Source organism: Rana temporaria, chromosome 1 (genome assembly GCF_905171775.1).
Source record: "Rana temporaria chromosome 1, aRanTem1.1, whole genome shotgun sequence".
Classification (NCBI taxonomy): domain Eukaryota; kingdom Metazoa; phylum Chordata; class Amphibia; order Anura; family Ranidae; genus Rana; species Rana temporaria.
The window spans coordinates 253,287,796-253,359,884 of NC_053489.1; the positions used below are offsets into that span (position 1 = coordinate 253,287,796).

The 72,089-nt window shown below is 45.0% G+C and overlaps 1 protein-coding gene across 2 annotated transcripts; it reads right to left on the bottom strand.

Moving 5' to 3' along the window:
* Positions 1-3,811: 3,811 nt before the first annotated feature.
* Positions 3,812-59,782, bottom strand: SLC7A7 (solute carrier family 7 member 7). Of its 2 annotated transcripts, XM_040354062.1 has the most exons (11): positions 59,650-59,782; positions 49,911-49,983; positions 39,562-40,105; positions 25,604-25,729; positions 19,923-20,067; positions 16,857-16,980; positions 13,299-13,402; positions 8,456-8,552; positions 6,212-6,361; positions 4,465-4,648; positions 3,812-4,366 (listed from the first exon to the last, which is right to left on the bottom strand). In XM_040354062.1, exons 3-11 carry the CDS (start codon positions 40,064-40,066, stop codon positions 4,272-4,274), a joined length of 1,530 nt encoding a protein of 509 aa, XP_040209996.1. In that variant the 5' UTR covers positions 40,067-40,105; positions 49,911-49,983; positions 59,650-59,782; the 3' UTR covers positions 3,812-4,271. The 2 variants fall into 2 exon arrangements, with proteins under 2 accessions (XP_040209996.1, XP_040209987.1); XM_040354053.1 differs by lacking the exon at positions 49,911-49,983.
* Positions 59,783-72,089: the final 12,307 nt, after the last annotated feature.

Genomic DNA, 72,089 nt, shown 5'->3' on the forward strand with positions numbered 1-72,089 from the left:
GAGTGATACCAAATGCTCTCTGCCTGGGACAGCAACAGCCGACGATACCTGAATAGAATACTGTTATTAAAGGTAGGTTTATTATTAAAATCACAGGGCCAGATTTTCAAAGGACTTACGACAGCATATCTCCACGTACGCCGTTGTAAGTCCGAATGCGAGCCGTCGTATCTATGCGCCTGATTCTTAGAATCAGTTACGCATAGATTTGGCCAAGATACGAGCGGCGTAAGTCCTATGCCAGCGTATCTTGGGTGCATATTTACGCTGGCCGCAAGGGGCGCTTCCGTAGATTTACGCGTTGAATATGTAAATTAGGTAGATACGCTGATTCACGAATGTACTTGCGCCCACTACGCCATTAATGTTAGGCTTACATCCGGCGTAAAGTTCCCCCTGCTATATGAGGCGCAGCCAATGCAAAGTATGGACGTCGGCAAGCGTATCTTTTTACGTCGTTTACGTAAGTCGTACGTGAATGGGGCTGTGCGTAGGTTACGTTCACGTCACAGGCATTGGGCCTGGCGTATCTTAGGGCGTAAATTCGACATGATACAGAGCATGCGGTGCGCCATTTACGTGGGGTCACGGCTCATTTTAATAAAACATGCCCACCTCTTCCACATTTGAATTACGCAGGCTTACGCCGGCCGATTTACGCTACGCCACCGCAACTTACGGAGCAAGTGCTTTGTGAATACTGCACTTGCCTGTCTATGTTGCGGCGGCGTAGCGTAAATAGGATACGCTACGCCCAACTAAAGATACGTGAATCTGTGGTCTGGATGGATTGATGCCAGGGGTTAAGGTTTGGTTTTGGTCCGAATAATATGCTGTACCTGAATACTTGGTGATGTTTTATGTGATCAGTGACATGTGATTTTCACCCGCTCTGCTTTGCGCTCTCCCCCCCTGCCCCTTTCCCCCCCCCCCCTCCGAGGGGTGCCCGTTTTTATCCTATTCCCACTTCTTTTCCCTCAGGTGACCCTTGGGGGGGCGGGGGCTGAGTATGAATCCTGGTATGAATATATGTCTTCTCCCTTGGGGTTCGGGGGAGGGTTGGCTGGGTGCGGGATATGATGTTTTTCCCCCTGCTATGGTATTACACTTAGTAATTTTATCCTGCTCTAAGTTCCTGAGGCGGTCCTGTAACTTTTCTTTTGTATTTGACTGTACCTATATTTATCTGTGACAATGTAAACCTGCTTTGTTTTCTCAATAAAACATCTCTGTTAAAAAAAAAAAGATACGTGAATCTGGCCCACAGTGTATATATGGGCATATCTGTTCTGAAGTGGTTACTGGGCTTCTTTTAAACAGATCCGCAGGTTACCTGCACTGAGCCATAGACTTCTATTATTACCTGGGGGTTTGGTGCGCTTCAGAATGTGCACCACCCCTGCAGGATAGAATAGAAGTCTATGGTAAAGTGCAGCTAAGCCACAGGTGCACTGCTAAACCACAGCACGTCAGTGTGAAGGCAGTCTTAGGCTAAGGTGACCAGATTTTTAAAATGAAAACCGGGGACATATTTTTTTTTTACTAGTAATGGCGGCAATAAGCGACTCAATCCCCGTCGCCACTGCTGCACCACCTCACAGCCTGTCAAGTCTTACTCTCTGGTCCCCAGCTACTACTCGGTGGGGAGCGGAGGAAGATTACAAAGGAAAGCCAAGGAGATAAGCAGGCAGGAGGTTGGCCGGAACTTGAGACAAGGCAGAAGAACATGCGAGCGGAGCTTAAAGGGCATGCACCCGAAATTGAAGAAAAATTCCCTCCGCTTCGACCAGCACACGATCATCAGAAAGGGGCACAGATAATGGAAAAAATACACCCGGGGGGGGGGGGGGGTAATTCAGATTTTTTATTTTTTTTTATTTTGCACTGACTGTCTTTGAAATTGCCCCAGCCCCTGTTCAAATCCAATCTGGGGACAAAACCGGGACAGAATTGGTCCGGGGACAGTGTCCTCAATCCGGGGACTGTCCCCTGAAACTGAACTGGGGATGTCTGGTCACCCTATCTTAGGCTGCTTTTGACATGATCCGTCCGACCCAATCAGACCCAGACCCTCCGTTCACCTCTATTGAACCACAGATATAAACAGACGTGTGGCCAATTACACCCACCTACCTCCAATCCGATCCGCTACAAAAGAGGGGGAATCCTTCCCCCTTCCATCTGGGTAGATTGGATCGGAGGGCCCATAGAGTAGAGCGGTTGTGTCTGTGTCAGCTCTGCATATGCAGGTTGGACTTGGACCTGTAATCCGCGTTCTCTGTTCATTGTGGCCCGTGACTGGTTACCAAGTTGCTTAAGTGGCCCTCGCTCTTCAAAAGGTTGGGCACCTCTGACCTACAACATTCCACTGAAACTGCCCTACTAAAACTCACCAATGACCTACTAACTGCTTCATACTCATACTCTTGGACCTTTCTGCTGCCTTCAACATCACCCACTCCTCCTCAATAAACTCCACTCCCTTGGCCTCTGTGATTCGACTCTTTCCTGGTTCTCCAACTATTTTAGCACACTTTCTGTTGGGGTACCCCAAGGCTCTGTCCTTGGGCCCCTCCTATTCTTTACCTCTTCCCTGGGCCAGTTGATAATCTCCAATGGCTTCCAATAACACCTCTATGCTGACGACACCCAGATCTATCTCTCGACTCCTCAACTGATCGCCTCAATCTCCTCATGTATCACAAACTCTAGTTTGTACCTCCTTTCATCCTCGCCTCCAGTACTTCTCCAGAGCCTATCTCATACTCTGAAACTCCATGCCCCAGTATGTCCAGACAGCCCCTATCCCTGAAAACTCAAGGAAGCCTACCGCACCTCCACCTAAGAACGCTTCCCGAGTCACCTCTATCAGATCATCCCCTGCAGATATTACCTTTTGTACCACCTCCCCATCCCTTTAGATTGTAAGCTCCATGACCAAGGCCCTCCTATTTTTTGTATTGAACTGTATTGTAATTGTACTGTCCCCCCTCTACATTGCAAAGCGCCAGGCCCGGACATTTTAAATAGGCCCGGGCATTTTAGACTAAGCAGCCCGGCCCTTTACATTACACAGCACCCTGGACCCCTTTACATTACATAGCACCGCACCTCTGGACCCCTTTACATTACACAGCACCCTGCACCTCTGGACCCCTTTACATTACACAGCACCCTGCACCTCTGGACCCCTTTACATTACACAGCACCCTGCACCTCTGGACCCCTTTACATTACATAGCCCCGCACCTCTGGACCCCTTTACATTACATAGCACCGCACCTCTAGACCCCTTTACATTACACAGCCCCCCACAGTTTGTTACACAGACACCCCCTTAACAGTTCTGGACCCCTGCATGTTACACTGGGGGGAGACGTGACATGCGGCGTGCGGGCCGCCACGATCCACCGTGGGCCGCTGATATGCCCTATAGCCAGTCCGGGCCATAGGGCATACCGGGCCTGCAAAGTGCTGCGTAAATTGTTGGCGCTATATAAATCCTGTATAATAATAATATAAGTTAAAGGTAATGATCTGACTAGGTGGATTGTGAACTAACATATTTAGTTGTAGATTTTAACATTGTTTCTCTTATGACAGGTTTAATTTAACCATTATATCAGGCCATCCCATTTTCTCAGGCACTGCTTGTGTGTGATGATTCTAAGTATAGCTGAATTACCAAATGGCGTTTGCGTTAGACGGGGTGTTGCTCACACTAGAGACTTAACAATAAAGTAATCTTGTCTGATTAATAAATGTCAGTGTGTGTTTGTTCACCAAAAGTACATTTTCTACACATCATGACTGCATTGTCATTTTGGTCTTCCAAGTTTTATTAAAATTGTATCAGTGCTGTAAAAAGGCACAGCGAATGCCAGTTATATTTTTCCAGACAGTGCCAAATCGCTCAGTCATGTAAGGCACACCATGGTCATGGGAGTCTCTGTTTGCCTGATTGGACAGCTGTACTTTCCCAGATTTAAAACTGTACATGCAAGGGCCAGCATTGCATCACGCCACCCATGACCGCTGCCCCCTCAAGCAACTATGGAATTAACATCCTAAGTTAGGGAAAGGCATTTGTAAATGTGAGACAATTATTAACACTTCCCCTGCCAGAGAGAATCATTAAGCCAGCTTCTAGCCAGAGCACTGCCCTGCAGCCACCCTCATGCTAAAGCCATAAAAAAATCTGTCCATCCACTAAGAAATAAATTATTCGTTTTCCAAAAGTCAAAGCAGATCCAAGTTGTTGGCTGTGTCTATCATTCGGATTTTGGGTCCAGTTTTTCTTCTTCCTCCAAATCCATCTCAGTGATGACAGAGAAGCACAAAATTTGGGTATAGCGAGTGACAGCAGCTACAGGAAAAAGACAAACCAAACACAAAAGAGACTATTAGTCCACTGAATTGTGTTTTCTTTCTAAGGTAATTGTACAAAATACACAATGTTCATACCTGCTACCCGCCTTAGGCAGTTTGGTTTCTTGTGTTCAGGGACCCGTACAATTAGGAAATAGACTGGAACTCCAGAGAGAGCTATGGCTATTCCGATCAGAGAGTTGATAAGGTCACTATACAGCGGCACGGCAACCAGGAACACAGTGCAAAGACAAAATATCACCGGAAATATCAGACTGAGCTAAAAGGGAAAAACAAACAAATATGATATTGTAAGCTATTGTCTAAGGCAGATAGCCAAGACTAGGATCAATGGTTTTTAGAGTTAACCCTAGGTGAGAAAGACGAAAGTGTGGGCCCGGGACCCACAGAAAAGGTGTATGACCCCCAACTAGGAAGTGGGGGTGCAGAAAATAATAAAAGGTGAAAACGGTTATCTGACAAAAGGTAACTATACTTATTTTTAGTCCCCCCCCCCCCCCCCCCCAAATTTTTTACATAAGTTCCATTGTTTTAGTTTTTATGAAGCACTCCTTTATAACAGGTTAAAAGAGAACTAGGGTCAAAGCTCTTTTGGCCCTACATCTCCTGTGGCTAACAGGAGTACACTTCATTATGCACTCCTGTGACCCCTTTTAGCTGTCAACGGAATAAAATCTGCTGTCGGCTGACGTCACTCAGCCGGTCCAAGCTCTGGATCGATCCTGAATTTAATGTCGGGATCAATTCAAATGCCTGGATCAGCAGCTGGCTCAGCCTCTGAGGCCCCGTACACACGACCGAGTTTCTCGGCAGAATTCAGCCAGAAACTCGATCGGAGCTGGATTCTGCCGAGAAACTCGGTCGTGTGTACACTTTTCACCGAGGAAGCCGACGAGGAACTCTTCGGGCCAAATAGAGAACATGTTCTCTATTTCCTCGTTGTTCAATGAGGAAAGTTGGCACGCCGAGATCCTCGGTGGCTTCAACACAAAACTTGACGAGGAACTCGATGTGTTTGGCACGTCGAGTTCCTCGGACGTGTGTACAGGGCCTCAGAGAGCTGCTCCACAAGCTGGCACTCCAGTGAGTGCTGGAGGAGCAGAAAAGAGAGCTGGTGACTGACAGTCACCGGCTCTCTGCTCACTGAAAAAGAGAATTGAGTGATCAGTGGTCTTTAATTGTTCAGTTCTCGGTCTTGGAGGTGGCCAGGGACAGATGAAGCATTCACCTAGGTGAGTAAATAGTTTTTTCAATTCCTGAACTTCTCTTTTAAAGGGATTTTAAATGTTCAGCTTTTTAAGCACATTCAGCAGCTAATTTAATGCAAATTCTTTATATTTTAATCCTTGCCTATGTTCCTGTTTAAGTTGGTATTACGATTACTTCCCTAGGTTTGTTTCAGGTTGGCTCCCTTCTCTTTCAGCGTTCTATGGAGCCAACCTTGCATGCAGGGACTAGAGTTGTATCTCCCTACATTGTGTGCATCAATAGAAACCCACAGTCCCATAGCCTAGGATGGCAAGTCACTCCCCTGCTCCTCTTGCCTTCTCCCCCCTTCCTTCTCCAAGCTAACAGATTGTCTGGATACTGCAATGTCCATTGCCAAATCTTGTCAAGTACTTGGGTAAGAATTTGAACAATTAGTTCACTGCGGAATGTTTATTTTATTGTACTCAATGTGGTAAGCTAAAAAATACTGAGGGTTTAATATTAATTTAACATCACAGGACAACCAAATCGCAAAAAGGTGTCAAACAGTGAAAATGCAAGAAGAAAGGAAACACACCAAAGAGTCAAAACAAAATTAATGTAAAAAAATAACCTTGAGTGGTCGCGGCCTGTCTGGCTCCTTCCAGCGCAAATACAGTTGTCCAGCGATAGAGAGGCCCACAAACAACCAATAGCTGAAGCTGTAATAATTGATGAGCTGGAAGATGTCCTCAACACACAGGTACACCAGAGCCATTGCTCCCTGTAGACAGACCTTGGTTAGCTTGAGCAGTCATACAAATCTCTGTAGCCTTTTTTTTGCTTAGAAGTTGCATCTTTATTAAACAGACTATCACTTTAAGAATAATAAAAACTGCTGACAGATATGAGCTGAGTGTAGGTACCCAAAGATGTCTGAACACGCTTTCAGCAGATTTCAGTGTCCTTTGCTTTTCCATAATGCTAGATTGGTCTGATCAGGCAAAGCTCTGACACTTCCTGGTAGTGTCAGTGTTTTCTGCTAAGCCCCGCCTTCACACATTCCTATTGGCCTATTAGTATAATGACAAAGCTCTGCCCAATCAGATCAGTATTTGTGCAAAGTAAAAGATAATGGAAGCTGCTATATGCATGTGAAGCCACCTCTGATTCCCTTTACTTTATGCAGTACCTATCAGCATTTTTTAGTGTTCTTAACATAACATATCTTTAAAGTTTAAGTTTAGATATTTTTTTAACTCACAATGGATTGGCACTTACATTGAATGAGAAATGTCCCTTATGCTGGAGGCTTCTCTGTTTGGTGAAATCTTCATTCCTCTGCACCCCCATACCCCTGCAACTGTGATCTTTGGTGCGGCAGGATTTAATAAAAGCCACTGGACCTGTCACAGGTGCTCTTCAAAACTGTTGACTATGCCCACTCATTCTGTTTCCTCATTTAATAAAAGCTGAACTATTGCTTCTTACAATGAAAATGAATGTAGGAGGAGCAGATAAGTGAAAGGTACACCTCCTCCATTCCTAGAGTGCTTTTCATTGCAAGTACTGCTCTTATGACCAAAGGAGAGGGCAGAAAGGGTGGGCAAAGTTGGCACATTCAATAAATTCCAGTGACAGGTCTAGTGGCTCACATTAACCCCCGCACCACTGACAGATCAAAGCTGAGGGGGTAGCTGTAGGGATGGGAGCCCCATACATATATACCCATATTATATGTACTGCTTTCAAAAGAGAGCAGCCACTAGCACAAGGAACACTTGTAAACCTTGAAATATGAAGAAAGCCTATCCTTTTATAGTGTGTACTTGTCTCAATTAAAAGCATTAAGTGTAATATCTGTCTCTGCTATCAGCATGAATCACTTCTGACAAGTTTTAAAGACACCAAGAGAAAACCGAGGAGAAAATCGAGAACCTACTCGGTAGCTTTTTTCCCCTACACACGGCCGGGTTGGGAATCCTGGCCATGTGTATGCTCCATCGCAGTGTTTCGCATAGGAAAACTGCCGGGTTAAAAAAATGTGAGAATCCCGGCGGGAAAAAAAAAACATGTTCTAATTTTTCCCACCGGGATTCCCGGCGGTTTTCCTGTCGGGAAAACTGCGATGGAGCATACACACGGCCGGGATTCCCGGCCAAAAGCTGTCATGGCAGTTTTCCCGACGGGAAAACCGGTCGTGTGTATGAGGCATAAGGCTGCATTCACACTGCATAGTCAATCAGCAGACACCTACAATACATGGCCTATTTGAGCTTTGAAGCATGAAATGTCCCCTCTTTGCCTCTGCCTGCTCATTGGGCTCTGAATTGATATTATCACCACTGTCCATGGAGAAGGAAGATGACCCAGAAACAGTCAAGTCATCTTCCTGACTGGACAATGTGACAGGTGTGTGAAATGCAAGACTTGCTGAACAGAATCATCTTCTCTAAAACTACTCTCTAAATACATGAAAAAACTAACTTTTCTAGGCAGTCATTGTGGTTGTTTTAGCACCTTTTCCATTTTTATAAAGTTTGGACTTCCTGAGTCCCAGAGCTGACTGAATCTAATAACCATCCAGCTATTGTATAGATTCTATATGGGTGCCTTTCGTGTTACATCGCCTTCCCGTTTAGCTTTGTGACAGCAAATGGCCAGTCACACTTCCTCCAGCTGACAGTTCCATATACATCACAGCTTCCTTTTTTCATTATCTCTGACGAAATCTTTCAAAATATATTATTCATTAATCAGCACTTTCCCAAACCATTGGTTTAACCTATGCTGAGGTTGCTGTTGATTTCAAAACTGGTATAGTCCTGTCTGAGTTATTACAGTGATCACAAGATGAAATTGCGTAGAGAGCGCCTACATTAAACAGCAAGGCGGGGATAGGCGTGAATCGCTCCACGTGGATCATACTGAGAGCGTCAGGAAGGTGTCCTTCTCGGGATCCCACAAAAAAGAGCCTGAAAAATAAGACACAATAACGTGTAGCTATATTTAAAAAAACTTACATATTGGCAGTCTTTAAATGAGGTGCTGCATTAGTTTTCTTTTTGAAAAATGTTTCCTGTTTTTTCACCTGGTGATTTAGCTAGTAACATACTTCCTGTCCTAGTGTGACAACGTTCATTCACTGCACTATATCTATAGAGAAGCAGCATTGTCACCCTACAAGCATGAGACAAGTGTGTTGAGACAACAGGACACCTTCCACCCCTGTCAGGGCCATACTAGGGGTGTATGCTGCAATTTTTTGATGTACAACAGCACTGGTTGCTAGGATGCTGGCAGCCCAAACCACACAGCGGCATTGGTTGCTATGATGCTGGTGGCACAGGATGCACAGTGTCATTGGTTGCTAGGATGCTGGTGGCATAGGCTGCACAGTGTCATTGGTTGCTAGGATGCTGGTGGCACAGGCTGCACATTGTCATTGGTTGCTAGGATGCTGGTGGCCTAGGCTGCACAGTGTCATTGGTTGCTAGGATGCTGGTGGCCCAGGCTGCACAGTGTCATTGGTTGCTAGGATGCTGGTGGCCTAGGCTGCACAGTGTCATTGGTTGCTAGGATGCTGGTGGCCTCGGCTGCACAGTGTCATTGGTTGCTAGGATGCTGGTGGCCTAGGCTGCATAGTGTCATTGGTTGCTAGGATGCTGGTGGCTCAGGCTGCACAGTGTCATTAGTTGCAAGGATGCTAGTGGCCCAGGTTTCACAGTGTCATTGGTTGCTAGGATGCTGGTGGCCCAGGCTGCACAGTGTCATTGGTTGCTAGTATGCAGGTGGCAGGGCCACACAGTATTGTTGGTTGTTATGGTTTAGGATGCTGTCTGCATCATAACAACCAATGACACTGTATTGTATTGTAATAACAATCAAAGTCTGTACTAAGAGGTAGAAAGGCGACTTACAGGGAATCGATATATGCAAATTCCTAACAGATATAGGGGTAAATGCAGAACCTAAAAGTAAAATAGCAGTGAAATAATAAACAGTGCAACCAGCTAAACTATATATCTGAAAGGTGCACTGTAACTTTTGTTCACATCTGCAGGAGACAGGAGTACAGCACCCACCACCCGTTGTATTGCCAGAGGCTGAACATGCACTAATGGAGTGTCCAGTATGAACACCCGGCGTTGGTGCTGCCCTTCTTTGTGCCCTCACGAGTGCTGCCTGAGGTAGCCATTTCCTTTGGCCTTATGGGCAGCAAGGCCCTTACTGTCCTTGCAGGACATCTTCGCCTGCAGGTGTTCTGTAGTCCACAAAGGTGAACTGGCCACAATGCTTGAGGTGACTTTACAGCTTGTACATGACACAAGATAGCACAGAATTTCTGACAAGGTCATCAGGTACTTTTTTCACTTATCAAACAGTAATAACAAAATGCTTTCAATTGTATATTTACTAGACTGAAATAGAGAAAATAAGAGGAGTTGTTATGTTTACAACCACTTTGCCCAGGGCATATCATCTGTCTTCTTGGAAAAGTATTTCAGCAAAATGTCAAATACACTCTACATTGATTTGAAATATTTCACTGGCAAATACAAGCACATGATTTATTTGTGTTTCTCTCACTCACATAGAAGGCAGAGACTTTCTCTGCAGCACCATTCGGGGCTGGTTCGAACCACAATTTCTGTGTTCTGGATGTATTTTTGCATGCACAGTTTTGATGCATTTCGGTGCGGTCTTGTTGTGTTAAGGTGCTTTTTCCCCCCTCTTTTGTTCTTTATCTTAATTAACCTATTCACACCGGCGCCTGCCGGGAGGCAGGGCGGGGTTTAGGATTATGTGACCACCCGTCATGATTGGCATGGCGGACATATGATCGGAGAGCTTCCATTTGCAAGCAGCTGTGCTGGGAGCGTGCACCGTGAGCGATCTCGGCACAGCTTTTTTCCAAGGTCCACCCGCAGAGAGGCCACATACAGGTATTTGCATGCAGCTGGTGCCAAGGGGTTAAGGACATGCATTTTTGATGGATACCTGTGTGGTTTTGATGCACTTTTTCCACGTTCCAGATGCTTTTATACAGAAAAAAATCATCAAATTCTACTATTAGTTACTGTACTGGAATGCACTGCACTGATGTCAACTAGGGCCATTTGAATCAATGTTAACTGCTTAAGGACCAGCCGCCGCAGTTGTACTGCGGCAAGGTGGCTGGTTTCCATGAATGGCGTGCGCCCACTGGCCAGCAGGGGAGCCAATCAGCGGGTGGGGTGGACTCGATGTCTGCCAGCCACCCGCGATCGTTCCCTGCAGTGACAGAATGGGGATCTGCCGGTATAAACAAGGCAAATCTCCATTCTGACAGGGGAGATCATACAGATCCTGTGTTTCTGCTATGCAGGAAGATGGATTTGTGTATTTCCCCAGTCACACAGTCTCCCATACAGTTTGTAAACACACTGAGGGAACACATTTAACCCCTTGAGCACCCCTAGTGTTAACCCCTTCCCTGCCAGTGTCATTAGTAAAATAACAGTGCATATTTTTAGCACTGATTACTGTAATAATGTCACTGGTTTCCAAAAAAGGGTCGAAAATGACAGTTAGATGTCCGATCTGTCCACCACAATGTCGCACTCCCGCTAAAAATCACTGATCGCCGCCATTACTAGTAAAACATGAATAATAATGCCATAAATCTATCTCCTATTTTGTAGACGCTATAACTTTTGAGCAAGCCAATCAATATACACTTTTTACCAAAAATATGTAGCAGAATACATATTGGCCTAAACTGATAAAGAAATTCGTTTTTTTACATTTTTTGGGGGATATTTATTATAGCAAAAAGTAAAAAATATATATATTTTTTTCCCAAAAATTTTCTTTTTTTGTTTATAGCGCAAAAAATAAAAGCTGCAGAAGTGATCAAATACCACCAAAAGAAAGATCCCATTTGTGGGGAAAAAAAAGAGAACATCAATTTTGTTTGGTTACGTCGTCGCACGACCGCGCAATTGTCGATTAAATTGACGCAGTGCCGTTTCGCAAAAAATGGCCTGGTCATTTGGTGGGGAAATCTTGAGGTCATTAAGTGGTTAAACACTGTCCATGTGTTTTCGATGCAGAATAAAAATGCACTGGACTGCATCTAGTGTGAACCAGCCCTCAGACCAATTATTTATTAATTGTGAAGATTCACTGGTCACATTTTCACCTACATTCGATTATTTTCTCATGGCCTATTTACACGTGTTTGCTTTGATTGAGTAAAACACTTGCACTCTGCTGAATGGAAATGCATGTCAAGAAGAAATCCTGGGCCAGATCCACAAAGAGCCGGCGTAACTTAAAAATTCCCATTTAAGTTACACTGCCTTAAAATTTCTATCTAAGTGCCCGATCCACAAAGCACTTACCTAGAAATTTTCGGCTGTGTAACTTAAATTCCGCCGGCGCAAGGCGTTCCTCTTCAAATGGGGGCGATTCCCATTTAAATTAGGCGCGCTCCCGCGCCGGCCGTACTGCGCATGCTTGTGACGTCATTTTCCCGACGTGCATAGCGCAAAATTACGTTACGCCGAGCTTTGTGGATCGCGCCGGGTCAATAAAGTTGCGTCGGGGAAAAAAAAAGATACGGCGTAAAAAGAAAAATTAAAAACAAAAAAAAAAACGCGTCGCTGGACAGAAGGGTCTGCTTTTACAAGGTGTAAACAGTTTACACTTTGTAAAAGCAGCCCTAATTTTACGATTGCAAACTAAAACTTACGGAGAAAAAACGAAGCTGAAAAGCTTTGTGGATCTCCGTAAGTGCTAATTTGCATACCCGAGGCGGCATTTCGATGCGAAATGCCCCCAGCGGCGGATGCGGTACTGCATCCTAAGATCCGGCAGTGTAAGTCCCTTACACATGCCGGATCTTCTGTCTATCTCTTGGAAACTGATTCTGTGGATCAGTTCCAAAGATAGAAACAGGGATACGACGGCGTATCAGTAGATACGCCGGCGTATCCCTTTTGAGGATCTGGCCCCCTATTCTTTCCTTTGTGCCTGGCTCATGTTTATGCAATGCAGTTTAGTATGAAAGACAAAGGGAAACTCTATGGGCACATTTACACCTACATGCATTAGTATGGGTGCTGCAGTGTAAAATCTTTGCTCAGTGTTATTTAGTCTCTTGTTATTTACACACTAGCTCACATGGCTCTGGCAAGGGCAATGAGATGTCTGCGCATCACACAGCATGTTTTCTTTTTATCCTAACTTTATTTGAAGTGTCATAAGTGACACTTCTTTAATGTCACCGCACAGCAGTGCAGGGTATTTTGCTGTGGTGTGGTGACATGCTGTGCCATCCAGTGCTCTGCAGAAGAAAATGTAGACATTACTGCAGCTTATTACACCACACATCACACCTGTATTGTAGTGTAAATGGGACACATACACAATTGTTTTCTAGGTGCCCTAGCGATGATCTGTGTTTATCCAGTACAGAAAAACGCAGGTCACCGCTGATAGTGTGAACAAGGCCTTAGGCTAGATTGATGGTTCCACAATACTATTTGGGTGCAGGCAACTACGTTGTAATTTACACGGAATGTCTACACCTGTAACTACTGTTTGGTTTGACCTGTAAGGTGTGTTTTCAGGTAAAAGTAATGAGCATGCTAAATAGATGACAACAGAAGATTCAAAATAAAAAACTTGTTTTTGTGTAGTAATGACAGAGACAGTTTAGTAACCAATTCTGTTACCTGGAAGCTGCAAGAATAGAAGCGTTCAGACCCCCGAAGCATGACAGAGCCACGGCAAGTGGGATCGTCCAGTTAAAGATTCCAAATATCTGATCGGCGAATGTCTGGGAAAAGAGGGATCCAGGACCACATTGACTGAATGATGTGAAGACAGAGAACCTATTTTACTGACAAAACTGTAGCAAACTCACATTCCTCCTTTTATATGTTGCTGTTTTCTATCAATAACAAAATTCATGAATTTTGCTTTTTAAAGTTTGTATCTCTTTTTTTTCCTCTTTACACTTTTTAGCAAAACTTCAGGAAAACTGTTAAACACACAGTTGAAATATATATTTTTAATACTATGTAGCTATTCTTGTGAGTTGGGCATGGAAAGTATTCAGACCCCCTTAAATTTTTCACTCTTTGTTATATTGCAGCCATTTGCTAAAATCATTTAAAGCGGTAGTTCCCCCTCAAAAAAAATGTTACCCTTAGATTGATGCTCATTTTGTCTAGGGGAATCGGCTAGTTGTTTTAAAATCGAAGCTGTACTTACCGTTGTAGAGAGCGATCTTCTCTGCCGCTTTTGGGTATGGTCTTCGGGACTGGGCGTTCCTATTTTGATTGACAGTCTTCCGACAGGCTTCCGACGGTCGCATCCATCGCGTCACGAGTAGCCGAAAGAAGCCGAACGTCGGTGCGGCTTTATACGGCGCCTGCGCACCAACGTTCGGCTACTTTCGGAAAATCGTGACGTGATAGATGCGACCGTCGGAAGCCTGTCGGAAGCCTGTCAATCAAGAAGGAACGCCCAGACCCGAAGACCATACCCGGAAGCGGCGGAGAAGATCGCTCTCTAAAACGGTAAGTACTGCTTCGATTTTAAAACAACTAGCCGATTCCCCTAGACAAAATGAGCATCAATCTAAGGGTAACAATTTTTTTGAGGGGGAACTACCACTTTAAGTTATTTTTTTTCCTCATTAATATACACACAGCACCACATATTGACAGAAAAACACAGAATTGTTGACATTTTTCCAGATTTATTAAAAGAGAAAAACTAAAATATCACATGGTCCTAAGTATTCAGACCCTTTGCTCAGTATTTAGTAGCAGCCCCCTTTTGATTTAATACAGCCATGAGTATTTTTGGGAAAGACGCAACAAGTTTTTTACACCTGGATTTGGGGATCCTCTGCCATTCCTCCTTGCAGATCCTCTCCAGTTCTGTCAGGTTGGATGGTAAACGTTGGTGGACAACCATTTTAGGTCTCTCTAGAGATGCTCAATTGGGTTTAAGTCAGGGCTCTGGCTGGGCCATTCAAGAACAGTCACGGAGTTGTTGTGAAGCCACTCCTTTGTTATTTTAGCTGTGTGCTTAGGGTCATTGTCTTGTTGGAAGGTAAACCTTCGGCCCAGTCTGAGGTCCTGAGGTTTTCATCCAGGATATGCCTGTACTTGGCCGCATTCATCTTTCTATTGCAATCATCCTGTACCTGCAGCTGAAAAACACCCCCACAGCATGATGCTGCCACCACCATGCTTCACTGTTGGGACTGTATTGGACAGGTGATGAGGAGTGCCTAGTTTTCTCCACACATACCGCTTAGAATTAAGGCCAAAAGGTTCTATCTTGGTTTCATCAGACCAGAGAATTATATTTCTCACCATCTTGGAGTCCTTCAGGTGTTTTTTTTTTGCAAACTCCATGCAGGCTTTTTTTATGTGAGAGGCTTCCATCAGGCCACACTGCCATAAAGCCCCGACTGGTGGGGTCCTGCAGTGATGGTTGACTTTCTACAACTTTCTCCCATCTCTGACTGCATCGCTGGAGCTCAGCCACAGTGATCTTTGGGTTCTTCTTTACCTCTCTCACCAATGCTCTTCTCCCCCGATAGCTCACTTTGGCCGGACGGCCAGCTCTAGGAAGGGTTCTGGTCGTCCCAAACATCTTCCATTTAAGGATTATGGAGGCCACTGTGCTCTTAGGAACCTTAAGTGCAGCAGAATTTTTTTTTGTAACCTTGGTCAGATCTGTGCCTTGCCACAATTCTGTCTCTGAGCTCTTCAGGCAGTTCCTTTGACCTCCTGATTCTCATTTGCTCTGACCTGTACTGTGAGCTGTAAGGTCTTGTATAGACAGGTGTGTGGCTGTCCTAATCAAGTCCAATCAGTATAATCAAACACAGCTGGACTCAAATGATGGTGTAGAACCATCTCAAGGATGATCAGAAGAAATGGACAGCACCTGAGTTATATAGGAGTGTCACAGCAAAGGGTCTGAATACTTAGGGCCATGTGATATTTCAGTTTTCCTTTTTTAATAAATATGCAAAAATGTCAACAATTCTGTGTTTTCTGTTAATATGGGGTGCTTTGTATACATTAATGAGGATTTTTTTTTTACTTAAGTGATTTCAGCAAATGGCTGCAATATAACAAAGAGTGAAAAATCTAAGGGGGTCTGAATACTTTCCATACCCACTGTATATTTGCCACACTGCTTAGCCAGGCAGGTAACACACTTGAGCAGTGGCGGCCCATAATGCTGGGCACAGGGGTGCTGCTCCCCTCTATCCATGCGTCAGGCCCCCTAATCTACATGTGAGGTGCATGGTATCCATAGGGGATTTTTTTATTAGAACCAGATGCTCTAATAGGCTTCAAAAGAGGGTGGATAAAACATTATTTGGCAGAGTAAACAGTAAACATACTATACAGTATATGTGTTCCCTCTCCGTATGTGGACTTGAAATTATATCCAAACCCACAAACAAAAATGTTATATATTGCTGCTTAACAGTTCTTAGATGTAGTGGCTGAATCTGTTTATTTTTTTCATGATTTTTTTCCTGCCAGTAACATACTTTCTTTTCATAGGGCAGGGGTCTCAAACTGGCGGGCCCTCTAGCTGTTGCAAAACTACAAGTCCCATCATGCCTCTGCCTGTAGGAGTCATGCATGTAACTGTCAGCCTTGCAATGCCTCATGGGACTTGTAGTTTTGCCACAGCTGGAGGGCCGCCAGTTTGAGACCCCTGTCATATGGTGACATCATTAACTCTATGGAAGGCTATGTTGTCACACAGGTTGGGCTTCAAACATCCTTTGCTTCGTTTATCTCCATTACATGATAATAGGATTACTATTTTACAAAAGAAAGATGAGATAGTTTTTGCTGTTTTTTCAGCTCACATGAAGTGACAAGGACACTGCATTTCTGGCAAGAACAACGGATATCTGCTGTACATGTTAAAAATGTTCTTAGCCTGAAAAAGAAAACAAATGCAGCCACTACATCTAAGGACTAGTAAGATGCAATATAGTATGTTTTTTTGGGTGGGAGCTTTGGGCATACTTTTGAAGTTGAATGTTGAAATTCTAGACACCTCCCATACCATTGTGCACTTGTTTATTAGGTAGAAATTAAAAATAAAAGTTACTGCTTAGCCAACAATACCCGTTCTACCTGAAGACAATATGAAACACACATTTCTAAATTCAAACAAAACCACGGAAACATAATTCAAAGGCTAACATTGTCAGAAGTAACCATGTAAATTGCAATTACCACTGCCACAGCATCACTTCCCAGAATGGAGTGCATGTCCAGCACGGTGTAATAGGCCACATTGGTCAGCAGGTAAATCACGGTGACAATTGGCATAGAGATCCCAATAGCCAAGGGTAAATTTCTGCAGAGTACATAAAAGAAGAATAAAAAGGTAGTAAAAATTATTTCTTGTTTCTCACTTTTTACCTACTGGCCTAACAAACAAATTTCCAGTCCTGGTACCTGAGGTATCCTGCTAGTGTAATTTAAATGATAATTCCAGGCATTGCTATATTATACATTATCCATCTTGGACCAATGTAAATGTGTATATGCCATACCTGGCCAATGCCTCTGAAAACTGGAAATCGCTATAGTAGACCCTACTGTTTGGTCTAGGTGAATGGTGTGATGTCAGAGCCCCACCTCTTCACCTCGTCCAATCAGGTAATGCAAAGAAAATAGCCGCCCTGCTGCGTACTACATCCTACTATTAAAGTAATTGTAAAGTTTCTATAAAAATAATAAACATGTTATACTTACCTGCTCTGTTGCAGTGGATTTGCACAGAGCAGTCCGGATCCTCCTCTTTTCGGGTCCCTCTTCTGTGCTCCTGGTCCCTTCCTCCTGTTCAGTGCCCCCACAGCAATTAGCTTGCTATGAGGACACACAAGCTGAGTCACAGCTCCCTGTGTCCATTCAGACACAGAGCCCTGCCCCCTCTCTCCTCTGATTGGCTATCTGACATTGATTGACAGCAGCAGGAGCCTATGGTTCTGCTGTGTCTCAGCCAATCAGAAGGGAGAATCTCGGACGGCTAATGCCGCGTACACACGATCGGTCAAACCGATGAGAACGGTCTGATGGACCGTTTTCATCAGTTAACCGCTGAAGCTGACTGATGGTCAGTCGTGCCTACACACCATCGGTTAAAAAACTAAAACGAAGTTCAATGCTTCCAAGCATGCGTCGACTTGATTCTGAGCATGCCTGGATTTTTAACCGATGGACGTGCCTACAAATGATCGGTTTTGTTCTATCGGTAAGGTATCCATTGGTTAAATTTAGATTGCTTTTTTTAACCTATGGATAAATAACCGATGGGGCCTACACGCGATCGGTTTGGTCCGATGAAAACGGTGTGTACGCAGCATAAGACACTCGTGGACATCGCTGGACAGAGATGGATCTCAGGTTAGTGTTAGGGGGGCTGCTGCACACAGAAGGCTTTTCATCTTAATGCATGCAATGCATTAAGATAAAACAACCTTTTGCTTTTACAACCCCTTTAAGTATTCGACATATAAAAAAATTGAACAGACCTTACGGGTAGCAGGGATTACAACAAGAATTTCTAAAATTCAAGTTTTTGGCACATAATTAAAATAACATATACTGTTTACTGTCCATAACCTTGAACTATCTAGGGAGTGGTACCCAAAAAATGGTCACAACTCTTGAACATGACATTTTACATCATATTGTATGTTTCCAAGATTCAACAATCCAGAGAGGTCAACACGTTTCACGTAAATGCTTCCTCAGGACCTTCACTCAGGATCAGAAGAGTATGACCTATCTCAAAAAAGCAGATTTTACAAATACATATATTGTTTTTATAAACAAACAAAACATAATAGAACAGACAATGTATACAATTCCAATAAAGAGTCTGGTGCACACTTACATGCAATTATATACGTTGTCAGTTTTATAATGTTTTGTTTTATTGAATCTTGGCAACATACAATATGGACAGTATATATGTCATTTTAATTTTGAAATAAAAACTTAGGTTTTAGAATTGTTTCCCTGTCCAATCAGGGAATGCTTGTATACATTCAGAGAATGCAAAGCATTCTCTGAATGGCACCCATGCTGTGCAGCTGATCTCCTGTGTTCACAGTGCCTTAGGTTAGATGGTCGCCAAGGGACCCGAAAGTGACTGAAGATCACTGGAGTAGCAGTAGTAGTAGCAGTAGTGAATCACAGCTTCCAGGGGCATCAGCCAGTTATTGTATATGCATAGTTACATTGGTCCAAGCTGGCCCAATGTAACTATGTTAAATTATACTATGCCTTTAGGGTTTTTAACTACTTTGGGTATGACTCCATTGAGTGCAGCAGATAATGTTAAGGCACCTATATCCTAAAAGGAATGAGAGGCTGGCGGCACTTCCAGGAATAAAAGCACTTTCTTTATTTCACATACATAAGAACAACGATCTGACACACACAGTACATTCTGGTACATACCGTGTGCTGGTACATACTCCTGTGCTTAATCATTGCAATGATTAAGTACAGGCGTGTGAAACGCGTCTGCTAACCAGTATGTACCATGTGTGTCATATCGTTGTTCTTATGGATTTAAAATAAAGAAAGTGCTATTATTCCTGGAAGTGCCGCCAGCCTCTCTTTTCTTTTACATGCTCCTTTTGCCGCAAAACAGGCAGGCACCTGGGGTTACATAGTAGCTAGGGATCTACGCAGGCTGCCTTGGAGTGGGGTCAAGCTACACAGCTTTGCACCTATATCATAGGTTAGCAATTTCCAGTTAACAGTGGAGCTCATCTTTTGTCACAGCTCATGCCTTTATGTTTTTGTGTAGGGCCTCTTATTGCTTGCCTAAAAGTATTCTATTTTTATTATGTTCTGTTTTTGCCTATATATGAACTGCCAACCTGCTGTGATATTTAACCAGTATATATAAACCATTAAAATGGCTTGTAAACAATCCATTTATGTTATAACCATTCATACTGGCCATTTGCACCCTTGCATTACCCAACTGTTGGCAGATCTTCACTAGATCATCTATTTTTTAGATCTAGTGAAGACTGGACAATCGTACTATGAGATGCATGGCTTTAAAATGCAAAATTGCATAAATTGCATTTAAAAATACCATTAAATATGAATATTCAGTAGGAAAGTCACACCAACTACTGAACTAACTGCTGTTCATCTATAGTAAACATGTTATCATTACATCCTGTTTTTTCCTTCCTGTAGGTTGTAGGCTAGTTCCTCATTCATATCCCTTCATGCTGGGTTCCTCCACTGTCCACATAATAATCTCACCTCTCTGGGTTCTTTATTTCTTCCGTGACAAAGTTAAGTGTGTCCCACCCTGAGTAAGAGAAGAGGGCTGAATATAGAGCAAGAGCAATATGCCCAACATCATGGGAGGAACCAGCAAAGGCATCATCAAAGTTCTGAGTATGACCTGACAATCCAAAGACAGTAAAAGTTACATATGAAACAACGACACAGAGGACAGAGTAAAATATATTTACATGCATACACCGAATGAAACGCTTCTGTGTGTGAGCACCAGATATTATCTTGTAAAAACCAGCACTGTAATAGTTCAACACCATAGCTCAAGCCCTGTGCACACGGCCGGGAATCCCGTCAGGAAAAAAACGTTGGTTTTCCTGACGGGATTCCTGGCAAGCTTGCCTTGCAAAGCCGTGCATACAGACGGCCATTCAAAAGAACCGCAGTTCTTTTAAATGGCAAGAACGCGGTGACGTCATTGACTACAACGAGCCGGCGCTCGTCACATTCGATGCCATCGCCGCCATCTTGCTACACCCCACACTAAACTTGTATGCTACCGCGCATGTGTCGAACTCTTATCAAGCATGCACAGGTTTACCTGGCACAGGTAAGCATACAGACAGTCGGTTTTCTCGGCAGGAAACACTCTGCCGGGAATCCCGACGGGAAAATAGAGAGCAGGTTCTATATTTTTCCTGTGCAGTTTTCCTGTCGGGAAAACTGCTAGGGAGCATACATATGGCTGGGATTCCTGGCCAAATGCTCTCCTGGCAGTTTTCCTGCCGGGAAAACCGGTTGTGTGTACGAGGCTTAAGCCTCTACAACCCTAGTGCCCAACCTATAGCCTGGGGGCTGCTTCTGGCCCTTTGACTCTTCCTGCTCAGCCCTCTGGGTCCAGGCAGACAGTGGTCTGTTTTGATGCATATTTAAAGTATAACTAAAGGCAAAACTTTATTTTTGGATGAGGTGGAGAGGGATTAGAACAGCTGTCAGTTTGTATTGCCGTCTGTGCCCCAGTTAAGGATATTCACCCTCTCTATTGGTCCTGTGTATTATTATCATTAAAAGTAAAAGAAAATCAAAAATGTTGGGTTGTCCCCAAAAAAGTAATAGCAGGAAAATCTTCTATTGGGGACACTAGTTCTGGTGACCTGTGTGTCTCCTAGAAATTCCCTTAGTTTGCAGGGATTTCCCCTTACTTCCTGTTTGGCTATAAAACAAGAAGTGAAGCGTAATCTCTGCAATATGACACAACAAAAGTCTGATTGGGGTTATAATCCTTTGCAGCCATTGTGCTACATGCTGGGTGCTTGGTGTGCTCCTGTACCTTTAAGGAGGGGTGGCTCCCCTTCAGTCCACCTGACCCCTTATCTATTCATTAAAAAACATGTGCCTCCATTGTGGGGACGCTCATTGTTTAGTGTTAGGACCACAGATTACAGGGTGCCTTGGCGCGGCTCTGTGGCTCACGCATGCGTTTGCAAATGCATGCGGACAAAACCCCTGTTTTTAATGCATACTGTTAGACAGGTTAATTGGTTGTTCTGCAGGCTGGTCGGTAAGGAGGCTTGGCTTTTCCCTGGGCATTCCCCAGGTTTTGTTGTAATTAGGGGTTATAATCCTCCCTTGCTCTATCCAACATGGAAAAAATAAACTTTTTGTCTATAGTTCTTCTTTAAAGGGGTTGTAAAGGTTTGTTTTTTATTTTCTAAATAGGTTACTTTAAGCTAGTGCATTGTTGGTTCACTTACCTTTTCCTTCAATTTCCCTTCTAATTTTTTTTTTCTTTGTTTTCTTTGTCTGAATTTCTCACTTCCTGTTTCTCCTCAGTAAGGTGTTCAGTAAGCTGTTCTAAATGACTTTCCACCGCTCGGATGATGGTGGAAAGCTTACTGAGGAGAAACAGGAAGTGAGAAATTCAAACAAAGAAAAAAACATTTAGAAGGGAAATGGAAGGAAAAGGTAAGTGAACCAACAATGCACTAGCTTAAAGGAAACAATTTAGAAAATAAAAGACAAACCTTTACAACCCCTTTAAGCCAGTAAAACAAAAATATTTTAAGAGTGGCTTCTAATTGTTAATGGTTGGATCTATTTCGTTCACATTGCCTACCTGTTGCTCTTCTCTTTTTTTTTGTTGCATGTCTTTAATTTCTGACAGCTTTCTGAAGCAATATAATTACTGAATATTATGTACGGCCCTTTGGCAAAGTACTTTCTTTCAGCCTGACGTGTCAGCACTAGAACCAGCGGCAGCCCATCCATTAGGGGCACACAGACGCCGACCCCCCATCCATGCGCTCGGCCTCCTGATCTACATGCAGGGCGCCGGACCATGGATTCCAATGGGGGGAAGGGGGGGGTGTTTGACGCACGTGATTAAAGCCAGAGACTCTAATAGGCTTCAAAAAAGGGTGGGCTCGGGGTGCAGGGCACTCAGTCATGTGACAAAAGCAAATGAATATTCACTACCGCAACACTGATCCTCCTCCTGGCCAATCAGAAAGCGTGTCTTGAGACCCATCACCCGATTGGCTGAAAGGACAGGCGGTACTATTAGATGCCTAGGAGGAGGAGCAGCTGTGATGCAGGAGAGGACATAGAAAGTCCACAACCCATCAGCAAACCTAGATGGGGTAAGTGCCATGCTTGATGACCGACTGACCGGGGGGGTGCATGTGACCTGACCGCCGACCGGGGAGGTTGTTTGCCACTCCACCAAAAAGAAAAAAACACCAGCCGCCACTGACTAGAACCTTACAATTGGCCACCTAGCACCCTGCTTATCATGAAGAAGGTGAAAGTCAAGGTTCCTCTTTACCTATATGTACTAAGCAATTTACAGGACTCTGATGAGTAGAGGAAATTGTGAAAACTAATAGTAGTAGAGGCGGTAGGCTAAGTGAACCTGCTACTTTAATCTGAATTCCCACAGTACACATTTACATTAATGCAGACCTTGGTAGACCTATTTTTTAAGTTTGCAAAAATAAATTAAAGCCACTTTCCTTCAGCCTGAATCCAGATGTTAGGTCTATGGACAGGCGCATGTACACAGACATGGGTCCATTTACATCTTTTTACCACTAATGTCACATTTAGGTCCAAAAAATCAGAAAAGGACAAAAAACTTTTTTAACACTTGTACGACTCCAAAGTCCAAAGATAATGGACAACTGTTGCACAACTGTCGCATATATAACGTGCAGGTGTGACTTTCATGCAACTTTTAAAGGGCTGACATTGCAGTCTATGGCACTGAAGTCACATGAAAGTTGGGCCAAAGTAGTGCAGGAACCTTTTTTTAAATGGCTGCGACTTTCAGTCACACATATTTGAATGGCTGTCATTAAAAAACATGGGGTGAAACTTGTAATGCGATTTTAGTGTTCAAGTCCCACAAGTGTGAATGGAGCCTTAAACAGAGTCGGAGGTAATTGGATGTAAACAGATGCACGTCTATTTACATCCGCCTGCCCATAGACTAACATTGAGCTTCCAATTAGATCCACAGGTAAAATCTGATCAGACCTCCCGTGTAAAATGGACCCTCATATAATAATATCAAGGTGTTTGACTTTTTTTATTTTTAGTAAATGTTATGTTTATTGATTTGTTATGTAACATTTTTAAACATAGAAAACTCTATTACGCCGACGTATCTCTATATACGCCGCGTAAGTGCACAGATGCGCCGTCGTATCTATGTGCCGGACTCTTAATGCAAGATACGCCTGCATTTTGGCTTCATCCGACCAAAGTAAGTTTCCTATGCCGTCGTATCTTGGGCGCATATTTACGCTGGCCGCAAGGGGTGCTTCCATTGAATTACGCGTCTAATATGTAAATGACGGAGATACGCCGATTCACGAACGTACTTGCGCCATCGCAGTAATATACGCCGTTTACGTAAGGCGTACGTCCGGCGTAAAGTTATTCCACCTATAGGAGGCGCATCCCATGCAAAGGTATGGACGACGGAACAGCCGTCGTATTTTACGTCGTTTACGTAGGACTACGTGAATAGGGCTGGGCGTAGGTTACGTCACGTCGTAGGCAGTGATTCGACGTATCTTATGGAGTATTTTAGACGTGATTCTGAACATGCGCACTGGGATGCGTCCACGGAATGGCACATGCGCCGTTCATTCGGCCCATCATTTGCATGGGGTCACGGATCATTTAAATGGATCACGCCTACCGTCCACCTACTTTGAATTAGGCGGGCTTACACCGAATGATTTACGTTACGCTGGCACAACGTAGGGAGCGAGTGCTTTGTGAATACTGTTCTTGCCTCTCTGTGTTACGTCGGCATAGCCAGTGCCGGCCCAAGACATTGTACTGCCTGGTACCAAGAATGAAATGCTGCCCCCCCCCCAAAAAAAATTACGCCCACCAAAATGCCCAAACATCCATTATTTTATATCATGATAACTAAAGTGGACCTATCATGGCTCTATACATGTATATAGGAGTATAAAAATGACCTGTTATGGCTCTATTTATGCAATTAACCCCACAGTGGAGCGGAGAGCGGAACGGGAGGAGCGGTCGGACGGCAATTAGCCCCACAGTGGAGTGGAGAGCGGAGCTGGTGGAATGAGATGGCGTGCGGGCGGCAATTTGCTGCCCCCCTGAAAGTGCTGCCTGGTACAATGGTACCATCGGGTCCCATGGTAGGGCCGGCCCTGGACATAGCGCATATGAGATGCGCTACGCTGGCATAAAGATGTGCCCAGGTATGTAAATCCGAGCCTATGTGACCAAATGTATGTATCAAAAGCATCAACAGGCATATTCACAACAGTTGAAACGTGAAAGTTCAGGAAAAACTCTATTATCAATATTTTCACCCAAGATAACATGTGCAGTTATATAGAGGTTGGATTGAACTTTAGTGCAGCATAACACTTTTGGTTGTAAAATTGGAAATTTCACACAGAGATGTACACATCAGACCAAAAAGACGAACACTTGAGGCTGCACGTGGGACAGATGAGGGACCATTGTAAGCAATGTGTAGGGACTGTCTCTCAGATGTGTTTTCCACCACAAATGAAATGTGGCTTCCTGTAATACTTTAACCTCCACTTTACCGCAGGCACAGACCAAAGAACTCTATTTCTTTATAATCATCCCAATATACCAAGTTATAACTGAATCATTTGGGTTTAAAGGAAACCTTACCCTAGAGAAGCATGGAGGCTGCCATTGCTCACTTCTGTTCTACTTTCTTGGCTGTCATGTTGACCCTTTTAATTCCATGTATTTTGTAGTTCTGAGAACTGTGGTGAGGACTTTTTGCTTTAATCTGACTTTTCTGATTTGCACACTTGTTCCAGGACAATGGCTCAGATTAAATTGTAGGCAGAAGTTCATCATAACAGCCAGGTAACTAACACTTTCAGAAGGAGCGCAGCAATGGTCATCCCCATATTACATTTAGAAAAGGTTTACTTTACAGCAAAATAGTGGAGTTGTGAAAAGAACCCCCTGTGGTCCACACTGAAGCACTAACAGGGTTCTTGATTTGAAAAACTATGCTTTATATTATCAAAATAAGGTGCATTTTGTCTGATTTTGATTCTTGAAAAACATTTTATAAATTGTGAATTTCCCAAGCATTGTATTCCTCCCACACATAACATAGTTTGTTTTCTGCAATAACTCTTCCTCTGTTTCCTCCAGTACCTCACCTTGAGCCAGCTTTACAATTCCTGCGATGATGACTGCAATCAGAGCCAAGACTTTGGCATAAGTGAAAACGTCTTGGACACGGGTGCCCCATTTTACATAGGCACAGTTCACAAAGGTGAGAAGTGCTAGAAGGTACAAGAAAACAATTTACTGTAGAAGAATGCAACAGTACAGATAATCAACTTTCACAAGTCTTACACAATGCAGAATAAGGTATAAAAAGCAATTCATATTTTTAACATAATTAGTATTACATGATCATTCCTGCACTGATATTCTACCATATTATTTGTTAATATCAAATAATAAAAAATACTTGACGTCTATCTAAAGACAATTTTATTTCAGTTCTTGATACAGTAGGGAAAGATTACAGCTCCATGTTTATTCTTTTCAATAATTTTTATTAAATTGTTAAGCACAATATAAAAATGTATTCTTGAACATTATCAGGTAATCGTCAAAACAAGGATGCATTTACCAAAGTGATCAGAGGCCCTGACCGGCTGTACAGAGTAGCTACTACAAGAAGTTTCAGGCCTAGCAATCCGGGTCTACTTGTTATCATGACCATTTCTCTAAAGCCACGTACACACGATCAGTCCATCCGATGAGAACGGTCTGATGGACCGTTGTCATAGGTTAACCGATGAAGCTGACTGATGGTCCGTCGCGCCTACACACCATAGGTTAAAAAAACGATCGTGTCAGAACACGGTGACAAAAAACACAACGACGTGCTGAAAAAAACGAAGTTCAATGCTTCCAAGCATGCGTCGACTTGATTCTGAGCATGCGTGGATTTTTAACCGATGGTTGTGCCTACTAACGATCGGTTTTGACCTATCGGTTAGGAATCCATCGGTTAAATTTAAAGCAAGTTGGCTTTTTTTTAATCGATGGTTAAATAGCCTATGAGGCCCACACACGATCGGTTTTGACCGATGAAAACGGTCCATCAGACCGTTGTCCTCTGTTTAACCTATCACGTGTACAAGGCCTAAGGCTATAAGCCCATAGGTATCAACCACTAGGCACCCAAAAAATCAACAAATAGGGATAATTATTAAGTGACATAACAGCAAGTTGTCGGTCACACATATTTCCAGAACATGGTGAAGTATAACATTAGCATAACATTAGCTTCTAGAATGGATCCTGATACCTCAACCCAAGGGGTCTTGATCGCGAGAAAATATTACAATTGGGGAAGCTGTTCAGTCCCCCCCTCAGCATCCTACCTCAAAATTTATCAATATGGTAAAATAGAACCAAAAACAGGGAAGCAATAAATGAAAAAATAGGGGGAAAGAAAAGAGAAAAGTAGTAGAAGAAGATCAGAGTAGAGTAGGTCCCCTTAGCCCGGGGCCTCCCCTCGCAAGGTGGCCCAGTGTCTAAGGAGCTTGGAGATATGCAATCCAGGGGTTCCACACTCTCTCAAACCTAGCTTGTTTATCTCTGCAACTGCTGGTCAAATTTTCATTGATCATAATCCAGGATATTTTATGTTTCACCAATGTGACATCAATTGCTCGTGCTATGGTTATTTTAGCTGCTAGAAAGATGAAAAATATAAATGTTCAAAGATGTCTGGGGATCTCTTCCGACAGGTCAGCAAACAGCGACAGCTCCATGTTTTTTAATGTGGGGGAATTATTGTCTTATAGACAGGTGTCACTGGGTCAAGTACCTCATTGGAGGACCCCCCCCCCCTTCCCTATTTTTGTTTAGTTACAGCAGTAACATTTTGGGTTTCCCATAATTTTCTGTCTAGTTGGTGATGGTCACTAGGACAACTAAAGAGTTTAAATCTACCCAGCATGATTGTAGACCAAAAAAAATCAGACTGGGGCTCTAAACCCTTATTATGCAAGTCCCACTTATAATGTCCAGTGCCCCCTCCCACCGTCAATTGAATTAGAAAAATGTACCTGTAAAATGAAAACATTAGATTTATACTTATAAAAAATATATACCACACTTGCAGCCAGCTAAGAAAAAAAAATATGATCTGCAGCTGGCTATGCCAAGAGTTTTGGTTTATGAACTATGCAGGCACCATCAAATGGGAGATCAATCAGCTACAGGAACCCCTTTCAACATCTCAAGGAACGTTGGTTAAGAATGTCTGCTTTAACAAAAGTTACCAATGTTAAACATAATACAGATCACAAATATGAAATCTGGAAAGACAGAAGGGTAGATAGATGGTAACAGACTGAAAAAAATCCAACCCAGCTGTTCACTGAACTCCCAAAAAATGAACTTTAAATGAGATGTTCACTTCTCTCAGGCATGCCAATAGTTCTCCAATCTAACTGTAATTGTCTGGACTATACAACAGTTATTCCACATCCATAGATAAAGTATTATGCCTATAAGCCACCACCTAGATTCTCTATTTAGTCTAGAGCAGATGGTTGGCCTGAATGCAGGTTACAAATAACTGGCTTTACCTGCCTCTTTACCCACCTTCTGTCCTTTTTCCTATTTTTTTCTGCTCCATGGGCCACCAAGAGGAGACCTATGGTAGTCATATGACTTCTACAGATTACACCGTGTCAACCAACCCACTAACCCAGTGATGGCGAACCTTGGCACCCAAGATGTTTTGGAACTACATTTCCCATGATGCTCATCCACTCTGCAGTGTAGTTGAGAATCATGGGAAATGTAGTTCCAAAACATCTGGAGTGCCACAGTTCGCCATCACTGCACTAACCTATTAATTCCTTCTCTTTTATTTCCTATTCTCTCGCTCTCTCCCCCTCCTTCCTTTTATCATTTTTTCTTCTCTCCTTTCCCCCATGAATGGAGGACTCATGGACCCCCTCCAATGTTTTGCTTTTTATGATGTAGCAATTTATAGGATGTTCAAATGATTCTGTTCATTGTAAACTGTGGCATCAGCGATACCTTTAATACAATTAAGAGAATTGTTACCTGATATCCCCATCCCTTTCTTTTATTTTGTACCCCCATATGTTTTATGATCATAGGCGTGCGCACAGGGTATGCCAGGTGTACCCAGGCACACCCTAATCACCCTGTGCAGAACAGATTCCCCCTACTGACCTGGATCCCCCTCCTTTCCCCCACAGCACTGCCAGCTTCCCTCCTCTCCCACCGGTTGTTGCTGTGGATGTTTTAGGATGAGTGGGGAAGGGGCCAGTAAGTATGCCATTTACCAGCCCCTTTGCTTTCTGAATGAACATCGTAAGTGATCGGTAGAATGTGTTTGAGCTTTGGGGTGCACACCATAATGCCAAAGGCTGCGCACACCTATGTTTATGATGATAATAATATAAATAAAAATATATCAACCTATAAGCCACCACCTGCTGAACAATAAATCAATTGTCTGCAAGAAAATATCTCTACGAAGGTAAACATTGCTCTGGTTATTATTTTTGCACATAACAGTATGATGTTAATCTAATATAATAACACAAACTCTAATGGCTCGTACACACGATCAGAATTTTCGATGAAAAAAGTCAGACTGGCTTTTCCCATCGGAAATTCCGACCGTGTGTATGCCCATCTGAGTTTTTCCATCGGATATTCAGAGAAATTCCATCGGAGTTTAGATAGAGAACATGTTCTCTTTTCCTCCGATGGAGTTCCGTCGGAATTCCGATGTGAGTTTGGTCGGGCAAAAGTCTGATCGTGTGTACAGGGCATTATAGCTTCTCTTCTCTTGGGCTTCATGCACACTGGCTTAAAAAAGTTGCTTCTACAATAGTGTTATGCCTGTAGAAGCAGCTCAATGTTCTCCTATGTGTCCATGCACATTAGGACCATTACAGGCATATTTTGAGATCAATGTTTAGGCTCCATGCACACTGGGCTTAAAAAAAAGTCTGTTCTTTTTGGAGTAAAAATTTGTCCATATAGAGCATTTTTTGTACAAAATTTAGACGAGTTTAGGAGAGTTTTACGTTTTTTATGCCAGTGAGCTCCAATCAGAAACACGAATGAGAAGGGTTTTTTTTTCTGCCTCTAAACGTTGATCTCAAAATATGCCTCTTAACGTCCAAATGTGCATGGACACATAGGATAACATTGAGTTGCTTCTACAGGCAGAACACAAAACTCCTGTAGAAGCAATGGGGCAGATTCACATAGAATTGCCCTGGCGCAGCGTATCAGAGATACGCTACGCCGCCGTATCTTACCTGGCTCTAAGTCGAATCCAGGAAGATTTTGCGCCGTAAGTTACGGCGGCGTAGTGTATTTCTTGGCGCGTATTTCAAATTGGGCGGGTAGGGGGCGTGATTCATTTAAATGAAGCGCGTCCCCGCGCCGATTGAACTGCGCATGCTCCGTTTTAAAATTGCCCGCCGTGCTTTGCGCGAAATGACGTCGCACCGACGTCATTTTTTGAACTTCGACGTGAGTTATATCCTTTCCTATTCGACGCGGGAACGACGGCCATACTTTAACATGGCAGGTCTATCTATACGCCACGAAAAAGCAGGTTTAACTATACGCCGGGAAAGCCGACTAGCGACGACGTAAGAGAATGCGATGGCCGCGCGTACCTTCGTGGATCGCCGGGAAAAAGCTAATTAGCATACCCGACACGGAAAACGACGCGAACTCCACCCAGCGGGCACCGAAGTATAGCACCTACGATCCGAAGGCGTACGAAGCCGTACGCCTGTCGGATCGAAGCCAGAAGCCGTCGTATCTTGGTTTGAGGATTCAAACTAAAGATACAAACGCGGCAAATTTGAAAGTACGCCGGTGTATCAGTAGATACGCCGGCGTACTTGCTCTGAGAATCTGGCCCAATGTTTTTTAAGCCAGTGTGCATGGAGCCTAAGGCCCCGTACACACAAGAGGATCGATCCGCTGAAATTTGTTTCGCGGATCGGTTTCAGCGGATAGATCCGCTGGTGTGTACGATCCAGCGGATATTTATCCGCGTATATATTTCGGGCCGACCGATTTCCAGCGGATAAAAATTTCCTAACATGCTAAGAAATCTATCCGCTGGAATCGGCTCCAGCGGATCGATTCGGTGGTCTGTACAGACTCACCGGATCGATCCGTCCGAACCCATCCCTCGCATGCGTCGTAATGATTCGACGCATGCGTGGAATTGCTTATATGACAGCGTCGCGCACGTCGCCGCGTCATCATCGCGGCGACGGCACGACACGTCACCGCGGTGTGAAATCCTCAGAGGATTTATCCGCGGAAACGGTCCGGAGGACCGTATCCGCGGATCAATCCTCTCGTGTGTACCCGGCATTAGAGGCAAGAAAAAAAACTTTCTGGTTCGAGTTTCTGATTTGAGCCCACTGGCAGAAAAATGTAAAACTCTTCTAAATTTATCTAGACTTTGTACAAAAAATGCTCTATATAAGCATTTTTCACTCCTTAGGCTTCATACACACGACCGAGAATCTCGTCGTAAAAGAAACGTTGTTTTCCTCGACGAGTTTCTTGACAGGCTTGTCCAGAATCTTGTCAAGCTTTCTTTGCATACACACTGTCAAGACAAAATCTCGTCGTTCTCAAACGCGGTGACGTACAACACGTACGACGGCACTATAAAGGGGAAGTTCCATTGGCTGCTTTTGCTAATCTTGTGTTAACGCATGTTAGTAAAAGTTTGGTGAGAGACGATTCGCGCTTTTCAGTCTGTTACAGCATGATGAATGTGCTATCTCCATTACGAACGCTACTTTTACTGAAGGTGCGCTCCCGTCTCATACTTTATTCTGAGCATGCACGGGTTTCTAAGCATACACATGGACGTGTTTCTCGTCGTAAACCAGAAACGCGATGAGGAAATTGAGACTCCCGACGAGAAAAAAGAGAACATGTTCTCTTTTTTTCTCGTCGAGAGCCACAACAGTTTTCTCGATTAAAAACATACACACAACAGTTTTTCTCTGCCAGCATTTTTCTTGATGGATTTTGCCGAGGAAAACGGTCGTGTGTACGAGGCCTGAGAGAACAGATGTTTTTTTTTAAGCCCAATGTGAGCCTTACTCTTCAGCTTCTAAAATCCAAATTTCTACTGTAATGGGTGTGAATGTGTTTATTGTTAGCCAGCTTTCATGGACATTAGCTGAGTTAAGACCTTGAGTCCTGCTCTGTGTAGAAACTGTACTGCTGCTCCTGCTTAAAATGTCTCTTTGTGGCCTGTGATCTGGCAGTGACAGCACTGTCTGAGGTATGTATTGCACGCAATGGGTCATGGGACTGTGCTGCTGCTGTCAGCAGAAGATCCTTTAGCACTTCCTTGTGCACGACTTTCCACCCACATCCTGTCCGTAACAATCCGTCAAAAGACAATAATAAGGGAAGAACATGAGACAGACAGGAAAACAGAAGTAAGAGAAGAATACTAAATAGAACAGGAATAAGCTGTACAAGTAAAACACTATGAGAGCAATAAAGAAAGAATCCCTATTTCCTTGCATCAAACCACCAAATCCGTGTGCACATGTAGTTTCACTTCTGTATGGCTCACTCACATGATCAAACACATGACCTGCCGGGAGCATGACACACTCTGCCAACCTGACAAATACAATGATCTGGCCAGATTTGGATGCACTCAATGTGCTTTGTAAGCTGTGTGCTCTGGCAATAAGATTAAATGTAGAAAGATCTACTCTGCTCCATAAAGTTAGCAATTAGTTACCGGTACTTCATTCAAACCTGCATAAAAGTTTTAATATACTCTAAACGACGCTTAGCATTTTATAAAATATATACAACTGAAATACAACATGCATTGAAAGTAGATTATAGACAGAAGGTCATTGTTTTAGTATAAAAACGTTCTTAATATTTTGAGTTTAATTAGGTGTCGAATTGCCCTAATGCAATAAATAATATGTAAAATGCCCAAAAAAATATTATATTGTCGTTTTCAGTGAATGCTGGTAGGTTAAATCACCAAATGGAAAGTTTGGCATCAATGTTTTAAAGTGGACACGGGTCTCCAAACTATGGCCCTCTAGTTGTTCAGGAACTCCAATTCCCATCATGCCTATGAAAGTCAGAGTTTTACAATGCCTCATGGTATGTGTAGTTCTGCAACAGCTGGAGGGCCGTAGTTTGGAGATCCCTAGAGGCTTAAAGTAGAGGGATACCCTTTTTTTTTTGCACTTGTACCCACAGGTAAATCTATAATAAGGCTTACCTGTTTATAGTGAATATCTCCTAAACCTGCACGGTTTAGGAGATATTCACACTGGAAAGGAAGACCGGGTAAAGATGGAAGCGTGGAGGGCTTGGTTCTAAGGTAAGTATTTCATAATGTGCGATGCATATTAGCACATTAAAGCGGATGTCCGCTGAAAAAAAAAATATTAAAAGTCAGCAGCTACAAATACTGCAGCTGCTGACTTTTAATATCGGCACACTTACCTGTCCTGGAGTCCAGCGCCGTCCGCAGCAGAGGACGAGTGATCGCTCGTCACTCTGCTGCCCCCCCGCCATCCTTGGTGAGGGAACCAGGAAGTGAAGTGCTCCGGCTTCACTGCCCGATTCCCTACTGCGCATGCGCGAGTTGCGCTGCGCCTGCTGATTGGCTCCCGCTGTGCTCTGGGAGCCGAGTATTCCCAGAGCACAACGGGGATTGGGATGGGAGGTGACTGTGGCAGGAAGTGGGTGCAAATACCTGTCTTTAGACAGGTATCTGCACCCCCCTCCCCCTGACAGGTGTCAAATGTGACACCGGAGGGGGGGAGGGTTTCCGATCAGCGGGAGTTCCACTTTAGGGTGGAGCTCCGCTTTAAGGTCTTTATCTTGCAGGGTTTAAAAAAATAAAAATTGGTGCGGTTTGCTACTGCTTTTAGTTTTTTTTTACTTTAATGTCTTCTCTGCATTAAAGTGATTTCAAAGGTTTCTTTTCATAATTTTCTTTTAAAATAACAAACATGTCCTACTAACCTGCTCTGTGCAAGTGTTTTGCACAGAGCAGCCCCGATCCTCCTTTTCTGGGGTGCGCCGGAGGTGCTCCTGGCTCCTCCTCTTCTTCTGCCCCCCATGGAGAGCCGCTTTCGATGGGGGCACCCGTGAGGCCCACTCCTGAGTACCACTGCTGCGTTCATTGACACAGACAGCAGGACTCGGCCCCGCCCCTGGCTCCAGTGTCACTGGATTTAATTGACAGCAGAGGGAGCCAATGGCTCCTGCTGCTATCAATCTATCGAATGAGGACCCAAGACAGCGGCTGGAGCCACTGGGCTCATGCTTATCGATGGAACGATCTGGTCAAGTTAATAAAAAGGGGGGTCTAGGGGGGCAGCTGAAGCACAGATGGTTTTTCGCCTTAATGCATGGATATGCATTAAGGTGAAAATCTATGAGACTTTACAACCCCTTTAAGGTAAAAAACCTTCTGTGACCAGGTTCCCCCGAACCTTACCTAAGCCCGATCTTGAGCAAGCGCTGTGTCTGAGACCAACAGCTCTATCCACTCTCTCCAACCTTAGAGGACAGAAAGGCAACAGCGGTAGCCATTTGTTCCCTCTGCTGTCAATCAAATCAAATCCTGTGACAAGGGAGCTGGGGCAGGGGCCGTGCCGTGCTGGCTATGTCTATGGATGCAGGCAGTGCGGCTAAGGATTGAGCCCACAGGAGTGTCCCCATAGGAAGCAGCTTGCTTTGGGGGCACTTGCCAAAAAGGAGGAGTCAGGAGCGCTGGCATGGGGACCCCAGAAGAAGAGGTTCGAGGCAGCTCTGTGCAAAACCATTGTACATAGCGGGTTGAGAATTACTTTTTTTTTTTTTTTAAAGAACGTTTAGAACCACTTTAGGTGCTCCCATGTGATCCCAACTTACATAAATCAAGAAACTTTTTCACTCCCTTGTTATCGCTGTTGACTATTGCAACTCCCTCCCCATAGGTCTACCTCTACACAGGATTCCCCCCTTCAGTCCATCATGAATGCTGCTGCTAGACTCATTGGGGCAGATCCACAAAGATCTGCCCCGGCGCAGAGTATCTGAGATACGCTACGCCGCCGTAATTAACTTTTGTTTGCTTCGAATCCAGAAAGAATTTGAGCCGTAAGTTACGATGGAATAGTCTATCTCTCGCGGCATAATAGCGCGCAATTCAAATGCGGCGAGTAGGGGGCGTGTTTCAGTTAAACGAAGCGTGTCCCCATGACGAACGAACTGAGCATGCGCCGTCCCTAAATTTCCCGCCGTGCATTGCACTAAATGACATCGCAAGGACGTCATTGTTTTGACGTGGACGTAAATTACGTCCAACCCGATTCACGGACGACTTACGCAAATACATATTTTTTTTTTAATTATACGCGGGAACGACGGCCATACTTAACATTGCGTACGCCACCAAATAGTAGCTTTAACTATACGCCGAAAAAAGCAGACTAGAGACGACGTAAAAGAATGCGACGACCGATCGTACGTTCGTGGATCGTCGGATATAGCTAATTTGCAAACTCGACGCGGATTACGACGGGAATGCCACCCAGCGGACGCCAAAGTATTGCATCTAAGATCCGAAGGCGTACGAAGACGTAAGCCTGTCGGATCTAACCCAGATGCCGTCGTATCTTGTTTTGAGGATTCAAAACAAAGATACGACGCGGGAAATTTGAAAGTACGCCGGCGTATCAGTAGATACGCCGGCGTACTTCCTTTGTGGATCTGCCCCATTGACTTTACGAACCTCTCAGTGTCAGCTACTCCTCTCTGCCAATTCCTCCATTGGCTTTCGATTGTCTAATGAATAAAATTCTAAATTATACTCACTCTAGCTCTCATCTCCTCCTTCCATGCTCATTTCCAGGACTCTTCCACAGCCTGTCCTAACCTCTGGAACTCCCTACCCCATTCTGTCTGGCTATCTCCTACTCTGTCTACTTTTAGACGATCCCTAAAAATCTCCTCAGAGAAGCCTAACCTACCTTCAGCTAACAGTCCGAGCCGTCGTATCTATGCGCCTGATTCTTAGAATCAGTTACGCATAGATTTGTATAAGATCCGACCGGCCTAAGTCTCTTACGCTGTCGTATCTTAACTGCATATTTACGCTGGGCGCTAGGGGCGTGTATGCTGATTTACGCCTAGAAATATGTAAATCAGCTAGATACGCAAATTCACGAACGTACGCCTGGCCAACGCAGTACAGATACGCCATTTACGTTAGGCTTTTCCCGGCGTAAAGTTACCCCTGCTATATGAGGCGTAGATGAGGCGTACCAATGTTAAGTATGGACGTCGTTCCCATGTCGAATTTTGAAAATTTGACATCGTTTGCGTAAGTCATTCGCGAATAGGACTGGGCGTCATTTACGTTCACGTCGAAAGCATTGGCTTCTTGCGGGTTAATTTAGAGCATGCGCACTGGGATACTTTCACAGACGGTGCATGCGCCGTTCGTAAAAAGCATCATTTACGTGGGGTCACATTAAATTTACATAACACACGCCCACATCTACCAAATTTGAATTAGGCATGCTTACGCCGGCCTATTTACGCTACGCCGCAGCAACTTTGGTTTGAGAATACGGCACTTGTCTGTCAAAGTTGCGGAGGCGTAACGTAAATAGGATACGTTACGCCCGCACAAAGATACGCGATTCTACGTGAATCCGGGCCTGAATCTTTTATTTCTCTTATCGGCTCTTCCCTTACAGTTATTACCTTTTGTTCAACTTGCACCTTATTTTTAGATTGTAAGCTCTCAGGAGCAGGGCCCTCTTTACTCTTGTATTGAATTCTATTGTAACTGTACTGTCTTCCTTTATGATGAAATGTGCTGTGCAAACTATTGCCACTATTTAAATACTGTATAATAATAATCAAACATCACTATCAGTTGTGTTGACAAATAAACCCGTTAGTATAAAAATTTTGAAACTTTTTTGAGACATTTGTTTTTACAAGTGCAGGCTTTAGGACGTCATGCGGTTTCTGGCAGTGCAGATCTACTGCAGCCTTTCTCAGCCTTGAAAAAACTTTTCAGACTCAGAGAACCCCTGTTAAAAAAAAAAATAGATCTACAGCTCATGGTACATTAGCATGATAGGCATTGGGGAAAATGCCTCTAATGCCGCATACACACCATCACTTTATGTGATGAAAAAAAACGACATTTTCTGTGAAGTAAAAAACTACGTTTTTGAAACTTAAATTTTCAAAGACGAAGTTGCCTACACACCATCGTTTTTTTACAATGTTCTAGCAAAGCGAGGTTACGTTCACCACTTTTTTCCATTGAAGCTCGCTTCATAACTAGCTTCTGGGCATGCGCGGGTGTAAAAACGTCGTTTTAAACGACGTTTTTTGCTACACACGGTCAATTTCTGTGAAGTAAAAAACGACGTTTTGAAAAACGACACATAAAATTGAAGCATGCTTCAATTTTTTTTGGTCGTTTTTTACAAGACATAAAACGACGTTTTCCCCCACACACGGTCATTTAAAGTGCCTTTTTTAAAAACGTCGTTTTTTTTCATCACATAAAGTGATGGTGTGTACGCGGCATTATGTTTGTAGTCATTGGAAAGAATCTCCCCCTTACAATGCCGCATACACACCATCACTTTATGTGATGAAAAAAAACGACACTTTCTGTGAAGTAAAAAATTACGTTTTTGAAACTTCAATTTTCAAAGACGAAGTTGCATACACACCATCGTTTTTCTCACAATGTTCTTGCAAAGTGAGGTTACGTTCCACCACGTTTTTCCATTGAAGCTTGCTTCATAAGTAGCTTCTGGGCATGCGTGGATGAAAAAACGTCTTAGAAAACGACGTTTTTTGCTACACACGGTCAATTTCTGTGAAGTAAAAAGTGCACTTTTGAAAAACGACACATAAAATTGAAGCATGCTTCAATTTTTTTGGGTCGTTTTTTACAAGACATAAAACGACGTTTTCCCCCACACACAGTCAATTAAAGTGACGTTTTTAAAAACGTAATTTTTTTTCATCACATAAAGTGATGGTGTGTACGTGGCATCAAGCTCAGTAGTGTCAGTGGTTACTTAACTGAGAGACAGAAATGATTCTCTGCTCAAGGGACCCCTAGCAACCTCTCGAGGGACCCTGGTTGACAAAGGCCAATCTAGTGGCTTAGTTATCTAGAAAAAATTGTGAAAAATCTGACATCTTTTAGCTACTGAAAAGCTTTACTCTGTTGGCCGTGAATCACATTTTTGTTCAATTTTGGAAGAGAAATAGAAATAATTCTTCTAACACTAAAACATGGAATGCTGTAAGGTAGTTGATGCAAAAAAAAAAAAAAAACTTTACTACAAAATAAAGAAACCCCATTGTGATAAACTGAATACACATCTGTGTACCAGAAAACATGTTCTTATTTAAAGGCCTCAACCCAAAACTGATTTTTTTTTAATGAAGATCATGGGGACAGACTGTCTGTAATAAGCTTTTTACATTACTATTATTACTAATATTTATTCTTAAATATTTATTCTTGATTTTTACATTACTAGCCTTAGTGCCACATCTCCAGTGATCAATACTTAGACCCCTTTCACACTGGCGTTTTTCAGGCGCTTTAGCGCTAAAGATAGCGCCTGTAAAGCGCCCAAAAAAATCCTCGGCTGCAATCCCAGTGTGAAAGCACGAGTACTTTCACATTGGGGTGCTGCGCTGGTAGGGCATCAAAAAACGTCCTCCCAGAAGCTTCTTTGCAGTGCTCTAGCAGCGGCGATTTGCGGGCACTTTTAAACCTTTTTTGGCCACTAGCGGGGGTTAAAAGCGCCCCGTTTGTGGCCAAAAAGCGCTGCAAAAACAACGCTAAAGCGCTGCTAAAAATAGCGGTGCATTACCACCGGCGTGCCCGGGCACTGCCAATGTGAAGCACTCTTAAAGCGGATCTTCACTGCATCTGTGCACCACAAACTGAAGTCGAATTAAGGCCGAATTTGCCTGAATTCGGCCCTGAAACGGGGCCAAAAGATGCACAGGACTCCTGTGAACTCTGTTTCTGCGCCGCAACGGAAATATGTGAACCAGCTCCATAGAGAGCCACTCAAAATCTCCTGCCATGCAAATTGGATGCTGGGAAACCTGCATCCAATTCGCACTAGTGTGAACTCAGCCTTAAACAAGTAAATATACTATATTTGCTGGCGTATTAGACTACCTTTTACACTTAAAAAAACTGGCCAAAAAGCAGGGGTCGTCTTATACGCCGGGTCAGCTTTGGCTACATACAGTATATACCGCTTAGCCAATCCCGGTGAGCGATGTATTCAAATGAATACACAGCTTGCTCAGATTGGAGTAACAACCTCTGCCAATCCGAGCAGGCTACATATAGTAGCCTGCACGGATTGGCTTTGAGAGTCAGAGAGCCGTGAGCTGATGATGTTACAGCCTCTGCCAATCCAAGCAGGCTTTGTATTCATTAATAGAACACATCGCTCGCCATGATTGGCTCCAGCTCCAGCAAGAAGGAAGAAGAATATGACTCCAGAAGGAAGAAATTCGAAGCGTCGGAAGCCTCGGAAGGGGGTCGTCTTATATGGTGAGTACAGGCAAAAAATCTTAAAAAAATGTAAAATTGGGGGGTCGTCTTATACACCGCCAAATACGGTAACAAACTTTCCTATTTATTTACTAATACTAGCAGCATGAGGATTAAAAATAGTCAATGTTGATTGGGAGAATGACGTTCTCTAATAATTTACTAGCAAATCAAATGACATCAATTATTTTTTAAATATTATAAATGATTTACCCAACTTCACTCATGTTCCACTTGGATCCCATTGGATACATATATAAATCTTGGGTGAAAGTTGTGTGAGAACATTTATAAATAGACAACGCAAGACTGATTTATACAGCAAGGGAGGGAGAAGGGATTACCAGATGACCTTTTTCGTTACAAAATAAGCAACTCTAAAAAGTAACATTTTTGGTTCAACCAATCAAAATGTTCATGTTTTGTTTTCTTATCTACCAGGCTTACCAATGCACACCGCTGCGAGGAGCCTATTAGCAGAGTACGGCGATTGACAGGATGGGAAGATGGGCTGCACCATGTAGTTGGAAAAGGTGATGGCAATGACAGCTTGACTAGTAGGCTCAATAATGAGGAGGGATGTCCACAGTCTGATGAAGGCTATGAAGCCACCAAAGGCCTCCAGAATATAGGCATAGCTTGCTCCTGATTTGGTAATGGTTGTACCTAGTTCAGCATAACATAAAGCACCGAATATTGAAAAAACTCCTCCAACCGCCCAGATGACTAATGAAAGACCATAAGAAGCACTATATATAAGGACACCCTTGGGTGACACAAAGATCCCAGAGCCGATCATGTTGCCCACAATCAGACAAACCCCATTCAGCAGGGAAATTTCCTTCTTGAGTTTCATGGATTCCGGAGAGTTAGTTTCCATTGGAGATTCATTTTTGCCATTGGGAGCTGGCTCCTCTGTGGAGGCAGGTATGTATTTACCGGAGATACCCATGGTGGAATGAAAGAGTCAGCAGCACAGCAGCATGTCCAGCTAGGAGAAAGCGAGAGGTCACAGGGTGAGTGAGGCAGCCATGCACAATAAATTCGAACAAGAGAGGAATTTTACCTCTTCGGTGCTGGCTAAACAATATTAACTCTAAATGTACAATGTATGGTACAGAAGTAGCCAAGTATACTGAACTGTAATCACAGCCAATCCACTGCAAAATGAAACATATCTATTTAATAGGCCACTTAAGATAAAACATACATGCTGGATTATGTAAAAGAATTTTAGAAATCTGAGGGTAAATTACATGCTGGTTTATGTAAAAGAATTTTGGAATTGTATTAGCATTCATTGATAGATAGAGATGTTACATTTTCCAGTTTATGGGAGCTTACAGACATTCAAAAACATATTAGTGGCCCTTTCACATGAAGTAACTTTTTACTTTAAAGTGATACTAAACACACACTGTTCAATTTACATTAATTCTTCTATTACTGTATGTGTATGATGGCACTGTAATTATTTTAATAAAAAAACATCTAAGTACCTTTTTTTCCTAATCAATATACAGCTGTCACATGACCCAGCTCTCTCCTATCCTGTCTGTAAAACATAAGCAGGAGGAGCTTCTAGTCCTCTGCTGCTGGTCACATGTTCAAAATAAAAAATAAATTGAAAAACAGCCTTTACAGAGTAAAAAAAAATATTATTATCAATAAACTGTCGTTCAAATATATATTTGAAATCACATTTTTATTATTTTTTGTCACTAACATGGTGTGGGCGGATTTCTTTCAGTTACAGGCTGTGTCACTAATGACTTCAATGGCATGCAATACCGCATGTGACCAGGGGTGGGGGGAGAGCCTTGGAAACAGCCGGAAATGCCAAAGGACAGCTCAGCTGACCTCGGCAAACCTCGGAAAGGTTCCGGAACTGAGTATTTCCGAGTCATTATAAGTGCTTGTATTGCGAAACGCTCGGTAACCACGTTACTTGCGATCCGAGGTTCCACTGCATTTACTATTTTTCTCATGAAAACCACATTTACAGTTGGAATCTTGTTTGCTTGAGAACATTTTTCCATTCTGCTCCTTTAAATTTCCCTATCACTATGGTTGAAAACAGAAGTTGATTTGACTCCAATAACCATTGGAAAATTGAATCAATGATGCGAAAACTGGCACTAAACAATATACGTATACTCCAAAAATAATCCATACATAACCACTACTTAATGACCCTGGCCCGGATTCAGAAACGAGATACGACGGCGTATCTCCGGATACGCTGTCGTATCTCTGAGTGTGCGTGGTCGTAACTATGCGCCTGATTCAGAGAATCAGTTACGCATGGATTTCTCTAAGATCCAACCGGCGTAAGTGTCTTACACCGTCGTATCTTAGGCTGCATATTTACGCTGGCCGCTAGATGGCGCTTCCGTATATTTACGCGAGGAATATGCAAATGAGCTAGATACACGGATTCAGGAACGTACGTCATTTTTTTACGTCGTTTACGTTAGGCTTTTTCCGGCGTAAAGTTACCCCTGCTATATGAGGCGTAGCTAATGTTAGGTATGGAGGTCGTCAAGTTTTTAAAATTTTACGTCGTTTGCGTAAGTCGTTGACAATTTGCGGCGTAATTTCGAGCATGCGCACTGGGATTTTTTCACGAACACATGCATGCGCTGTTCGTAAAAAACGTCAAATACGCGGGGTCACAGTTAATATACATAAAACACGCCCACACAGGGCCGGACTGGCCAACCGGGAGACCGGGAAAATTCCCGGTAGGCCGCCTGCTGTCAATCAAAAATGTGTCAGCTTAGCTGCCTGTGGGCCACGGCGGCGGCCGCCATTGCGGCCGCGGCCGCACTTTTCAATTATATGCCTGCCCTGTGCCCTCTCCAGTGTCACTGTCATGTTAATGCCTCACACATGTATGTTATAAAAAGCAGCGGCGGGCCGGCCGCCGGCGGGTTGCGGCCGCCATGCGCGCCGCTGCGCTTTCCTTCCCGTGCTGACTGGAGCGATCATGTCACGTGTCACGAGGGAGGGGAGGAGCCGAGCAGGAAAACCCAAACGTCAGATCTTGCTCCATCGTCCCGTGCGGCGCCAGCACCGCCCAGTGCAGAGTCACATGTGAAGGCAGAGGAGAAGAAGTGAACGCCCGGCCACCTTTGGAGGTAAAGAACACATAGATTTCAAATCCTGTATACTGACTGTCTCGACTCTCTCTCACCATATAACGGTGCACCCCCCCCCCCTCCTCTCTCTGTCACCTACCTTTGCTGCCCCTGGAAATTGTAAACTGTCTGTATAATAATCTCAGAGAGAGGAGGGGGGGGGGGGGGTGCACCGTGCAATGGTGGTGTGAGAGGGAGAGATTATACAGTTTACAATTTGCAGAAAAGGTAGGTGCAGAGAGGGGGGGGTTGCATGGTGCACCCCCCTTTCTCTGTCACCTTTGCTGCCCCTGCAAATTGTAATCTGGACTGTATAATCTCTCTCTCTCCCCCCACCATTGCAGCCCCCCTCTCTTTCTCTCTCCCCCCACCATTGCAGCCCCCCTCTCTCCCCCGACCATTGCAGCCCCCCCTCTCTCTCTCTCTCCCCACCATTGCAGCACCCCCTCCCTCTCTCCCCCGACCATTGCAGCCCCCCCCTCTCTCACCACCATTGCAGCCCCCCCCCTCTCTCTCTCTCCCCACCATTGCAGCACCCCCTCCCTACCCACCATTGCAGCACCCCCCCCCCTCTCCCACCATTGGCCCCCTCTCACCATTGCAGCCCCCCTCACTCCCTCCCACCATTGCAGCCCCCCTCTGTCCCTCCCACCATTGCAGCCCCCTCTCTCTCCCACCATTGCAGGCCCCCTCCCACCATTGCAGCCCCCCTCTCTCCCTCCCACCATTGCAGCCCCCCTCTCTCTCTCCCACCATTGCAGCCCCCCTCTCTCCCTCCCACCATTGCAGCCCCCTCTCACTCTCCCACCATTGCAGCCCTCTCTCTCTCCCCCACCATTGCAGCCCCCCTCTCTCTCTCTCCCCCCACCATTGCAGCCCCCTCTCTCTCTCTCCCCCCACCATTGCAGCCCCCCTCTCTCTCTCTCCCCCCACCATTGCAGCCCCCTCTCTCTCCCCCCACCATTGCAGCCCCCCTCTCTCTCTCCCCCCCACCATTGCAGCCCCCCTCTCTCCCCCACCATTGCAGCCCCCCTCTCTCTCCCCCCACCATTGCAGCCCCCCCTCTCTCTCCCCCCACCATTGCAGCCCCCCTCTCTCTCTCCCCTCACCATTGCAGCCCCCCTCTCTCCCCCCCACCATTGCAGCCCCCTCTCTCTCTCTCCCCCCACCATTGCAGCCCTCTCTCTCTCCCCCCCACCATTGCAGCCCCCTCTCTCTCTCCCCCCACCATTGCAGCCCTCTCTCTCTCCCACCATTGCAAGCCCCCTCTCATCATTGCAGCCTCTCTCCCTCCCACCATTGCAAGCCCCCTCCCACCATTGCAGCCCCCCCTCTCTCTCTCCCCCCCCACCATTGCAGCCCCCCTCTCTCTCCCCCACCATTGCAGCCCCCCTGTCTCTCTCCCCTCACCATTGCAACCCCCCTCTATCTCCCCCCACCATTGCAGCCCCCTCTCTCTCTCCCCCCACCATTGCAGCCCCCTCTCTCTCTCGCGCCCACCAATGCAGCCCCCCTCTCTCCCACCATTAAAGCCCCCTCTCTCTCACACACTATAGCAGCACTTCTCTCTCTCTCACCATTGCAGCCCCCCCTCTCTCTCTCTCTATTGCAGCTCCTCTCTCTCACTATTGCAGCCCCCTCTCTCTCTACTGCAGCTCCTGTCTCTCACTATTGCAGCCCCCTCTCTCTCTACTGCAGCTCCTGTCTCTCACTATTGCAGCCCCCTCTCTCTCTACTGCAGCTCCTGTCTCTCACTATTGCAGTCTCTCTCTCTCTCTCTCTCTCTCTCTCTCTCTCTCTCACTATTGCAGCCCCTTTCTCTGCCTCACCACTGCAGCTCCTCTCTCACCACTGCAGCCCCTCTATCTCTCATCATTGCAGCCCCTTTCTCTCTCACACCATTGCAGCCCCTTTCTCTCTCTCTCTCTCTCTCTCTCTCTCTCTCGCAGCTCCTATCTCCCACCATTGCAGCCTCTTTGTCTCTCTCTCTCTATTGCAGCTCCTCTCTCCCTCCAACCATTGCAGCCCCTCTCTCTTTCTATTGCAGATCCTCTCTCACTATTGCAGCCCCTCTCTCTCTCACTATTGCAGCCCCTTTCTATCTGTCTCACCACTGCAGCCCCACTCTCTCACCACTGCAGTCCCAATATATCTCATCATTGCAGCCCCTTTCTCTCTCGCTCACCATTGCAGCCTCTCTCTCTTTTGCAGTCCCTCTCTCCCTATTGCAGCCCCTCTCTCTCTCTAGTGCAGCCCCTCTCTCTCTCTCTAGTGCAGCCCCTCTCTCTCTCTCTAGTGCAGCCCCTCTCTCTCTATTGCAGCCCCTCTCTCTCTATTGCAGCCTCTCTCTCTCTATTGCAGCCCCTCTCTCTCTCTCTCTCTCTCTATTGCAGCCCCTCTCTCTCTATTGCAGCCCCTCTCTCTCTCTATTGCAGCCCCTCTCTCTCTCTATTGCAGCCCCCTCTCTCTCTCTCTATTGAAGCCCCCTCTCTCTCTCTCTATTGAAGCCCCCCTCTCTCTCTCTATTGCAGCCCCTCTCTCTCTATTGCAGCCCCTCTCTCTCTATTGCAGCCTCTCTCTCTCTATTGCAGCCCCCTCTCTCTCTATTGCAGCCCCCCTCTCTCTCTATTGCAGCCCCTCTCTCTCTCTCTCTATTGCAGCCCCTCTCTCTCCCTCTCTCTCTCTATTGCAGCCCCTCCCCCTCTCTCTCTATTGCAGCCCCTCCCCCTCTCTCTCTATTGCAGCCCCTCCCCCTCTCTCTATTGCAGCCCCTCTCTCTCTATTGCAGCCCCTCTCTCTCTCTATTGCAGCCCCTCTCTCTCTCTATTGCAGCCCCTCTCTCTCTCTATTGCAGCCCCTCTCTCTCTATTGCAGCCCCTCTCTCTCTCTATTGCAGCCCCTCTCTCTCTATTGCAGCCCCTCTCTCTCTCTCTCACTATTGCAGCCCCTTTCTCTCTGTCTCACCACTGCAGCCCCTTTCTCTCTGTCTCACCACTGCAGCCCCTTTCTCTCTGTCTCACCACTGCAGCCCCTTTCTCTCTGTCTCACCACTGCAGCCCCTTTCTCTCTCACCATTGCAGCCCCTTTCTCTCTCTCTCTCGCCATTGTAGCCCCTCTCTCATGGAGTTAACTTATGTATTATAATAAAATAATATACTGTAAATAATAATAAAATGTGAATGTATTTATTATAATAATAAATAAAAACATTTTTCAGGCAAAAAAATGTGCATGTATATATATTTTTTGCCTGTTCTCTCTGCATTTGTCTCTTGTATCATGTCTGCAGTCTCTGACCATCTCTTGTATCATGTCTGCAGTCTCTGACCATCTCTTGTATCATGTCTCCAGTCTCTGACCATCTCCTGTATTATGTCTGCAGTCTCTGACCATCTCTTGTATCATGTCTGCAGTCTCTGACCATCTCCTGTATCATGTCTGCAGTCTCTGACCATCTCTTGTATCATGTCTGCAGTCTCTGACCATCTCCTGTATCATGTGAAGTCTGCAGTCTCTGAGGGAGTTTGGAGAGGAGTCAAGAGTGGGAGTGTCGCTGGGATGGGGGTCATGGGAGAAGTCAGAGGTGTGTGGACTGTGGAAAGGAGACTATAGGAAAACCAGAGCCACCAAGCTGAAGCTGCCTGACTGATCCCTGCAAGGTGCACCTAAAAGGAGGTCAGTGACAGCGCCGCAAGGCCAGCCTAAGGGGGGGGGGGGGTCCATTGATGTAAGGGGGAGTTAATACAATAATGTAAAGGGACACTGATATAAAGGTTTCCCCCTTATATCAGTAACCCCCCCCTTACCTTAGGCTGCTTTCACATTGAGGCGTTGGGGGCGTCGGCAGTAAAGCGATGCAATTTTTAGCGGTGCTTTACTAACTTTTTTGCAGTGCTTTTCGGGGGGCAGTGGGGCACTTTTAACCCCCGCTAGTTGCCGAAAAAGTTTAAAACTATGGGGCTGGTATGACATTTTTCCAGGGCTGGATTTTATTCCCAGTCCGGCCCTGCGCCCACATCATCCACATTTGAATTAGGCGGGCTTACGCCGACACACATACGTTTTCTGCCTCCTTGTATCGTCCTCTGTGGGCTCCCGAACCACTCCTTTTCCTTATGTTTATTTGGAACAAGCAGTGCGCATTAGATGCGGTCACATTCACTTCTCTGTGCACACCACGAATCCCGTAGCCCCCTAGTTCCTGGTCCTTCTCGGTAATGAGCCAGAAAGGATGTCTACGTTTTACATACAGTGGAACAATGGAGAATGAATGTAGCCACCCTCTTACAGGAAGTCTGATCACAGCAGCAAAAGAAAGGTATTTGGAGATTTGGAGGAAGCCACAAAGAATAGTTACCACTGATCAAGTGATTTTCTGTTTTCTTGCTTGGCCCCGCTGTCCGGTAATGCCATTGAGATTGAATGATTTGAATCAGCTCTGGAAGCTGTACTATCAGCAGAAGCATCTGCTCATCATCAAAGAAGAAGATGTGGTTGCATTATCTTACCCATTACTGCCACTGGCAATCTCATCTCAAGAGCTTCTGGTTGAAACCCCCCATTAGCACAATCTGGATTTGCAGGAAAACAACCACTGTGTCATTTCGCATTTCTATGCCTATTTTAGACAGGTTTTCCTTGTTACGGTTGATTTTCTAGTCATTCTGTTTGGAAGTGTGACATGCACAGTTTATAGGAGTTATAACGCCTCCTCACTGCCTCATTTAACCCTATAATGCTAATGCCACACTCCTGCGATTGGTGCATTGCACGCAGTTGCGACTTGGCCCCATTAAACTCTATGGGTGAGTGTGACAGGAGGTACTGCCTATCAAACTCTGGACCCCGAGTTATAATTGCCGTGGCTGCAAAGCAAAGCATCATGGCCATGGCATGTGTACAGCCCCGTCCGACTCTATTGGAACAGTTATAGTGGGCAGTAAAATCGCAGGGGCAGTAAAAAATAGGTGGTTTAGTTTAGATTTTACTGTTACCCTTAAAGCGAAGTTCCGCCGGAAAAAAAAATATTAAAAGTCAGCAGCTACAAATACTGCATCTGCTGACTTTTAATATATGGACACTTACCTGTCCTGGGCGCCCGCAATGTCAGCACCCGATGCCGATCTGTTCCTCGGCTCTCGGGTGCTGCCGCCACCATCTTCAGTAAGGGAATCAGGAAGTGAAGCCTTGCAGCTTCACTTCCTGGTTCCCTACTGCGCATGCGCGAGTCGAGCTGCGCAATCCCACTGGCCCCTACTGTCTTCTGGGACGTGTGTGTCTCCCAGAAGACAGTGGGAAGGGACAGAGTAGGCGCCGGACGTGGCGTAGATCACCGCGGTGATCTATGCCTGGAAGTGGGGGCAGATACCTGTATTACACAGGTATCTGCTTCCTCCTCCCCCTGAAAGGTGCCAAATGTGACACCGGAGGGTGACAACCAGGGATTGACTCACTTTGGCGGGATTAAGGCCCCTTTCACACATTAATGTCAGTTTTCACAGACTCTGTTTGCTCAGCAGGGATCGGCCAGTGGATGACAGGTCTGTCTCCGCTCACGGACCTGTCAGAGCCTTGTTCTCCTCTATGGGGGATCAGATGAAAAAGGACAGCCTGTCCGTTTTCAATCCGATTCGCCAGATCAATGGAAAGTAGGATTTCCATCCGTCTGGATTTGGTGGATTGCAGCGGATCGGATGTCAGCGGACATCTGTAGCTCCATAGAGATGCATGCAGCGTCCATTCAGGTCCGCCTAAAAAACCGACAGGCGGACCTGAACGACCCTTATGTGTGAAAGGCGCATTATGCTCACATCCGGTTTTGGGACTTCAAATAAGGTCTCAAATAAAAGGAATCAAGTACAGTGCTCAACTTTCTTTTTTTTTCAGCTACTATCACTTTTTACCGAATATTAATGTAAAAACAAAAGACATGAATACATTGTTTCTGCCTGCTCTACAACACTGTGACAGGTTTGCTTTAAGCCCAAGCAAACAGTCTGGTAGTACAATGCCAGATGTGAGGTTGTAAAACAAGTACAATGCTCTGAATAATGCCATTTAAAGACAGGATCATCTTCACCCTTGTCTGTAAGTATAGACAGCAGATGTCTGTACAAAAGGGCCTACACAGGTCATCTGCCATAGGGATTTATGCAAGTGATCCACTTGATGAATAGCCAGATCTGCTTACTTTTGGCATTCAGATGTCTGGAAAAGTTAATTGTGAATCAGCCATCTGTGCAAATTGATACAGCTAGGCAGTAAATAATGGAAGATTATTGATTGGATTGTTGGCTTCATTTACATAACAAGCAAACAGACTTTTCTCTTCTCTATTCCTCTCTTTGAACTGTTTGTAAAGTCATCCATGTACTTTTTGCCACTCATGTCTCAGATTATTCATAATTATATATAAATTATATTTTAGCTTACCATGTTGATATAACTGGTCAATGTTTTTGCTACTTAACAGGCAGCAATGGGCCTTATGTTTCAGTCTATTCTGGAGGTTTTTTTTTGCTTTGAAGATTGTAATAAGCACAGGCCCCTCTTAAAGTGATTGTGAAGGTTAGTTTTGTTTTTTTATCCACCTCCTCTGTGCAAGGGTTTTGCACAGAGTGGTCCTGATCCTCGTCTTCTGGGGTCCCTCAGTGGCACTCCTGGCTCCTCCTCTTCTCGAGTGCCGATTTCCATGGGGATACCCGTGCGGGCAAGCTCCCGAATCTTGCTTCTGCGTCCATTGACACAGACAGCAGGACTCAGCCCCGCGCCCCCGGCTCTCGAGTCACTGGATATGATTGACAGCAGTGGGAGCCAATGGCTCCTGCTGCTATCGATCTATCCAATGAGTATCTGAGACAGTGGCTGGAGCTGTTGGGCTCGTTACCGTCGCTGGAACAATCGGGTTCAGTTAAGAAAAAGGGGGGCTCTGGGGGGGCAGCTGCACTACAGAAGGTTTTTCACCTTAGGTGAAATACCTTGAGGGTTTACAACCCCTTTAAGGTTATCTATCTACACTCAGGAAAGATTTGAGCAAGTATGTGCAGCCTTATACAAATTGTATGACAAACAGGATTATTGGAAGAATATTTTGTATCTATATAACTTAGTGTCAAGTAATCCTTAGAAAACTTATCTGTCATTCCCAGAGATCCTTACTGCCCTTATCTACTGACCTCAGAGACCACATGGGTAGTGTCATACCAAAACTATACCAGATAATATGTATTCAAAGGTTCTCTTATCTTAGGCATTCAAAGGTATACTTGATCCAGGCTTCATCTACACATGAAAAACAAATATTTTTCATACTCAAGCTCTATTCAAATATTCTCCTAAAACCCGGTTCACATTGGGGCGACACGTCGAGTCGCGTCCCATTGAAAGCAATGAAACCGTTCTAATAGGAGCAACGCAAGTCACTCGGACTTAGAAAAAGGTTCTTGTACGACTTCGGGGGCGGCTCGGGGCGACCTGCATTGACTTCTATACAGAAGTCGTTTTGCAAATCGCCTCTGAAGTCGTCCTCAGGGCGACTTGCAGAGTCGCCCCCGAAGTCGCGCCGCTGCAGTGTGAACCGACTCTTAATGGTTAGATATCTTGAGATTGTCAAAAATCACACACAACTATATATATACAGTATATAATAATACTGACCTGTACTAAGAGAAATACGAAGGTTGCGGGTATGGACTTTCTTAAGAGAATACTACTTGTCAGGTTGTTTCACCTGGAACAAACATGCAGATTAGAAAGTCAGACATCCATATCCAGTCTGTGCTCACAGCACTAAAGCCAATGGTCAGCCGGTCAACTGGCTTTTCCAGTTGGAGAGCTAAACCATGGCAACCTTTATATTTTTATAGCACAGGTTTCCTTTAAAATTCCATACAACAAACCATTTAGGGAAATCAACGTGAATATTTTGTTTCTTGCTTGTCTCTTGTTAGTCTCTTGTCCACCAATTTTATTTTTCACAAAGCTTTGACACTAACCCTAATAAATATATATATATATATATATATATATATATATATATATATATATATATATATATATATATATATATATATATATATATATATATACAGTATATACACACATCTCACAAAACTGAGTACACCCCTCACATTCTTGTAAATATTTTATTATATCTTTTCATATGAAAAACCAGAAGAAATTACACTTTGCTACAATTTAAAGTAGTGAGTGTACAGCTTGTATAACAGTGTCCCCTCAAAGTAACTCAACACACAGCCATTAATGTCTAAACCACTGGCAACAAAAGTGAAAATGTCCAAATTTCACTGCTCCTGTCGCCTCCTTCTGAGTTCACAGGACCCAGAACTACAGAGGAGGCACTGTGTATCAATGAGCGCTGACATTATTGACTATCAGCGTGCATTCTTCACCAATCTTCTCTTTAGCCAACTTTTCTAAAGGTAACAGGGAATGGGCAGTATATCTGGAACCACACAGCAGCAATCCATATAGACACTTCTGCCTTTAATTTCTCTTTTAACACTCCCACAACTAGTAGTCCACAGCAAGGTCTTGACTCACAGTGTCCTAGAAGCTGTCTGCCACCCATCATCTTTAGGTAGATCCTCAGTTAAGGAGACTTATCAATAGTGCTTAATTTTCCTGCAGCACCCCCCTTTGTGCTTATGGAAGGCTGATCTTTGGAAGACATCACACTGAAGGCGACCTTCCAGGGTGCAGAGTCTCAGAAATTCAAGCCCTAGGCTCTGAGATCCCTATATCATTTTCTATCCAGACAGGGAAGTCCTTCAGCCTATCCATCAATTCGTACCTAAGGTCCCTTCCACATATCACGCCAATCAGGAATGGGTCCTGCCAGCATTCCCAGAAGTACAGAGTTCATCAAATCTGCACCAATTGGATGTAGCAAGGCCCTTAAAGTCCAACATCTCTGCTACTCTATACCTTTGTAAAGATGAAAGATTAGTTGTAGTTCCTAGTGGTGCAAGCAGCATTGAAGCGCACAATAGCAGGATGGATTGTGCGGATTATACACAGGGCTTACCAGGCTAGTGGGCTTCCTGTTCCTCAGGAAGTGAATGCGCACTTGACAAGAGGGATTTCATCTTCATGGGCAGCCTTGGCAAAGGTCTCCCCTGAGATAATCTGCAAAGCAGCAAGCTGGTCCTCGTTCTCTACGTTTATGGCTCACTACAGCCTAGATCCAGCTAGTTTTACCTCCTGGGTTTTTGGGAGGAAGACCTTACAATTTTCTGTTTCGTAATAGTCGATAAAAAAATCTGTTTTCTTTAGCATTCTCTCCCTGGTAGCGAGTTATCTACCATGTGTATGCTGCCATGAAGGCACCAGGAAAATGGAAAATGGAAAACTTACCTTTCCGTAATTATGCTTTCCTAGTGCCTATCCATGGCAGCATATTCCCCTCCCTTGTTCTGATTCTCATGGCTGAATTGAATCTAGTTACGAGAATGAGGGCGTAGGGGGGGGGGCATTGCTCTCTTTTAAAGAGTTAAAATGGTCCTGTGGGTTGGCCGGGGGTGGATCAACCAACCATGCGTATGCTGCCATGGATAGGCACCAGGAAAGGAAAATTACAGAAAGGTAAGTATTCAATTTTTCATTACAGGAAAATTACAGAAAGGTAAGTATTCAATTTTTCATTACTTATATAGACCAGGACTTCAGGACAGTATCCTCCAACAAATATCCATTGGCAATCTTCTCCAGGTTCTCAGCTCAGAAGATACTGAGGCAGTAAGGCTGCCTCCAGCCCCAAGAGAACCAGAACCTTCAATGGAGGGAAAGAACACTCTGTCAATGCTTCCCAAATATTCATCAACTTCCCAGCCATCTTCTGGATGCATCCTTCCAGGAATTGACTTGGGCATGATAAATATTCACACTGACCATTTGAATCTCCCTGCCCTATACTCTGGAAACGTTCTACAGAGGCAGGTGGAAGGAATCAAACCCTCAGCTCAAAAAACCCTGAACAGACCAAAACAATCAATCACAGCTCTGCTCTCTATGAAGCCGGTTCACACAGCTCAGGGGCGACCTCAGTCCGTATTTGGAAAGGATCCTGCACGTCTTTGGGTCCTGAATCGGAGAACAGGGACGCACCGCACCCCCTGCTGTCAGACGCTTTTTCATACGACAAAAGCTGAATGTGCAGACTATAACAAATTTGTCAAATGTGAACACAACGTCCTATTTTCGTTTAATTAGTACGGTTTTCTTCTGAAAAAAATCATAAGAGCAAGACTACGCATTCTCAGAAATGAAAGAATACATACAAAACTAGTTAACACATTTCGTCACTTCTGAAGTTGTATTCTGTCGTACGAGAATTTTCGTATGGTGAGTAACCTCTTCACTAGACTAGACATCAGACTAACATGCAACAAAAAACGGACAAACTATCATCCGGAAATCTGATCGTGTATACAAGGCTTAAGAGTAGAGAAGGGTTCTATTTTGGTAAACTGGCCGAAATTCAAACTGAGGGTTGCCCTGTCTCCTGAAGCGGTGGCTGCTAAATACAATTGCCAGCAGCTGACTTTCCTCTATCCATGCTGCTTAGTGTGGATGTGAAATCAATGGATTTCTCTTATTCAATCAGTGGGGCTGAATGAGAGAGAGAGATGGCCAGCTTTAATTTCCCATCACTTCCTATGCCTGGTGGCTCCCGTCAGCAGAACAGGAAGTGGGTGTAGATCTGGCCAATGGGGACAATATCTAATTAAAGAGAAAGGTTTTTTAAAAACTCGACTTGTTTACGTTATTTATTACAGGTACTTTTATAGCGTCAATTTATGCAGAGTTTTACATATATATTGTACATACACATCAGTCCCTGCCCTCCAGGAGCTTACACTCTAAGGCTCGATTCACACCTATGCATGTTGCTTTTGAGCCTTTTTGCAGTGCTTTTTGCGTTTTTCGACACGTGTTTTTACCGCGATTTGCGTATTTTTTATACATTTTTTTTTTAGCCGGCAATTTTTATTCTTTTACATTTCCTTTAACAACCAGCTATTACCGGTTGAAAAGAAAACCGCAAATCTTGGTAAAAACGAGTCACTTGCGTTTTGGATGCGGGTCCATTGAATTCTATTACATGCAAAACGCTGCTTTTTGCAGAAAAAAAGTCCCCGACCCTTTCCAAAAACGCAGAGGCACAAAAAAGCATTGATGTGAACATTCTGCAAAATGCATCAAAAACGCATTAGTGTGAACGGAGCCTAAGACGCCATACACACTATTAGATTTTCTGCAGATTTTTGTTTTCAGGTTTACCAAAACCAAATAATATGAGGTAAAACCTTAAGGCCCAGATTCTCGTATATGGGCGTAAAACTGTGCGAGCGTAACGTATCTGCTTTACGTTACGCCGCCACAAGTTTTACAGGCAAGTGCTTTATTCACAAAGAACTTGCCTGTAAAGTTGCGGCGGCGTAGCTTAAATCACCCGGCGCAAGCCTGCATAATTCAAATTAGCCGGGTAGGGGGCGTGGAGCATTTAAATTAAGCGCGTTCCCGCGGCGAACGTAATGCGCATGCGCCGTCCGAAAAAAATCCCAGGGCGCATTGCTCCAAATGACGTCGCAAGGACGTCATTGGTTTCGACGTGAACGTAAATGGCGTCCAGCCCCATTCACGGACGACTTACGCAAACGACGTAAATTTAAAAATGTCAACGCGGGAACGACGGCCAACAAAAGAGAGAAGACAGAGAGAGCGAGAGAAAGAGAGAGAGAGAGTGTCATTTTTAGTAGGTAGATAGAGCAGGCAGGCAGGCTAGTCTAGTTAAAGTTACAGTGTGTAGAGGATATATATGCATCCCAGGTGTTGTATATATATTTATATACTGTATAGTCCTAATTTACTGGCAGGCAGGTGATTGTACTAGCTGTAGTATTCTCACGTGGTGTACTGCCTGTGTCCTCTGCAGTGTACACCTAAAGCTATGTGGTGTGTACTGCCCGTGTCCTCTGCAGTGTACACCTAAAGCTACGTGGTGTGTACTGCCTGTGTCCTCTGCAGTGTGCACCTGAGGCCTCGTACACACGGCCGAGAAACTCAACGGGCAAAACACATCGTTTTGCTCGAGTTCCTTGTGAAGCTGCCGAGGATCTCGTCGAGCCAAATTTTCCCATTGCCGTCGAGGAAAAAGAATACATGCTTTCTTTTTGGCTCGACGAGATCCTCTGCGGTTTCCTCGTTGAAAAGTGTACACACGACCGGTTTACTCTGCAAAAAAAAAAAAACCCAGCAAGCTTCTTGCTGGTTTTTGCCGAGAAACTCGGCCGTGTGTACGAGGCCTAAAGGTACAAGGTGTGTGTACTGCCCGTGTCCTCTGCAGTGTGCACATAAAGCTACTTGGTGTGTGTACTGTCTGTGTCTGTGCTATTTTTCTCAATGATTTTCATCCATATTGCAGGGACCAGACATTACATTAAAGCCGCAAGCAGTTTTAAATGACTTTTTTATATAGTAATCTCATTTTGTGCAGGGACAGTTCTAAACATGTGGCACTTCACAGGCATACTATAGACACCCAGCAGGTACGATATTTAAAGGAATTTTCCATATATTTTTTTTTACTTTAAGCATCATTAAAATCGCTGCTCCAGAAAAAACGACCGTTTTTAAAACTTTTTTTTCCATTGATACATGTTCCCTGGGGCAAGACCCGGGTTCTCAAAGACGTTTTACGACAATAACTTGCATATTAGGCTTTCAAATGAGCACTTTTGAATTCGAACGTTCGAGTCCAATAGACGTCAATGGGGTTCTAAATGTTTGCGCGAATGGTCGGTCGGTTCGAAGGTTCTGGTGCACCCACTGTGCACATAGGTGTGCACAGGGGGTGCGCCAGGTGTGCCTGGGCACACCCTAATCACTGCGTCCGGCGCTGATTTCCCCTATTGCCTGGGTGCGGTGTCTGTTTCCTCCGCTTTGCGCCCCCTCGCAGTGCATAGGTGAGGATTTAAATATAAAAATGGAACTTCCGCTTAACCCACTCCTCGCCCCCCTTACATGCCACATTTGGCATGTAATTTTTTTGGGGGGGAAGTGGGGGCTTCAGGAGAAGGGGACTTCCTGTCCCACTTCCTCCTTCCGCCGAGGGGCTGGAAAGGCGATTAGCTTAATCGCCTTCTTGCAGCCCCTCCCTGTAGGCGAGCGCCTGTCCAATCGGACGGCGCTGCGCTGCTCACGCATGCGCAGTGCTGCTCGCGCCCACACTAGGAATGAAGACGCCGGCCGGCGAGGGGGGGCGAGGAAAGGAGCCCCGGCCGGCGCGTCGCTGGAGCCGTGGAGCAGGTAAGTGTCTGTTTATTAAAAGCCAGCAGCTACACTTTTTGTAGCTGCTGACTTTTAATAAACTTAAAAAAAGGCTGGAACTCCGCTTTAATATCACATAATACCTGGTGGAATAAAGTGATATAACTTTCACATCATTAGAGCAATGTGTTTACTGCTTGTCTGATAAAAGAAGCCTGAACCAGCAGCTTCACCTATAGTCAATGATAAGCAAAGGGGATTCTAGGAAGTTAGTCATTAATGAGTAGAATTGAAGAGCAATGTCCTGATAATCATTCTCAGGGCTATAAACAGCATTTCAAATTTAACTCTAAACTTTCAGCCCTTTCTTGCATCGCTGGAGTTGTTTTTCTGTCCTGGTATATTGGCTACTAATACGACTTTGCCCTAACAGCTAAGTACACTGTGATTCTAGAGCTGCAAACACTTCCTACCTTGTCCCAGTGCCAGGAGCTCAGCATCCTGTACCATTCACAAACACTAAGCACAACACAATTCCTCTTCTATCATTCCAGATTGTTTTCCTGAAAAATCACAAGGAATCCCTTTCCTTGCTAATCCTTACCATTATATACCATAGGCAGGAGCCATGTCCCTCTTACCTGTCCCACAGGTTTTTCATCTCTTCCCCTATGGTGTCAGTGTTTGTATAACCAAATCTTGTATTGTTTAAGGGTGAACACGGTTTTATAGAGCATAGAAGTCATCCACTGCGATGTAGCAGCAAAAACAGACCTTTAAAAACCAGGGAACACACATTTCCACTAATGGGAAGGGGGAGGAATGTCTAAAAAAGTCACAGGTCTGCCCTGTACACATCTTTAATGTGAACTGCGACACTAAGGGGGTTATTTACGAATGGCAAATCCACTTTGCACTTGAAATTGCACTGAAAGTGCACTTGGAAGTGCAGTCGCTGTAAATCTGAGGGGTAGATCTGAAATGAGGGGAAGCTCTGCTGATTTTATCATCCAAACATGTGCAAGCTAAAATGCTGTTTTTTATATTCCTTGCATGACCCCCACAGATCTACAGCGACTGCACTTCCAAGTGCACTTTCAGTGCAAGTTCAAGTGCACTTTGCACTTGTAGTTTGCACTTGTAGTGCAAAGTGGACTTGCCTTTTGTAAATAACCCCCTAAGTGTGCAAGATAATCTAAAACTGGCCATACAAAGAACAACTCTCTAGCAAGCAATTTTTGCCCCTATTCACTCTTGAGTGAGTGAGTGAGTGAGACTCACTCACTCAAGTTACTCACTCACTCTATTCACACTTGAGGCCGTATTCACACCTGTGCGACCTTGGCAGCAGTGTAGCTTTTTTTTTTTGGGGGGTGACTTTGTGGTGTGTTTTTTAGAGTACCACCATTCATTTTGAATGGGCCTTCCTCCGCTCCAAAAACGTGCCAAAGAAGCTCAGGTACCAAACGTTGGCACTGAGCCAGGCGCGTTTCGCATTGTGTTATTTACCACGATTTTCATGCATTTTGGCGCACGACAATCGCGGCAAAATGACACCGCGTTTAAGGTGCCATTAAGAAATAATAAAAGAGAGAGAGAGAGAGAGAGAGAGATATTAGAGCTGCAAGATTAATTGTTAAGAATCGAGATCGCAATTCTTTCCCCCTTGCGATCTTAGAATTCTCTGCTCAAGCCGACAAAAAAAAAACAAAAAAAAACAGGCAGTCTGCCAAGTTTCACAACATTCCTCTAACTATAAACATTGTAACGTTTTGTTCTTTAGATCAAAGAAATTAACTTCGGTCTGTAAATGAGGAAAAGTTTAACCACTTAAAGGGGAGGTTCACCCTAAAAAACACTTTCTCTAATTACACTGGCCCCCCACATTACAATACGATTATGCCTGTTATGTTTTTTTTGATGCTGTACATACCTTCGTACAGCTATTCACAAGTGGCTTCGGGGTTGCGAGTCCCGCGGGAGTGGGCGTTACTGACATGCTGGTGATTGACGTTTTGACAAAAAAACAGCTCCCCCGTCGCATAAGCGAAAGGAGCCGAACGGCGAGTCGGCGCTATACTGCGCCTGCGCATCTCCGTTCGGCTCCTTTCGCCAATCGTGACGCGGCTTACGCGACGGGGGGGGGAGCTGTTTTTTTGTCAAAATGTCAATCACCAGCATGTGAGGAACGCCCACTCCCGCGGGACTCGCAACCCCGAAGCCACGGGTGAATAGCTGTACGAAGGTATGTACAGCATCAAAAAAAACATAACAGGCATAATCGTATTGTAATGTGGGGGGCCAGTGTAATTAGAGAAAGTGTTTTTTAGGGTGAACCTCCCCTTTAAAGACTCTTAGCTAGATTCAGGTAGAGTTAGGTCGGCGTATCAGTAGATACACCGACCTAACTCGGAATCTACGCCCACCTAAGTTTAGGTGTATTCTCAAACAGAGATACACTTAAACCTATCTTAGGGTGCAATATTTAGGCTGGCCGCTAGGTGGCGCTTCCATTGCGGTCGGCTTAGAATAAGTAAATCACTAGTTACGCCTATTCACGAACGTACGCCCGGCCGACGCAGTACAGATACGCCGTTTACGTAACGCTTTATCAGGCCTAAAGTTATTCCATCTAATAGATGGAATAGTAATGTTAAAGTATGGCAGCCATTCCCGCTTCGAAATTCGAAAATTTTACGTTGTTTGCGTAAGTCGTCCGTGAATAGGGATTTACGTCGTTTACGTCCACGTCAAAATCAATAGGCCCGTGCGGCGGACTTAGCCGCAATGCACACTGGGAAATGTAGGCGCTCGGCGCATGCGCAGTTCAACAAAAACGTCAATCACGTCGGGTCAAGCCTCATTATCATAAAACACGCCCCCTCAGACAAATTTGAATTAGGCGCACTTACGCCCGCCCGCTTTAGGCTACGCCGCCGTAACTTAGCAGGCAAGTACTTTGAGAATCAAGTACTTGCCTCGCTAACTTACGGCGGCGTAGCCTAAACACGCTAAGCTACGCCGCCGCAAAGTTGCGGCCATCTCCCTGAATCTAGCTATAAACCTTTTTCTGACACTTGTTGGTTTCAAGTTAAAATCATAATTATTTTTTAATTATTTAGAACCCCCAAACATTATATATATATATATGCAGAGCGAGAGCAATGATTCTAGCCCTTGACCTCCTCTGTAACTCAAAACATGCAACCTGTAGAATTTAGGGTTTTAGAAAAAAAAAAAAAAACATGCAACCTGTAGAATTTGGGGTTTCAGAAAAAAAAAAAAAAAAAACATGCAACCTGTAGAATTTAGGGTTTTAGAAAAAAAAAAAAAAAACATGCAACCTGTAGAATTTAGGGTGTTAGAAAAAAAAAACATGCAACCTGTAGAATTTAGGCTGTTAGAAAAAAATGTATAGTGTTTGGGGGTTCTAAGTAATTTTCTAGCAAAAAATGTTTTTAACTTGTAAACAAAAAAATCTCAGAAAGAGGCTCGGTCCTTAAGTGGTTAAAGTTCACGTGCGTGTAAAGGCAGGTGTTCCAATACTTTTGGTAATATAGTGTGTGTATATATATATATATATATATAGATAGATAGATAGATAGATAGATAGATAGATAGATAGATAGATAGATAGATAGATAGATATAGTTCAAAGCTGGGCTAAACTAAATAAGTGGTAACATAAGTTTTCAAAACATGCTGGTTGCTTGTTCAGGCAATATAATACAAAATAAATAACAAAAATAATAAATAAATGTCTCTGCATATGGCCAGCATTCTGTTGTATACAAACATCCAACAAGTGTGTATACAACTTGTCCAAGTTCTTTAAAGTATGGACTGTTGCTACAATAAAGGCTAATACATGACATAAAGCAGTCCCGACAATAGTACACCCCCATTACAATCTCTTTGTTAGGTCCATGAGTATTACTTGGTGTTTGCACAATGGATTTATCCTTGGATCACTCCTGCACTATGCACGTTTCAGTAATAAACAAACATCTGAGTGTTGTATGACAATGACATCCCCATCCCTTGGGCTGAGCAGGTAGTGTAGAGTCCTGGAGTGGGGTACAAGTTATTGGGGGGTCACACTTACTTGTGTTGCCTCCGGCTGTCCCTGAGATTGAAGAGGGTTAGGCAAGAAAAAACAAGACCTATAATAGCTGGGTGCCAGGGAGGGAGGGTGCAAGGTACAGAAGCTCTGCGATTTCGAAAGAAGACAAGATCACTCAGCAAATTCTGAGAGTTGTAGAGAAAGCATTTCTTATCAGCTGGGGGAGGAGGAGGGAAGCAGGAGGGAGCAGAGGGAGGAGGGAGGCAGAGGAAAGGTGATGGACACAGGCTCATGCCTGATAAGGACCCCCATCATCACAGCTGGGAGTAGTGATGATGACACTGGAACAGAGGGACAGGCTGTGTCCCATGTATGGGAGTGACAGGCTGGGGGGTATTTACTAAAACTGGAAAGTGCAAGATCTGGTGCAGCTCTACATAGAAACCAATCAGCTTCCAGGTTTTATTGTCAAAGCTTAATTGAACAAGCTGAAGTTAGAAGCCGATTGGTTTCTATGCAGAGCTGTACCAGATTTTGCACTCTCCAGTTTTAGTAAATATACCCCCATGGTGTACTGTGTAGAGGAGAGACAGGCTGCTCTGTATATGGGAGTGATGGGCTGCACTGTGTTATGTACAGGGGGGGCAGGCTGCTCTGTATATGGGAGTGATGGGCTGCACTGTGTTATGTACAGGGGGGGCAGGCTGCTCTGTATATGGGAGTGATGGGCTGTACTGTTTTATGTACAGGGGGGCAGGCTGCTCTGTATATGGGAGTGATGGGGTGTACTGTTTTATGTACAGGGGGACAGGCTGCTCTGTATATGGGAGTGATGGGCTGCACTGTGTTATGTACAGGGGGACAGGCTTTGTCCTGTATATGGGAGTGATGGGCTGCACTGTGTTATGTGCAGGGGGACAGGCTTTGTCCTGTATATGGGAGTGATAGGCTGCACTGTGTTATGTACAGGGGGACAGGCTTTGCCCTGTATATGAGAGTGATAGGCTGCAATGTGTTATGTACAGGGGGACAGGCTTTGTCCTGTATATGGGAGTGATGGGCTGCACTGTGTTATGTACCGGGGGACAGGCTGCCCTGTATATGAGAGTGATAGGCTGCAATGTGTTATGTACAGGGGGACAGGCTTTGTCCTGTATATGGGAGTGATGGGCTGCACTGTGTTATGTACCGGGGGACAGGCTGCCCTGTATATGAGAGTGATAGGCTGCAATGTGTTATGTACAGGGGGACAGGCTTTGTCCTGTATATGAGAGTGATAGGCTGCACTGTGTTATGTACCGGGGGACAGGCTTTGTCCTGTATATGGGAGTGATGGGCTGCACTGTGTTATGTACCGGGGGACAGGCTGCCCTGTATATGAGAGTGATGGGCTGCACTGTGTTATGTACCAGGGGACAGGCTTTGTCCTGTATATGAGAGTGATAGGATGCACTGTGTTATGTACAGGGGGACAGGCTTTGCCCTGTATATGAGAGTGATAGGCTGCACTGTGTTATGTACCGGGGGACAGGCTGCCCAGTATATGGGAGTGATAGGCTGCACTGTGTTATGTACCGGGGGACAGGCTTTGTCCTGTATATGGGAGTGATAGGCTGCACTGTTTTATGTACAGGGGGACAGGCTGCCCTGTATATGAGAGTGATGGGCTGCAATGTGTTATGTACAGGGGGACAGGCTTTGTCCTGTATATGGGAGTGATGGGCTGCACTGTGTTATGTACCGGGGGACAGGCTGCCCTGTATATGAGAGTGATAGGCTGCAATGTGTTATGTACAGGGGGACAGGCTTTGTCCTGTATATGAGAGTGATAGGCTGCACTGTGTTATGTACCGGGGGACAGGCTTTGTCCTGTATATGGGAGTGATGGGCTGCACTGTGTTATGTACCGGGGGACAGGCTGCCCTGTATATGAGAGTGATGGGCTGCACTGTGTTATGTACCAGGGGACAGGCTTTGTCCTGTATATGAGAGTGATAGGATGCACTGTGTTATGTACAGGGGGACAGGCTTTGCCCTGTATATGAGAGTGATAGGCTGCACTGTGTTATGTACCGGGGGACAGGCTGCCCAGTATATGGGAGTGATAGGCTGCACTGTGTTATGTACCGGGGGACAGGCTTTGTCCTGTATATGGGAGTGATAGGCTGCACTGTTTTATGTACAGGGGGACAGGCTGCCCTGTATATGAGAGTGATGGGCTGCACTGTGTTATGTACCGGGGGACAGGCTTTGTCCTGTATATGGGAGTGATAGGCTGCACTGTTTTATGTACAGGGGGACAGGCTGCCCTGTATATGGGAGTGATAGGCTGCACTGTTTTATGTACCGGGGGACAGGCTTTGTCCTGTATATGGGAGTGATAGGCTGCACTGTTTTATGTACAGGGGGACAGGCTGCCCTGTATATGGGAGTGATAGGCTGCACTGTTTTATGTACAGGGGGGGCAGGCTTTGTCCTGTATATGAGAGTGATAGGCTGCACTGTGTTATGTACAGGGGGACAGGCTTTGTCCTGTATATGGGAGTGATGGGCTGCACTGTGTTATGTACAGGGGGACAGGCTTTGTCCTGTATATGAGAGTGATGGGCTGCACTGTGTTATGTACAGGGGGACAGGCTTTGTCCTGTATATGGGAGTGATGGGCTGCACTGTGTTATGTACAGGGGGACAGGCTTTGTCCTGTATATGAGAGTGATGGGCTGCACTGTGTTATGTACAGGGGGACAGGCTTTGTCCTGTATATGAGAGTGATGGGCTTCTCTGTGTTATGTACAGGGGGACAGGCTTTGCCCTGTATATGGGAGTGATGGGCTGCACTGTGTTATGTACAGGGGGACAGGCTTTGTCCTGTATATGAGAGTGATGGGCTGCACTGTGTTATGTACAGGGGGACATGCTTTGTCCTGTATATGGGAGTGATGGGCTGCACTGTGTTATGTGCAGGGGGACAGGCTGCCCTGTATACGGGAGTGATAGGCTGCACTGTGTTATGCACAGGGGGACAGGCTTTGTCCTGTATGTGGGAGTGATATGCTGCACTGTGTTATGTACAGGGGGACAGGCTTGGTCCTGTATATGAGAGTGATGGGCTGCACTGTGTTATGTACAGGGGGACAGGCTTTGTCCTGTATATGGGAGTGATGGGCTGCACTGTGTTATGTACAGGGGGACAGGCTTTGTCCTGTATATGGGAGTGATGGGCTGCACTGTGTTATGTACAGGGGGACAGGCTTTGTCCTGTATATGAGAGTGATGGGCTGCACTGTGTTATGTACAGGGGGACAGGCTTTGTCCTGTATATGGGAGTGTGACGGTATTAGAATGATATCCCCGTCAAACATTCCCTTCTTCCCATAACGAAAGTCACCCAATATTCCACGAGGAGGAATATTCCTGGAATCGCCCAATAAGCCACACATGAGTCAGAGCTTACTGCTGGAACAAGACACTTTAATGGCAGCATGCTGCTGGTATATATGCAGTTTACAAGCTAAATCCTCAATCACAGAACAATGAACTCTCCACCCCCTTTTCACACACAGTGGGGGCTCTCATACAGATTATAGGCAGACACTTCGGCGCCGACTCTGAAGACACATTTCTTTAGATAATGACATCAGTGAAGGTAATTACTAGTTGTAACAGAATACGTTATCTAGACAGCTTAGCCCCGCATATAGAAGAGGTAATTACCACAATGAAGCAATCAGAATAATTAACATGAGCCCCTTATCTAATCACAGTAAACAGTAAACACAGGTCTCCTTCACACACACAATAGATCAATTACACTTTCAAATAGGGAGCTGGCTGAGGAAGGGACATTAACATTTCAACAGAGGAATGAGTCAAACCTGAAATCATCTGTTACCTCTAACACACACACAATTACTAGCAGGGAGAATTACACTGAAGCATATCCTTCACAATGGCCCCCCTTTTTCTCCCTGCTCCGGCAACTCGGTTGGACCTTTCCTGGTCCAGTAGGGTTAACGGGTTCAGAGCTTTTAGTCCGTCTCAGGTATGCCACCGGGTCGTCAGATCACACGCCGATCAGTCCCCAAGTCTTTGTGCGATCTGCAGAGTCACCAGAAGTCAGTGTGAAGACGGCGGATGGGTCTGTGCGCCGCCGTCTAGGTGTCCCGCTATGGGAGGGGGCAGGTTATGGCTCTGAAGTGACAATCACAGGAGATTCATAAAAAGAAAAATTGATATTTGTTGAAATGCTGTAGCACTGGTGCCCAGAGTCCGGGGGGGGTTGGATCAGTGCCCCATAGGGTCAGCCACCCCCTGCTCCCTCCGCAGCCGCCGGTTCTCCTCTTTGAGCTTCTCCAGCTCCCTCTCCTGTTCATGGAGCCTGGGGGGGTCGGCCTGCTGTGACCTCAGGCGGTTGTTCTCCATGCGGCTTATGCACTTCTCCAGCTCCATGTACTCACGGATCAGCTCCTGCTTGCTCATGTCATGCAGGCTCTCCACGTGGTCCTTCATCATCAGGAACTGGGTGGTGGTGTAAGGGGCCACCGGTGGGCCCTTGGCGAACATCTCGGCCCGCATCTGGGACGCCCGCTGTGACTCCCTCTCCTCCAGTCGCTTCTTCTCCTCCCAGGTCAGCTTGTTATACGGCTTCCAGGACCTCTTCTTCTTGGAGGGTAGCCGGCGGTGCCTCTTTCTGCCCAGCTCCCTCCAGGGCCCCTTCCGGCTCATGGCTGTCGCCCATGACCAGCTGGCAATGGTGTTCCCTGTTGTCCGTAATAACAGATTGTACCATGAGGGCTTCGTAAGGGGTGCCCAATGGTTCTTCCTGACCCAGCTCCTGGAGATCCCAAGCCGAGTCTACACAATGGGCTGCTGCTGGTGGGCGGTACCCAGGTTGAGACCAATTTGACCTGGTGTTGTTATTCATGGGGCAATTCTGCTTGAAGTGACCCAGCTGTTTGCACCGGAAGCAGCGTTGTTCGTTGTCCTCCTGGCGTGGATAGCGAGGGCTAGATGTCACCGGTCTGTTAGGAGGTTGGTATCTATCGGCTGGTGGGTGTGAGGGCACCGTTGGTCGTGAAGGTTGTACCCGTGGTGTGACCTGGTTTGTCTTGCGAGTATCCGCATATTCATCCGCCAACTTCGCGGCCTCTGGTAGAGTCATGGGCCTGCGATCTCTCACCCAGTCTTTGACGTCCGTCTGGATGTGATTGTAAAATTGCTCCAGGAGCATTAGTTGCAAAATGTCCTCTGCGGTGGTGGCCTGGCTGCTGTTAACCCAGTTAGAGGCCGACAGGGATAACTGGCATGCCCATTCCGCGTAAGAGTCTTTCGTGGTTTTGCGTTAGTCCCTGAACTTCTGTCGGTGGGACTCTGGGGTTACTGCATAACGAGCCAGGAGCACTTCTTTAACCCGGGCGTAGCTATGGATATCCTGATCTGGCACGGTCCGGAAAGCATCAGAAGCTTTGCCTGACAGTTTGCCTGACAATATTGAAACCCACTCTCTTCTAGCTATTCGGTGCTGGTTACATTGTCGCTCAAAATCTGCCAGGTAGTTATCAATTTCACAGTCCTTTTCATCAAAAGCTTTAAAAGCGCTAAACGGAATCTTCCTTGTGTCTGCTGTGCTGTACTCACTGTTTGAAGAATGTGTGGCTGCTTGTTGGACTGCTGCCAGTTTTAACTATAGTTCTGCATCTCTTATTTGTTTAGCCTCCTGTAGCTCTGCGTTTACTAACAGGTCCATCACTTTCAGCACCACATCCGCCGTTGGGTTCGGACCGAACCATGCTAGCTTCTCTCTCATTACTTTGTTGGCTGGCGATTCCTCTTCCTGAATCACTGGTGTCTCCATCTCTTGTACTGCTGGCGTTGCTGCAACCAAGTTCTCCTGGCCTAGCTCCATTAATTCTGCTATGATGACCCGCTTGGTTTTGTTGCTAGCAATCCTTCCACGAACTTCCAGTAGTTCTTCCAGTGTCTGCTTGGAATCCGGGTGTAAAGGAGAGTAGAAGGGAAAATCCCGCTGCTGCCAACCAGTTGTGACGGTATTAGAATGATATCCCCGTCAAACATTCCCTTCTTCCCATAACGAAAGTCATCCAATATTCCACGAGGAGGAATATTCCTGGAATCGCCCAATAAGCCACACATGAGTCAGAGCTTACTGCTGGAACAAGACACTTTAACCTCCCTGGCGGTATGATTCTGTCTGGAATTACGTACCAAAAGTGGTACAATTATTTTGCAAGGAAATTTGGAGTTTTATACTGTAGGCCTGTAATTTTTAGAAATAACCAACTTAAATCTGACCAAGCAAGAGTCTTGTAGGCATCCCGGGTATGATTTTTTTTTTTAAACAAAATTATAAATTATAATATAATAAATAATTATAAATAGATATAACAAATAACAATATAATTATAATAAAAATTATTCAATAATGTAATCAACTCAAAATCACTGAAATTTGCTCAGTTGCAGAATTGTCGCTGTCATTATTTTTATTTTTTTATGACGAATTTCCACGCAAATCGCTATCGCACAATTCTGCAAGTGATTATAATTTATTATCGCTGTTTTCTAGCTGATCTAAAACCATTTTTGACATAAAGGGACACTTTTGGACAATCTACAGTTTTTAGTCAGAAAGTAAATTTTTTATTATATAAAAGTACATGTAGGGCACTGGGCAGACCACTAGGGACAAGGGGGGTGTATATTTTTTACATAAAGTACTGTAATCTATAAGATTACAGTATACTGTATGTAAAGTGTTTGTTTACTTTTTTGAATTTGGCGCCGTTCTTCGCTCCCGTGCGTCGTAACGTCGCAGGGAACGGAGATCGGCGGCACACGGGGACACTGTGAATCGAGCGAGGAGGTCCCGCTCGCTCACACAGCGGGGTGGCATCGCTGGATCCAGGGACAAGGTAAGTAACTTGCCTGTGGATCCAGCGAGAAGGTAAGCCGCGCCGCTGCACACTCTGCACGTCCACCCCGAGCGTGACTCGGGGATACCGATCTTAACATGAAAAACCAACCCCGAGTCACGCTCGGGTTTACTGCCAAGGGGGTTAATGGCAGCATGCTGCTGGTATATATGCAGTTTACAAGCTAAATCCTCAATCACAGAACAATGAACTCTCCACCCCCTTTTCACACACAGTGGGGGCTCTCATACAGATTATAGGCAGACACTTCGGCGCCGACTCTGAAGACACATTTCTTTAGATAATGACATCAGTGAAGGTAATTACTAGTTGTAACAGAATACGTTATCTAGACAGCTTGGCCCCGCATATAGAAGAGGTAATTACCACAATGAAGCAATCAGAATAATTAACATGAGCCCCTTATCTAATCACAGTAAACAGTAAACACAGGTCTCCTTCACACACACAATAGATCAATTACCCTTTCAAATAGGGAGCTGGCTGAGGAAGGGATATTAACATTTCAACAGAGGAATGAGTCACACCTGAAATCACCTGTTACCTCCAGTATCAAAGTCTGATCTTGCACCTAGGTATTCCCGCACCATGTAAAACAGATGCTGGCGATGGTTGCTGGAATCGGTCATACCTTGGGGCTGCGGACTAAAAAATTGTCTGAACGCATCGGTCAGACGGCCACCTTCTCCACCGCTCCTTCTTTGACTGACCAAAGCCTCAGCAACACGTTGTCCAGGACCAGGATTTTGTAACCTCCCAGTCTCTGGGAACGCGTTGCACAGACCTTTCTGCAAGGCCTCCCGAAGATGTTTCATCTTCTGCTCCCTCTGCGTCGGCAAGATAAGGTCCGTAACCCTACCCTTGTAACGTGGATCAAGGAGGGTTGCCAGCCAATAATGATCCCTCTCCTTGATACCACAAATACAAGGATCCTTCCGCAGGCTTTGCAGGATCAGGGAGGCCATGCAGCGTAGGTTTGCTGAGGCATTAGGTGCGGAGTCTTCTGGGTCACTAAGGATGACATGATCCGCAGCCACCTCCTTCCAGCCACGTAGAAGTCTATGGGTTTCTTGGGACTGTAATTGATCCCTTGAAGACTGCTGCTAATGCTGAGTGCTCGGACACAGTACACCAAGTGAAAATACTTGCTGATCACTGCCTGTGGTATTAATATGAGAACACCAGCAATTGTATTCATGTAGCTTTAGGTGCACACTGTGCAGATGAGACACTACACCAAGTGAAAATACTTGCAGATCACTGGCTGTGGTATTAACCACTTACCCCCCGGACCATATTGCTGCCCAAAGACCAGAGTACTTTTTGCGATTCGGGACTGCGTCGCTTTAACAGACAATTGCGCGGTCGTGCGACGTGGCTCCCAAACAAAATTGGCGTCCTTTTTTTCCCACAAATAGAGCTTACTTTTGGTGGTATTTGATCACCTCTGCGGTTTTTAGTTTTTGCGCTATAAACAAAAATAGAGAGCCAATTTAGAAAAAAATGAATATTTTTTACATTTTGCTATAATAAATATCCCCCAAAAATATATAAAAAAAAAATTTTTTCCTCAGTTTAGGCCGATACGTTTTCTTCTACATATTTTTCGTAAAAAAAAATCGCAATAAGCGTTTATTGATTGGTTTGCGCAAAAGTTATAGCGTTTACAAAATAGGGGGTATTTTTATGTCATTTTTATTATATTTTTTTTACTAGTAATGGCGGCGATCAGCGATTTTTTTTTCGGTATTGCGACATTATGGCGGACACTTCGGACACTTTTGACACATTTTTGGGACCATTGGCATTTTTATAGCGATCAGTGCTATAAAAATGCATTGGATTACTATAAAAATGCCACTGGCAGTGAAGGGGTTAACACTAGGGGGCGGGGAAGGGGTTAAGTATGCCTGGGTGTGTTCTTACTGTGGGGGGGGGTGGCCTCACTAGGGGAAACACTGATCCTCGGTTCATACATTGTATGAACCGAAGATCAGCATTTCCCCTGCTGACAGGACCGAGAGCTGTGTGTTTACACACACAGCTCCCGGTCCCCGCTCTGTAACGAGCGATCGCGTGTGCCCGGCGGCGATCGCGCCCGCCGGTGCACACCCACGGGAGTCGGGGGCGAGCGGGGGGCGCGCGCGCGCCCCTAGTGGCGGCTGGGAGAGAGGACGTCATATTACGTGCTCTCGCCCAGCAGAGCCACCTTGTGGACGTATAACGACGGTGCGCGGTCGGCAAGTGGTTAATATGAGAACACCAGCAATTCACTGGCTGTGGTATTAATATGAGAACACCAGCAATTGTATTCACATAGCTTTAGGTGCACACTGTGCAGATGAGACACTATACCAAGTGAAAATACTTGCAGATCACTGCCTGTGGTATTAATATGAGAACACCAGCAATTGTATTAACGTAGCTTTAGGTGCACACTGTGCAGAGGACACAGTACACCAAGTGAAATACTTGCTGATCACTGCCTGTGGTATTAATATGAGAACACCAGCAATTGTATTCACGTAGCTTTAGGTGCACACTGTGCAGATGAGACACTACACCAAGTGAAAATACTTGCAGATCACTGCCTGTGATATTAAGATGAGAACATCAGCAATTGTATTCACGTAGCTTTAGGTGCACACTGTGCAGAGGACACAGTACACCAAGTGAAAATACTTGCTGATCACTGCCTGTGGTATTAATATGAGAACACCAACAATTGTATTCACATAGCTTTAGGTGCACACTGTGCAAAGGACACAGTACACTAAGTGAAAATACTGCATCTAGCACAATAACCTGCCTGCCTGTCAGTATATTAGGAAGAGCATACAGGAACAGTAAATATATATACAACACCTGGAATGCATATATATCCTCTACACACTGTAACTGTAACTGACTCGCCTGCCTGCCTGCACTATCTAACTCAATTGAAATGACACTGTCTCTCTCACTCTGTCTCTGCCTTTAACCACTGCCACAACACACTACACACGCTGACTTCCAGGCGGCCTTATATAGTGTGGGGCGTGTACTAAATCCCTTGAGGCATAATTGGCCAAAGCCACCCTGGCTTTGGCCAATTATGGCTCTCTGTTTTTGCGCGCCAAAGCATATGGGTCATAGTGCATGCGTGGCCAAATATCAGCCAGCAATGCACTGCGATGCCGCAGTGAATTCGGGGCCGTGAACCGCCTCTCAAATTTGGCACAAACGGACCATAACGGTCGCAATTCGACGAACAAGCGAACATTCGATGTTCGAGTCGAACATGAGTTTGACTCGAACACGAAGCTCATCCCTAATGTTTAGGGGGACAGGCTGCTCTGTATATGGGATTTATGGTCTGCACTGTGTTAGGCACAGGGGGGACAGACTGCGCTGTATATGGGAGTTATAGGCTGCACTGTGTTATGTATAGGGGGGACAGGCTGCCCTGTATATGGGAGTGATAGGCTGCACTGTGTTATGTACAGGGGGGACAGGCTGCCCTGTATATGGGAGTGATGGGCTGCACTGTGTTACGTACAGGGGGGGACATGCTTTGTCCTGTATATGGGAGTTATGGTCTGCACTGTGTTAGGCACAGGGGGGACAGACTGCGCTGTATATGGGAGTTATAGGCTGCACTGTGTTATGTATAGGGGGGACAGGCTGCCCTGTGTATGGAAGTGATAGACTGCACTGTGTTATGTACAGGGGGGACAGGCTGCCCTGTATATGGGAGTGATGGGCTGCACTGTGTTACGTACAGGGGGGACATGCTTTGTACTGTATATGGGAGTGATAGGCTGCACTGTGCTATGTACTAGAGGGACAGGCTGCCCTGTATATGGGAGTGATAGGCTTCTCTGTGTTATGTACAGGGGGGGACAGGCTTTGTCCTGTATATGAGAGTGATAGGCTGCACTGTGCTATGTACAGGGGGACAGGCTGCCCTGTATATGGGAGTAATAGGCTGCACTGTGTTATGTACAGGAGGCTGGGCCGGACTTACCATTGGGTTTGACTGGGCTCAAGCCCATGGGCCCCGTCCGTTTATGTTTATTTTTTTCAATAATATGCCAGTCATTTATTTTTTTCATTTATAGTGTGTTGATTGGTCTAGCATTTTTACCTGTTCTAGGGACATTGATCATTTTTGTTCTCCGTCCAAGTGGACAAACTGTCTTTCTTTTATTATTACCCTTGTGAAGCCATTTTTGCAATATTATGACCGGTGTCTGTCCTTTTGCTAGATGTGGCATGTTACTTTGGCTCCAATTGCTGGATTTGCCCTTTCAATACATTGCACTCTGACTTGTGTCCATGTGCAGTATACATCATGTCATTCGGGACAACGCTATGTTTACTATTGATGACTACGCGTCATCTTTATGCGACGCGGTCGCGATGACGTCATTCTTCTGCGCATGTGCGGGCATCCGAATGACACTATTTATAGCTACCGATGGACAGACGTGATGGCTCGTACGGCGGAATTATATGATCCCTCTCCATCTGACAGGTACAGCGGAAGCTCTTTCCTTGCCAGGCTCTTTGTGGTGATATTGGGTTATTTATCCCCATACACACATTAATTTTATGCTGTTTTGCTTCCCTAGGCATACCCCTTTGAAGTGGGAGAATACATAGCTTGTGTATGTATCATTTTGTTCTATTTAAAGTAATGTATAGAAGGTAGGGCCTGAAAGTGACTCAAGCCCAGGGAACCCCCACCACCCAAAGTCTTGCCCTGACAGGAGGGACAGGCTTTGTCCTGTGTATAGGGACTTTCCATTATGTAGTCAAGGCTTCACAAGCCACTTACATCTCTCCTCCAGCAAGGGAAAGCCTCTTATATCTGGAGGATATTTTATATTACCAGCAAATCTGATGGGGAATTTCACCTTCAAACTAGAAAGGATTGCGCCTGTTTCTACATTCACATGTATTCAAGCTGAACTCCAGGCACAGAATATTGAGTTTAAATACAGTATATCTGTCAATCACCACAAAGGATAGAAATCCACTTTGTGGGCATTAAGCTGCATACACACTGTACAACTTTTGTTGTTTGATTTCCTTTAGATTTACCTCCAACTATGTAGTGCAAGGGCCTGTCTGATTGCATATAAATTGAAAGTGTATCGGTTTGACCTCAACGTATATGGTTTTGGTAAATCTACAAGAAAAAAAAATAAAAAATTATATAGTGTGTATCCAGCTTTAGATGCCTTTACAAATCCAGATATTGTCATATAAAATTAGCCGTGACATCAATGCTGTGCTCACGGCTGGGACAAGGAGGTAGGCAGGAGGAAAAGTTACCCTGGGGGAAGTGAAGCAAATGGGCAAAAAATGGACTCAGCCACCTATTCCCATTCTATGGCATGTATTAAACACTTGCTTACTGGGCACTTTCCTGCCCAGGCCAATTTTCAGCTTTCATCGCTGTCGCACTTTGAATGACAATCGGGCGGTCATGCTACACTGTGCTCATATGACATTTTTATCTTTCGCACAAATAGAGCTTTCATT

Bases quoted from the DNA above. Each gene is read 5' to 3' on its own strand.
- SLC7A7 (XM_040354053.1), bottom strand. From the start codon at position 40,066: ATGGGTATCTCCGGTAAATACATACCTGCCTCCACAGAGGAGCCAGCT. The intron at 25,730-39,561 runs GTAAGCCTGGTA...TGTACCTTCTAG, and splicing joins CCTCGCAGCGGTGTGCATTG to CACTTCTCACCTTTGTGAAC. The intron at 4,649-6,211 runs GTTATTTTTTTA...TTTCCCTTTTAG, and splicing joins ACAGGCCGCGACCACTCAAG to CTCAGTCTGATATTTCCGGT.